At 27.6% G+C, this 60,948-nt stretch overlaps 1 protein-coding gene across 14 annotated transcripts; it reads right to left on the bottom strand.

The window, feature by feature from the left end:
* Positions 1–2,788: 2,788 nt before the first annotated feature.
* Positions 2,789–21,166, bottom strand: LOC111277500 (putative disease resistance protein At4g27220). 14 transcript variants are annotated; one of them, XM_089763922.1, is made up of 10 exons: positions 20,994–21,166; positions 20,818–20,881; positions 20,601–20,729; positions 17,970–18,041; positions 17,738–17,833; positions 14,768–17,632; positions 12,695–13,198; positions 8,350–8,829; positions 4,418–5,254; positions 2,789–3,906 (listed from the first exon to the last, which is right to left on the bottom strand). In XM_089763922.1, exons 6-10 carry the CDS (start codon positions 17,546–17,548, stop codon positions 3,835–3,837), a joined length of 4,674 nt encoding a protein of 1,557 aa, XP_089620048.1. In that variant the 5' UTR covers positions 17,549–17,632; positions 17,738–17,833; positions 17,970–18,041; positions 20,601–20,729; positions 20,818–20,881; positions 20,994–21,166; the 3' UTR covers positions 2,789–3,834. The 14 variants fall into 14 exon arrangements, with proteins under 14 accessions (XP_089620048.1, XP_089620047.1, XP_089620046.1 ...); XM_089763921.1 differs by having other exon boundaries at positions 20,818–21,166; XM_089763920.1 differs by lacking the exon at positions 17,970–18,041.
* Positions 21,167–60,948: the final 39,782 nt, after the last annotated feature.

Raw genomic sequence — 60,948 nt, 5'->3', positions numbered from 1 at the left:
GGCTAGGTTTCAGTCCTTTTCCTTTTTTGTTTTGTTTCAGATGAATGATTTTTTCTTTACACGTGAAAAATTTATTATTCGGTCTTAATTTGTAAAAAAAAATAATAATAATAATTAAAAAAAAAAAAGAAACCTTTCTTGAGCAAGCTTTTTTTTCTGTCACCAAGTTAGTAACTTTGCTCTGTGTTTTATTTTTCATTAACAATTGAGTGAACAAGCTCTAAACAAATTTAAAAAAAAAAAAGCGAAGTTAAACGTGCAAGAATCTGACTCCCCAATATATCACATTGTCAAAGTTCAAGAAATTATCAACTGATCAACATGGCAATATCTTCTATTTAATTCTCACGAATTATTAATTCAGATGAAATATCCTACTCTATATTGTTTTTTTTTTTTTTAATTTGCTTCAACAATTTACTATTTTGCATTATTAAAGCACTTTAAAAATAATTTTTATTATTTATATTTTTAAATTAATATTTTTTCTTTTAAATATTTTTCAATTACTATTTATAATAATAAGATTTTATTTAATTTATGAATAACTAGAAATATGTAAACCCATTTTGTGGGTGGAGGGAAAAATGTGAAAAAATGTTTTGAGAGAGAAAAAAAAAAGGATACTTTTTTAATGAACAGTATATGTAGGTTTTTTTAAGAAGTAAACAATTTTTTAAAAAATATAATTTAAAAATTAAAAGACTAACATACACTTACTATTTTTTTATTATTACATAATTTTTTTGGGGGGTAATTTTTCTAATTGAATTTGGTGTTAGGTAAATCAAATTCAATAAAAAATTTAAATATCAATATAGATACTTATATTTTCTTGATTTTTATCTTGAGAGATCAAAATTTGTTCGTAAGTACTTTTTTTTTTTTTATTTTATCTTGAGAAGCTAAACTTGCTTTTGGAACATTAATATCTTAATTTGTTTATTTGTTCCTTGAATTATTAAGCCATGCTGCCTTTAAGGATCGCTTAATATTTTTTATCAACTCAATTAAATTATTTCTTAATTTTAATATGGTTCTCAAATTCATTTAAATGGTTTCATAATTTTGAGATAGACTTACATTTTAACGATAAAATTCTCTGACCAAGCTTGATTTGTATTAAAGAAAATCAAATTTGTAGGTTAATTAATAAAATTTTTCATATTTTTGCATTCTATTAAGAATTTTAGCTAAAATCTTAGCTCCACTAATAGGAGAAAATTGAGAACATTTCTTTTGATTTGTAGACGATTAACATTAATTAAAAAAAAAAATCCAAGAATACTGAAGTTGATCCAAAGACCTGTAGAATGGCTTTTTACTTTGATCCAAAGCCCACCTAGTTTCCCTGTGCCATCCACCGCCTTGACCGTTGAAATTCTTTAATCACTATTCACAGTGGGGGACTATTACAATGACGATAAAAAATTATTTCAATCTCGGATCATAGAGGGAAAAAAACCAAATGATTCATATATGAGCCCTTAAATTACCATGATAAAAAATATTTTTCTTCAATGACTTGTTTCCAACATTACTAAACTTGTGCATCATGAAATATCAAATCATGATTTTGAACAGTATCACCAATAACATAAGGTCACCAGAAATTCCCAGAGTCAGCAAGATTAATTTTATTTAAATGTATATCAATCACCTTAAAATATAATGAACATATTTACTACTTTTTAAGTAGTGGAGTATCTTTCCAATCACTTCTAAAGTTAAAAAATAAAGATAATGTTTTATATATGATTCCGTAAATTCAAGATAAACTCATAGAATCCAATCACTTTTGTCTGTGACAAGTCATACATATCTTTTTTCGATTATAGAAATACTTTAATTTGCAAAAGATGTCAATTAAGCAAGTATGACTAAATTTGAATCGAGTTACTTTGAAGTTAATTTTATTTAGAAGAAATTTAGTTTTAAATTTGATTTTTTTGATTTTGAAACTTGAATTATTTAATTTTGAATTATATGATTTATATCGTTTTAAGTACTAATTGTTGAATTTTAAAAACAAGTTAATTGAATTTTGTGTCGATTCAATATCATTCCAATTTGAATATTTTGAATTTAAATTTGGATTGAGCAACTTGGTATTGTTAAAAATGTTAAACTATCCCTCAAATTCTCAACAAAGTATTTTGGGTTTTTCTTTGTTTTCTGTCCAAATTTCACAGAAGATTTCTTAAGAAACAAACAAAATAAAACTAGCCTAAATTGGACAAGATTTAAACAAATTTGTCCTTTATTGAGATTCAAAGTACATTGCAGTTATCTATATCAGCTTGCTTCAAAGTTCATGATCATGACATCACATCAAAAGTTAGATTCTTGATATGCTCTTTTCTTTATCATGTGTTCAAGTGCCTATTATCATTTTCTGATTACAAATTTTGGAATTTTATGACATGAACTGCATACCTATTATACCAATTTGATGTTCAATATCTCAACATAATAGGTATATACAGAAAATGTTGTGCATCACAGAAAACCTTATAATTCAGGTCTTTTATTGCATGTAAGATTTGCATCATAGAATAAGAATTGACTTCACAACTGCAACTGCTCTGTGATTTTAGCACAGTTAAGCTAAAATATTTTCCTTTGGAGTGATCCTATGGCAGTTCTGTATGTAAAGAAAAGGGCGGGACACTAGAGGAGCTTGGTCGCATTGAAGTCATACTCAACTGTCTGAATTGCACTGGGATTGGGAAAATTAATGTTTCTTACCAGCTAGAGATTGATCAACATTTGACGTAAGCTTCTCATATTCTCTTAAGCGTCAATATCTTTTAGATATAATTTATTGAGATATACAGTAGTTTTGTGTTTGTCTGTGTGTGGAATGTGAGAGCACTGATGCTCCTCCCCTTTCTCCCCTGCTCTAGTTTTCATGTATATGATGTGGATACCAAATATCACAACACAAGTTTTTTTGTAGAATGGAACATGTTCTAAACAGGATGGATAAGCCGCCCTCCACGAGTTGTTGTAGGCACAGTGCACACTGTGACAACCATCCACCAAAATTATTAGGTATTGGGTATGTAGCAAAATCACCTGTAATCAAACAACTTCACCAATTCAGGTCTACAAAAAGGCTTCCATTTGTTCAAATGAATAAATCTGAACTGAGTTTTCTTTCATGTTTCAACATAAAATAGGTTGCCCAAATCATTAAAAATAGAGAAGTACCTAGTACATATGCTATCACTCCAAAGTTTAATCAAATTAATTTATGGCAAGCTATAATTAGTTACCATGGAAACATGAAAGCCTAAAGAAAGAAGTCGTGACCATTTACAGGTTGATCAAATGGAACATATAATGTTTAAGGAAATAGGAATTAGAACCCCTTGCATTTCTGAATTTGTGGTGAAGAAAGCACCTTCAAAGGACATAAAAACCAGTTGCATTAGATGGACAAAAACTATACTTTCTCAAGATGCATAAAAAGAATTTTCACTTTGTTTCTTGGCAGTCGAAGGATTAGGTGATCCTCTTTAGAGTTTTTTACTCCGTTGACTGGATAAAAAACAATGTTAAAAAAGGTGAAAACAAGAAGCATAGAAAATTTACTTTTGTTACACTTTGAAGAATCAATATCATAATGAATGAAATCAAAGCCATCTGATTTCAAATGAAGATAAATTTTACAACCATTTCTTCTACAGTATATCATGAACTTGTTAGGAGGCATCAAACACCTACTCAAGTAATGAAGAAAAGGTGGACCATTTGAGTTAATAGAAACAAAAGGTACATATTTATGAATGGTGTCTGAAGATTCATAGAATGAAATTTGGCTTACTTGGGTCATTGGGTGTTAGAAGTTGAAGGATTGTCTTGATCTTCTATGTAATTCTGCATTTTCTCTACAACAGAATTCTGCATCAACATCTAATATTAGAATTCTGACTCCATTATATATATATATATATATATATATATATAGATGATATATCGCAGGATTCTTCATCTTCTTCCGCCATAGAATTTTATTGTCCACAGCAGTAATTTTTGTGAAATGGCGAAAAAATAATTAATTTTTATTTACAGTATTGTGAGGATCACTGGCACCAACAATTCTGTGACAAATTAATGAACAAATCTATAAACTCTAAATAATAACAGCATCCTCCTGGATGTAGAAATACAATTATCTCTGCACTGTACTCTTGCTGTTCCACGTACATTGATTAACCCACTAAATTTTAAATACCCAATTAACAAATGACGTTTTAAGTTTAGCCCTCAAAAATCGTTCTTCTCATTCCAACTGTTTGGTTTTGGTTGAAGAAAGTAATAGTCAGTAGTCAAAATGTAAAATCCAACTCCAAAGATGATAAACCGAAATTTTGAAAAATACTTACTAATAAGGAAATTTGGGAAAACATACCCTTTCTTTGAACAGTTGTTGTACGGTTCTATTAAGGTTGCCTTCCCAACGTTCTTCATTTTCCCATTGCTCTAGCCACACTTTGTCCAACAATGGTGTGTTTGAGTCTCCTTGAGAGAACATCTTCATCTTTGGGCAATTTTCCAGAATTACAGTTACCAAGGATGGGAATCCAAAGGTATAATTCCCTGATGAGCAGAAGCTTTCTAGCTTTGATAGCCCAATAAGTTCCAAAAGGTTGAGTTGGGGGAAACTGATTTCATCCTTTACTTCATCTTCATCATCCCCACTACCTTCTATTATTTCTTCTATATTCTCGCACGACCATATCTTCATTTCTTTGAGCTGCACTAGGCTTTTGGCTGTGGAATGTGCAACTAATTTTATGATTCCATTACAACTTGCAACTTCAAGAGTCACCAGATTTTGGAAAGATACTGAGGATGGAACTAAATTATATTTTAATTTGGGACACCTTTCCGTTTCCTTCCATAGATGCATCAATTCAGGAAGATAATTCAGCCTTAATTCAGTTAACCGAGAGAGTAGCACCCATGCAGATGCAGGCTTTTCCTCACCAACTCCGTCACTTGGGAATATCTCTTTAAAGTAAGCTTCCCTTATTTCAAGCGTTTCAAGATTGGGAAAGGATAATAACTGGAGCAAGTAAGATGGGAATATGGCTAATTGTTCAGGAAAGCCACAAAGTGTGACAACTTTTAGTTTGGAGAAGTAGTGGGATGCAAGTAGTTGTTGTTGTTGGGCAGAGCAATGCCATATCTCCTTCATCCCATCATTCCATCCCAAAGTAAGTTGTTGTAGAGCTGGGAACGTAAACTGCACAATTCACAATGTGTTAAAGAGACAGAAGATGGTTTGCATTGTTCAAAATCAACTACAATTGCAAGCCGGTAGAATATCAACAGAAAAATTAATTTATACATAAAATATAATAGGAGAGATTCATTTATATTAATGTAAGTTTTATTTTATATTTTTAAATTAAAATAATTAAAATAAAAATATTATTTAAATTAAATTAATTATAAATTTAATTTTTGTATAAAAATAAAAAAATATATAAGTTAATCTGAACTCAAAATATATTTTCATCCTCCTTATTTGAGAAAATTTTTTTTGATACTTTTATTTAAGTGTACTTGAATAAGGAGATTGTACTTCGATTAGTTTATTTTTTACTTTTATTTAAAGCAATTTTTTTTCTTAATTATTATGCGGTACAATAAATTATTATTATCACTTTTATATATTATTATATGCTAACTTTTGATATACCTGAATTTTTATGAAATTAGAGTTTTTACTGTTCAAGTGAAAATTTACATTTCGAAAAATTGTATTATATTACACTTAAGTCCCTATCTTTTGCAAATAATATGTATTGTACCGAATTAAAAAAAAATGCTTTATTTTAACTTTTTTTATAATATTATATATATAGATAATATACATATATATCTTTTTTTCTTTATCATAATTTTAATAGGTTAATTAGCTTTTTGTTATAATTCAAAGTTCTGTTACATAATTTATGTTAAGAAAGTTAATTCATCGACCCTAAATGCTATCTAGGTGTAAATAAATATTTAAGAGATTAAAAAGATGTTCCTTTTTAGTAAAACAAAATTAATCTATCATCTTTGAAAAGAAAGAAAAAGAATTCATGAACAAAACTTTATCATAATTTGATAATTAAAAACATACCATATTCACCTAAAATAGAGACTGTTGAATTGAGACTAATTCATGTCCACTCTTTGCTCCATCTGTTTCTTGAAAACCAAACAATATCTCCACTTTGTGACATTCATGCACCCATATCCATTTCAATGATGGCCACTTTTTAGCATACATTTTATGAGAGAAACTCTTCAGTCTTGGCAATCTTATGAGTTCCAAGGACGTCAGCCGTGGAAAATTCAAATGTAGCAGTTGCAGTACTACCATCTGCTTGTTGGGGTTCAAATATTTCTTCCACTAATTCACAATCCCTTATGATTAGTTCCTCAAGCCTTTCAAGTCTTGTCAACATACTCGAAGGAAAAACATTCACTAGCTTAACACAATCTTTCAATTCAAAGTAACTTAGTTCGGAAAAGGATCGTTCAGCAAGTTGGTTAAGCCATAGCCTTTCCAAGTTTTTCATGGAAGAAATAGACAACCTCTGTAGCATAGGAAGTGTCACCTATATATAAATACATAATTCATTTGAATGTTACATTAGTAAATATAGCATTGGAAAACATAATCCAATCAAGGGAAAGGAAATGTTAAGAAATTGTGAAATTTTTACAATTTCTTCCCACATGTAAATGTCTTATCCTTAATTAATCATTATTATTAAATTAAAAATACTAACTAATTTTTATTTCCTTATTAATATTAAAGTCATTAATTATTAAAATAATTCAACACAAGTCTATTTATTTAAAAAATGGACAACACATCTCATATTTAATAACTCTTTTAATAGAATTTATGTAATTACAAAATTATCTCTCAAATCTAAATGTTTTGATTTAGATTTATATATTTGTATATTAACATACTTATAAATGTAAGTTTTGTTTTAATATGTTGCATCTAAAAAATCTTTTTTGATTAATAATAGTTTTGATATATTTTGAGAAAAATATAAAAATAATTTATTATTATAAAATATTGCTCCATGTGAGTGTTTAAGGATATTAAAATTTCAAGAGTAAAATAGTCTTTAAATAAAGTTTTTGACGAAATAATTAAGGGATGACTCAAAGAAAAACTTATTTGTCCTAAAAAATTGAAAAGTTTTAGATAAGTTATATATTTTAAGCTAATAAACTTACGTTAAATTATGCTCAAAACGGAAAGGTCCTAATAAAATTAACCCTAATATATTCTTAAATGTTACTTGAGGTAACATATATAACTAAAAGGGATGTTCAATGCTGCTAAAATTAGATGACACTTACATGTATACATAGGTTACTGTTTTTTAGATCAATGTGCATGATAAAAATAAGCTCTAAGGATTGGGTAAAATAATAATGTATGTTACTTGATATTAATTGATTGTGCAAACAAAGATTATAAAAAATATACATAAAAATTATCAAAAACACTATAAAAGTTAAAAGGCTTTAAAGCTATCTTATATAAAAAGACCTATAAAAATCAAGAGGAATTGACAAGAATTTTGAGTAAAATTGTTAGTAAAAAATTAGAGATAGTTAATAAATGATTTATTGGCATAGTCCTTAATTCCATAATTATAATTGTAAATATTACATAATTTATTTATAAAAGAAATTTTTTTTTTAATTTTCAAGTTTTTAAATTAGGTCAACCTAGCAAGTTAACTCACAATTAAATCTTCAAATTGCACGCTTCTAGATTAAAACCTTTATTAAAACAAAATTGTTAGTACATTAAAATTACACATTTAAAAATTAAAATTATATTAACTTCGCTTGTTACCTTATAAATCATAATTAAATTATCAGTTACATTCTTTTAGATTGAAACTTGATTAAGATTATTACTTTTATTTCAATGACATGATTAACTAATTGTTCATAAACTTACAATTTAAGTCCTTATCTTTTGAAAATAATATTACAATTTTTATGTTTTGAAAAATTGTATTATATTATGTTTAAGTCCTTATCTTTTGAAAATAATATTTATTGTACAGAATTAAAAAAAATAATGTTTTATTTTAACTTTTTTATAATATTATATATATAGATGATATATATAACTTTTTTCTTTTATTATAATTTTAATAGGTTAATTAGCTTTTTGTTATAATTCAAAGTTTTGTTCCTTTTTAGTAAAACAAAATTAATCTATCATCTTTGAAAAGAAAGAAAAAGAATTCATGAAGTAATTAGAAACAAAATTTTATCATAATTTAATAATTAAAAACATACCTTATTCACCGAAATTAGGGACTGTTGAATTGGGACTAATTCATGTTCACTCTTTGCTCTATCTGTTTCTTGAAAACCAAACAATATCTCCACTTTGTCACATTCACACACCTCCATCTTTTTCAATGATGGACAATTTGGAGCATACATTTTATGATAGAAACTCTTTAGTCTTGGCAATCTTAAGAGTGCCAAGGACGTCAACCGTGGAAATTCAAATGGAGCAGTTGCAGTACTACCATCTGCTTGTTGGGGTTCAAATATTTCTTCCACTAATTCACAATACATTATGACTAGTTCCTGAAGCCTTTCAAATCTTGTCAACATACTCGAAGGAAAAACATTCACTAGCTTATCACAATTTCGCAAATAAAAGTAACTTAGTTTGGGAAAGGATTGTTCAGCAAGTTGGTTAGGCCATAGCCTTTCCAAGTTTTTCATGAAAGAAATAGACAACCTCTGTAGCATAGGAAGTGCCACCTACATATAAATACATAATTCATTTGAATGTTACATTAGTAACTAAATATAACATTGGAAAACATAATCCAATCAAGGGAAAGGAAATGTTAAGAAATTGTGAAATTTTTACAATTTCTTCCCACATGTAAATGTCTTGTCCTTAATTAATCATTATTATTAAATTAAAAATACTAACTAATTTTTATTTCCTTATTAATATTAAAGTCATTAATTATTAAAATAATTCAACACAAGTCTATTTATTTAAAAAATGGACAACACATCTCATATTTAATAACTCTTTTAATAGAATTTATGTAATTACAAAATTATCTCTCAAATCTAAATGTTTTGATTTAGATTTATATATTTTTATATTAACATACTTATAAATGTAAGTTTTGTTTTAATATGTTGCATCTAAAAAAAATTTTTTTAATTAATAATAGTTTTGATATATTGAGAAAAAATAAAAATAATTTATTATTCTAAAATATTACCTCATGTGAGTGTTTGAAGATATAAACTTTTCAGGAGTAAAATAATCTTTAAATAAAGATTTTGATGAAATAACTAAGGGACGACTAAAAGAAAAATTTATTTGTCCTAGAAACTGAAAGTTTTGAGATAAGTTAGTTTATTTTTCAAACTAATAAATTTACATTGAATTATACTCAAAATGTAAAAACCCTAATAAAATTTACTCTAAAATTTCTTAAACGTTACTTGAGCTAACGTATATAATTAAAAAGAATGTACAATGCTACTAAAATTATATGACAGTTACGTGTATACATAGGTTACTATTTTTTAGATCAATGTGCATGATAAAAATAAGTTCCAAAGATTGAGTAAACTAATTCTGTATGTTACTTGAAATTAATTGATTGTACAAACAAAGATTATAAAAAAAAACATATAAAAATTATCAAAAAAGCTATAAAAGTTAAAAGGCTTTAAAGCTATCTTATATAAAAATAGCTATAAAAGGAATTGACAAGAATTTTGAGTATAATTATTAGTAAAAAATTACAGATAGTTAATAAAAGATTTTTTGGCATAGTCCTCAATTCCATAATTATAATTGTAAAAAATACATAATTTACTTATAAAGGAGAAAAAATTTCAAATTTTTAAATTTTCAAATTTGGTCAACCTAGCAAGTTAACTCACAATCGTCAAATTGCATACTTTTAGATTAAAAATTTTATTAAAACAAAATTTTTAGTACATTAAAATTATACATTTAAAAACTAAAATTATATTAACTTCACTTGTTACCTTATAAATCATAATTAAATTATCAATTATATTTTTTTAAATTGAAAACCTGATTAACGTTATTACTTTTATTTCAATGACATGATTAAGTAATTGTCCATAAAATTACCATTTACTTTGATAATTTGTTATTATACCAAGCCATCACCGAGAAAATCACGTATGGGGCCATATATAACATCTTTTACTTAAAATATTGTTATCAACTAATTATCACCGAAAGTATGTACCTTTTTATTTTAACAATAGTTTGACTTCTTCATTCGCTTAATTCCCATTCTCTCTCTAGTTTTTGCCGCCTCTCTCCTATCGTCAGAAAATAGATAGCCACAAAACCTAGGTTTCGATGCCCATTCCTCTGTTACGCCATTGCATACCATTTCTAACGTCAATTTCCCAAAAAAAAAAAAAATCTATCCACTCCTGTTAGTTCTCTGTTTCCAATTATGTAGTTATTTTTTCCAAAATACCCAAAAAAACATAGATCTACAATCCTAAAGCTCGGTTTTTTTCTACAGAAATCCCTCATTCTGTCTTTTTTAAACTCTGAAACCATCTTAGATCACTTTTTCCATCCTTCTTCTACCATCCTCCTTCAAAATCCCCTCAAAAAACTTCATAACGAAACCCTAAAAATGGAACTCTAAGTTATCATTGTCACCCTTTTAGCCTGTCGAACTGTCTTCATTCTCTTCCTCTTCTTTCTATCCTTTTGAACGCCCAAACCCTTTCAAAATGGCTTAAACTGAAACCTTAATTAAATCCTTTTTTTTTTTTGTTTTCTGCATTTTTTGCTTTTATTTTTTGTAATTTTTTGTTGGGTTGGTTTTTTATTCTGGCATTTCTTACAGTGTTAATGGTGGCTTAGGTTTGGTGATGGTTTTTTTTTTTTTTATTTCTGATTTGATTTTTTTGGTAATAAATTTGAGTTAGGCTTAGCTTTTTTTTTTATTAGGTAAAGAAATTTTTAATAATTTTTTTAATGTCGAGATAAAGGGATTTTGAAAATTTTTTGTTCCAAATTTGAAAACAATCTATATTTTTTTGCTTTTTTCCCACTCCTCCGTGGTCAGCGTTACCGCCGCTAGTTCTAGCTCCATCAGCAATAGCCAAAAATGTCTTAATGGATAGTTTAATAGTTAAATTGCCCAAAAATATTGTAATGTTATATAATTCAATTATGCTTTTTTAATAATGAATATTTTAGTTCTCAATATAATTTTCTTTATTTTTATGTTAAGATTGATATTTCTTTCTAGTAAAGCAACCTATTATTGGTTGTTAGAACTTAGAACTATAAAAAAAAAATAAAGAAAAACGAGAGAATGATCATAAAGATTGCAAAGGGTAATCACTTATCTTTTTTTTAAAAGGAAAATTTACTATTCATGCCTATTTCATAAAGTATCGTATAACTTTCTTTTGGGTTTTTATAGCATTATTTAAATTTAATTGTATTAAACTTCAAATTTTATTTTAAATGATATATGTAATTATTTTTTAAAAATAACATTTTTTATATTTAAAATTTAAATTTTAACACAATTTTTTTATATCTCATAACTGCAATCTTTGTACCAAAAATTAATTGTATTGAATAATTTATAAATTAATATTACAAAAATTAAATTATTTGTACTTCAAATTTTATATTTAAACACCTGTCAACAAATATTAGTAAAAGAGAAGTTGAGAAACTAAAAATTTTTAAATATTTTTCATACATGTAAATGTCCACTACATTTAAGATTCTTTTTTTTTTTTTCAAAGAAAGACTTTTCCTTTATCTCATAAATTTCATATTTCTTCAATATTCAAATAATTAAGACTTTTAATTGTAAAGTTCTAATTTTAAAATGTTGGAATGTCCCCATTAATTGGAAGACAATAAAATTTATAATGTTTTGAGCTAAAAACTAGAGAGAGAATTAATTAATTAATGAAGAATTATAAAATACATTAAGAAAATAACAAAAAATAGTGAAAAAAAAAAGTAGAGATATTCTAGCCATTGTTACTTCACTAGTCTTGCAACGAGTTTACATTTCGTATCAAAATTTTTTTTATAAGTTTATTTGTTAACCTCATTTATATACATACAATAAATATTTATATGTCAAAACATTGTTTAAATTTGTAATATTTTCTTATATTATTATTATATATATTTATACACACATTTAATTAAATAATTACATTTTAAAACTATCAACTTCCTTATGAAAATTTCACAATTTATCAACTACAGATAAAATTTGGCAAAAAAAAAAAAAACTAAAACTTTTTTTAAATTCCAATAAAAAGGATCCTTTAGAAATTAGGATCGGTAAAATAATAGCATGGCCCATGCTTTTGTCAGTGTCTGATAAAAGAATTGCTATTACTGATTCAAAAGTCTAAGTGTCTAACAACTAAAATTAGGATAAGTACTTAAATTAATTTACTTTTGAATATATATATATGAGTAAAAGATATATGGGTAATCAACTGAATCTTAGAAATTAAGCGAAAAATTAATTTCAATATTAGAATTATAAATAGAGGAATTAATCGAGAACTATATGCAGAAGGATGTTCAAAAAATAAAAAAATAAAAAATTACCTTATCATTGAATAGACAATGTGATACATCAACTTGGAGGTTGTGATCCATTGAGATGCTGCTGCTGTCCTTTCCAACACTTGTACTAGAATCACAATAGAATGTGCTAGGAAGAGGACATCTCCATATCTTTAGTTCCCTTAGAATGGTGAATTCAATTGGATTAATTCCACCGCAAAATCTTTTGAGATTGGGAAGATTGGCGAGCTGTAAGGAGTCAAGTTTAGGAAACTCCATAATGTTATTCCTTTCTTTTTCTGCACCGACTGCTATTACCTCTTCCATATCCTCACACTTTCTTACAACAAGTGTTTTCAGTTGCACAAAGCTTTTAACCTTTGAGGAAGGAAATGCATACTTCAATTTATGACAGCTCTCCACTTCCAAACTTGATAAATTTTGAAAACCAAAAGACATTACAGCAGCTGGAAACTGATCATCCCATAGTTTTCCAATACTACTCAATGATCGTAATACCAACTCCTTTATGGCAGGGAACACAACCTGCAAAAAATAATCATATATATATATATATATATATATACATGTTTGATATATTATTAATAATTCCCCTAATTATTATTATTCAAAAATTAAAATGAATTCATAAAAAATGTAATAGTGGTGACTGATTTTGAAAAATTATATGAAATCCACACAAATTAAGAAATGCAATTACTATCCACTATTTCAATACAACTCTACTTTCTCTAAAAGTATATATAAAAATACAAGAAATAATTAAAATTATATTTATATTTTGCTTCAATTTAGCTGTTAATCTAATATATAATTTTCCAAATCATTTTAAAAAATTGATCTATTAATTTATTCATAATTATTTTCTTATAAAAAATATTTCGAATCTAATTATTAAAATTTTATATTAATTATAAACAATTAAAAATTGGACAATCAAAACGACCTTACTACCTCTAATCTAGCAAAGAGAAGCAATTATTGAATATAATATTTTTTATTTTATATAAATGTAAAATTTTAATAAAAATATATTTAATAGATGTTTTTATAAAAAATAAATTTTTGAATAGATTAATAATTTTCTTTTAAAAATGATATGAAATTTTTACTTAATATAACAAAATGATATAAAAAATTTTAATTAATTTTTTGAATCGATGTAAAAATTTCTATCTGAGTTTTTAAAATGACATAGAAGGTTTTTTCAAATGGATTTTCAAATTTTAAACTAAATTTTAATTTTTTAAAAAAATTATTTTCTATTAAAATTAGTTTTTTATTGATAATAATATCATAATAAAGAATTATTTTAAATTATAATATATTATAACACATATATGAAATGTAAAAAATCAATTTTTTCTGTAATTATTCTTATTTTTCTATTTTTCCCTTTTTTTTCTTTTTTATTAAATATATTAGAAAAGAGAAAATAAAAAAGATATTTGACGTTTTTAATAGAAAATAATATTTTCTATTATGATTTATTATTAAAATAATATTTTTAATATAAAATAGTTTTTTTGTTTTTAAAATGATATGCGATATTTTCAAAAAGATTTTAAAATTTTTAGTTTAGCTTTAATTTTAGAATACCTATTTTTATGAAAAATGAAAAATTTTAAACTAATAAATTATATTATAACAAAAAATATAAAAATATTATTTTAATATTTAATATTTAATAAAAATATATTTGAATGGGGAGCATTCTTGATTCGCACGAACACGAGAGTGAAACTTTAAACACTCATCATAAGATATTGTTATTAAAATAATTAAGATTTGATTGACAAATATAACAAATTTATGATGCATCATATGAAAGGAAATCCAAAAACGTTTTGTATCAAGAACACACGATTTTATTTAAAGAAACAAATCTTGAATAAATGATAAAAAAAGTGTGGGGAATCAAGTATTCACAACACAAATTTTGAAAGGGGAATTTAGGTGAAGACTGTATTGTGCTACTCATTCTTTCCAACCTTTAGAATTTATGAAAGCCAATATTCAAGAAAACAGCTATAAACAATACCACAGTTTTACCAAATAACAAACTAATTACTCAGAAATCAGTAAATGAATTACCTTTCCGTTGAAAAGTGGAACCATATTTGTGCTTGATACACTTCCTCCTTGTCCTATTAAGGAAGGCGTTTCCTCCATGGAATAAAAGCTTTTCAATTCTGGCAAATCTTCCAGTTTCAAAGAGCGCAACTGACGAAACTCTACAACATTGTCTTCCCTTCCCTCCTCCTCTACAACTATCTCTTTCATGTTCTCGCACTCCCTTACGCGAATTTCTTGAAGTTGGTAGAGATTGTTTGCCATGGAGACTGAGAAAAGATACTTCAATCTATCACACCCTGCAACTACTACGGTTTTTAGTCTGCTAAATGATTCTGTTTTGAGTTGACCATCACATATCTTCTCCAAAACAGTTAGCTCTCCAAGCTCCAATGACTCTAAAACAGGAAATGCTTTATGTGGAGCCGACCCCATGGACTTAATAATACATTTCATGTCTGAGGAATTATCAACTCTGAGATGCTTCAAATGTGGAAAACCTTCCCTATCTAACTCATAGAGCACATTCTGGGCCCCTTTGAATTCCTTTATACGTAACTCCTCAGTTTTCTCTACCAACATTTTAATCCCTTCTTCTAAATGAATACCAGTATCTAATTTAAGTTGCAATGCTTTTGAAGCTTCACACTCAAAAAAATCCCAATCAAAATTTCCTATGGCAATCTTGTATCTTCCCAACTTCACAGAGAACAAGTCTTTTGGCATAATTTGGGCATCAGGAATATATACATGCAAGGCAGACAAACAAGACAAGTTCAACTCTGGAAGTTGTGCATTTCCTTCAACATTCCATTGACCGAAGCTCTTGCTAACATAAAGCTCTTCTAATCTAGACAACTTTGATATGACGTTTGCTGGGATCACTTTAAGCCTGGAACATTCACTCAAATCTAATACCTTCAGTTGGGTCAATTCTGCTATCTCTACTGGCAATTGCTCAATTCTAGAATCCTGAAAGCTAAGGATATCTAACTTCTTTAGATTCCTTATGATGGCTATCTCAGACAAGTTGCATTGATACAAACGCAAAGTTTGAAGGTTTGTTAATGAAAGAAAAGATGAAGGTAGAGATGGAAAACTCATACCAGTCACATTTAGCACCTTCAGCTCATTCATGCCTTCAAAAAAAGTGTCTGAGATTTGGAAAGAAGAATCTTGATTCAGCAACATGAGTAGCTCCAGTTTCGAGCATTCCACACCACAAAGCTCATGAATATTACTGTATGGCAATGAAATAGCAGTGCAGTCATTGAGTTTTCCCTTCTTCAATAGTTCTTTCATACGACTTTCGTCCTCTATGACCAACATCCGCTTATCTTTAGAGGCGATTGAAAGGGAAACATCACGAATGAGATCATGCATCTTCACCCATTTGTCACCTTTTCCCTCCAGTAGCAAGCTAGAAGCTTTGAGCTCATGAACCAGTACATCAATTCTTTTCCTTGCTTCTTCCACAGTGTTGATGCCTTCCAACAAATTCAAACCAATACTATACTGTAGCAAATCAGAGACAAGAATATCAAAACCTTGAGGATGCAGGCCGCAAAGCAGGAACACAGATTGCTCTTCCTCATTGCTCAACCATCTGTAACTCAACTCTATAGTGGAATATACATCGTCTTGCATCCCTTTTATGTTTGATGGAATTGATCTTTGCAGCTGCCGCAAGGCATCCTCCCAAAAATAGAGTTCCTTTGCTTTCAATGTATTTGCAATTGCTAAAATAGCAACTGGCAGCCCTGCGCATTTTTTCACCAATTCATCCGCTATACGTTGATGATCATCAGATTTTCCAACGGCTTCACCAACTATATTTGCAAACAGAATCATTGATTCTTCTTGAGATAAGATTTTGACTTTGAAACTCCTCTCAGCATCCATAAGGCGGAGCACATCGAGGCCTCTGGAAGTCAGCAATATTTTGCATCCAGCAGTAGAAGATTTTTGAGCGGCCTCATTATCAAATGAGATCCCGACAGCTTCAAGATCGAGTTTCTGCCAGAGGTCATCTAAAATTATGAGGATCCTCTTGCCATTCTTCAATCGCTGCCGTAACTGCATTGCTCTTCCACTATCAGTCTCAACATCAAATTTGAGGCCCAACATCTCAGCAATTTCTCCTTGAATTTGTCTTATGACTGGATTGTGTGAAACCATTGCCATCGCCACTTCGTCAAATAAGCGTTCTTCCCTGACTTTACTTGCAACTTTTTTTGCAAAGGTGGTCTTGCCTACACCAGCCATCCCGTGTACTCCAACTATTCGGACACTTGATTCCCTTAAGGCCTCCATAATCCCCTCCATGGCACTTGTTCTTGATTCGAAGGCCTTGTAACCTTTGATTACTATCCCCTCTGGAGCAACAGAATACGAAACTTTTTCGAATTTGCCTTCTCCCAGGAGTTGAATAATAGCCTGCGCCTCTTCCTCTGCTTTCTTGCTAAGCTGGTAACGAGACTTGAAATTAGGACACAACCCAATGAAACACTTCTTCTTGGCTTTCTCTTCATCCTCCTTCAACTTGTCCCCACCCGCTTCAGCTAATTTCTCATCGACGTTGGCCATCCATTTCAGGACATCCTTTTCAATCTCTTCCGCATTCCTTAGGGCCCTATCAACATCATGCTGCACTCTCTCTCGGGCATGCATCAGGTCTTGAACTTTCTCCTTGAGATTCTGGACTTTGCTGTCAACATATATTACGTACACAAACCCACGTTTGATGACACCAAACGTGTATTCCACAACTTTATTAGCAGCGTCACAAACAATGGATTCCATATTTTAATGGAATACGCAAATTAATGGTGGAAAATCGAAGTGAATGTCTGGTGATGAAGCAACTCCTTAGAAACAGAACACTCACTGGCAAAAGAGACAACAATGACAACAAGAGATAAAAATTCATAATGGAGTATAATTAATTATAATAAAAGATGAAACCAATGGAAGTGAGTTTAAAAACCGTACCTCCTCCTTAAGTCAAAAGAAAGACATCGATCAGCTGGGAGTTTCTTCCAAGCCGAACTTCAAAAAGAAAAAAAAAAAAAACTGATGCCGAAGAAGCTGAGAATCAAGAGAAAAGTTATAAATTCTGATCAGGAAGTAACGTGGAAACAGAAGAGCAAGAAAGTTGGAAACAAATGAATACTACTTGGTACCATTCATAAAGATTTAAAAGATATATTATTTCTACACTTACTAGTCTTACAAATAACAGTGGTTATGACCGAAAATACTAACAGCAAGCAAATCTCTTAAGAACAGAGCCTCACTGGCAAAAAAAACAACAAAAACAACAGCAATATTTGAGAAAACTGATGCCAAACGAAACGAGTGATCGAGCATAGAACCAAAAGGAAGTTAAAGTTGTAAATTCTGGTCTCCAACAAGTGTGAAAATTAAACAAACTAACTAATATGAAGATTTAAAGATGACAAGGTAAACGAGCATGGAAAGTGCAGAACGCATTAATAATAGAAAACAGGTTATGCAGACAGCGTTTCATGGCTTCCAAATGACAGCTACATCACAGCCGCACATCTCGTTAATTTTTCAACTTTTTAAATTTTCTTTATTGGGATTTAAGATACGTAGAATAGAAAAGACTTATATAAAATCTGTGGAATTCGTAAAATTTTTTTATTAAACATGATTTAATAAAAATTAAAATATAAAATCAAAATCAATATATTAATAAGTTCAAGGAAAAGATCAATTATACGTAAAACATTATTAAAAACATTATTTATAATTCAATTGATAAGTATTTATTTCATGGCAAAAAATTTGTCAAAATTTTTATTAAAAATATCTATTTAAAAATACATCAAATTTTATTAATTTTTTAAAAAATTTATATATTAAATCTATATAACAAGTCTTTTCAACTACTAATTTTGATTTTTAATTTAGTCATTATTAAATCATTTTTAATAAAAAAATTTCACAAAAATCATTTTAAGAAATTCCATCTAAATCTTTAATAAGTAAATTAATTGTATAAAATTTAAATTAATTATCTTTCATGTAAATATATATAACACTACAATAAGTATGATAATTTTTAAGTCATGAAAAGAAGACTTTTTATCAATGAAAATGAAAAAGATTTTCGAATATGTGCTAATTATGATTGAATTTATTGAATTATCGTCGCATATTCTATTATCCTTGAAAATTTTTTGTTGTTTAATTTTTCATGAGAACTATTTTTTAGTGACGAAATTTTTTAGATGTAAAAATCCTGTCGTAAAAATCTTAAAATATCTAAAATCCCCCCTTTGTATTAGGATTTTTTTATTTTAATCTCTATCGATAAAAGTCCTTATATCCATTTTTAGAGATGGATTCATCACATTAACTGATCGTCTATCCAAAATACAAAAACTTTAAATATAAAAATAAAATTATACGAAACAGGTCATTTCTTTTTTTTTTTTTTTTATAAATAGAAAATTAAATTATTTTAATTTATAAATTATCAAAGTTTTTAATTTAATATTTTAATATTTAAATATTTTGTTTTGTGATATTATTTAATTTGTTTTAAATAAGAGAAATTAAAGTTTAAAATATAATTTGATTTAAATTATTTTATTATTTGGTTGATTTAAAAATAATTGAATTAAATTTCCCCTGTCAAAATTTTTAAATTAATAAATTTGATTCAATTATTAAAATAAAATAATATAATTAGATTAATTTAATCTTGAATTATTATATTAGAAATCACTTATCCCTATTTACTTTTTAGTAAACTAACTATATGTTTTTTAATTATAATAATATTCTTTTAATAATGATTAAAGCATCTCATTGTTGACTACAAAACTATAACTAAGTTCTTTCCAAAAAAGTTCCAGGTATGAATGCTTTTTCTTTCTTATCTTATCTTTGTTTGTTGTCCTCTTTTTTTTTTTTTTTTTGACTAATTTTAACGTACAATCAATGTCCTTGTCGGTCACCGAAGGCTTGGATCTCTATGTTTTTTTTTTTGCTCCCAGGAAAGACGGGTATGAGACACGGGAGCAAACTTATGTAGTCCTTTACCTTCGTGTATTAATGATTAAAATTTCGCAACAATAGCATTATTCAGATCCAATATGTACGTTAGAGCTAGTGCACAGTAACGTTTTTTTATAAGTAATTACCTGTAGTTTCTATAATGATTAGATATTTCACGTTAACTATTTGCATATTCTAATTTTCACTGAGAACTTGGTTTATTTAACCTCCCATTTTCATTCAACTTTTGAGTTAGAGGCTTTCATATATAAAAGTATACAAACTATAACGTTGACAAATTTAATTAATTTTTGTATTTAGACCACTTTCTTTTTCTTGCTTGATAAATTACTTTTTGTTGAAAATTGTATCTGTTTTCATTCATAAATATGGGAACATTAATAAAACTTTGTTAAATATAGGAAGAAAATTTTGTTGTTTGTAGAGAATCTTTTAGTATATATACCCTTTTATTCTTTGAGAAAAAGTTTGTCTTTGGTATTTAAAAAAAAATGTTATGTAATAAAATATTTGAGAAGAAGCTCTTGATAAGAAGATATTTAATAAGCTTTTAATTAGAAAAACCATATGGCCGCTTTGACAGCAAGAGAGCAAAGAATGGATCCAACAATAGAACTAAGAGCCTTCATTTTTTCTCTTTTTAAAAAAATAGTGAAGCAGAATAAACTATAAAAAAACTGAGGATGGAAGCAACACCTTAAAAACAGAACACTCACTGGAAAAAGAGACAACAATAAAATCACAACAGAATATAATTAATTATAGTAAAAGATGAAAACGACGGAACTGAGTTTAAAAACCGTACCTCCTCCTCAAGAGTATCAAAGGAAAAACATGGATCAGCTGGGATTTTCTTCCAAGCCCAACTTGTGAAAAAAAAAAAACTGATGCCGAACAAGCTGAGAATCAAAAGGGAAAAGTTCTAAATTCTGATCTGAAAGAAGAATGGAAACAAATTAATACTGCTTAGTAGTTAGTGCTATATATAAAGATTTAAAAGATATATTTATTTCTACACTTACTACAAATAACAGTGGTTATGACCAAAAATACTAACGGAAGCAAATCCTTAAGAACAGAGCCTTACTGACAAAAGAGACAACAAAAACAACGGCAATATTTAGAACCAATAATAATAATAATTTGAACGGAATAATCAATTACTAGAACAGTTCAAGTGAGTTTATACAAGGCTTACCTGAAAAAAAAAAAAAGAAAAAAAACATGACCAACACTTTGAGAAAACTGATGCCAAACGAAACGACTGAACGAGCATAGAACCAAAAGGAAGTTATAGTTGTAAATTCTGGTCTCGAGTAAGTGTGAAAATTAAACAAACTAACCAATATGAAGATTTAAAGATGACAATGTAAAAGAGCATGGCAAGAGCAGAACCTATTTATACTAGAAAGCAGGTTATGCAGACAGCGGTTTCATGGTTTCCAAATGACAGCTACATCACAGCTAGTGACAAATTTTTTCGATGTAAAATTTCTGTTGTAAAAGTCTTTAGGTCCTTAAAGTCTCCCTTTTGTATTAGAATTTTATTTTATCTCTATTGCTAAAAGTCTTTAAATCCCTTTTTAACGATGGATTCATCAAATTACCGAAAATTTATTTAAAATATAAAAAATTTAAATATAAAACTAAATTACGTGAATTAGGTTTGTTTTTGGATAAATGGCAAAAAAAGATTATTTTAATTTATAAGTTATCAAAGTTTTTAATTTAATATTTTAGTATATAAATATTTTATCTTATGATGTTATTTAATTTGTTTTCAATAAGAGAAATTAAAGTGTAAAAGATAATTTGATTTAAATTATTTTATTATTTGGTTGATTTTAAAATAATATAATTAAATTTCACCTGTTAGATTTTTTTAAATTAATAAATTTGATTTTATTAATAAAAATAAAATAACATAATTGACATAATTTAATTAATTTAATCTTAAATTATTAAATTAAAAATCACTTGTCCCTATTAGCTTTTTTCAAAACTAATTATATTTAATTTAATTATAATAATATTATTTTAATTTTGATTAATACATCTCATTGTTGACTACATAACTATAATTAAGTTAATTTTTTCACCAAAAAAATTCCAGATTTGAATGCTTTTTCTTTCTTTTCTTTCTGTCTTATTTCTTTTTACTAAGTCCAACGTAAATTATATTTCAACTAAATAAACCTGAGTTTTTTTTTTTTTCCGAAAACCTGTGTTTTTCAGACGATCGATGTCCTTGTCGGGCAACAGAAGACTTTGATATCTACGTTCTTTTCCTCTTCGAGTAAGTTAGGAGTGGGACAGATGAGCAAACTTTTGTGGTCCTCTACCTCCGTGTATTAATGATTAAAATAGCATTATTCAGATATAATATGTACGTTAGAGTTAATGTACAACAATATTTTTCAATACGTAATTACATGTAATTTATATAATGATTAGATATTTCATTTTAACTATTTATATATTCTAATTTTCATTGAGAACTTGATTTATTTAACCCCTCATATTCATTCAACTTTCGAATTGAGGCTTTCATATTTAAAAGTATACAAACTATAGCGTTGATAAGTTTAATTAATTTCATAAATATAAAAGTATAAAAATATACAAGAGACACTTTAACAAGTCGCAATACAGAGACAAGAGATGTAGCATGACTTATCCTCTATTACACGTATGATTCCACGAATGCAAGATAAGATCAAAGTTATTAGATTCAAAGACTTTCGTATGTGCCTAGTCATAGGTATCACTTTTCCTTTATTGCACAGGACGGCATTAATATTACGGAGACGTTAGAGCAAAGCGTATTAATAATACAAAGGAGGTCATGCAGACGCACATGGTGACGTACGTTACTTATAATTTCGAAATGACGGCTACTTCACAGCTGCCCACCTCTTTAATGTTTTACCTTTCTAATTTTTTATCGGGGTATAAGATACATAAAATATTTTATACTTTTGTTAGTAAATTTTACTATTTATTTTTGTTTTATGAATTAATGCCAATTAGTAAAAGTTTTACGTGAAATTTGGACAAAAAAATCTGAAGAAATCAGATCTTAAATGAAAATTTATTTATCAACTAGTCTTGCTATTTTTTTAAGAAATTATTGAGAAATTAATGTATTTATAAGATGTAATAGCTATGAATATAATGAAAGATAAGAATAAATATAAAGTTTATATTTAACACATTATTATTTTTAATTAACATATAATGATATTTTATAATAAATTAATTTTAAAATTAAAAATAAATACACTTTATCTTAAAATACATATTTAAAATTAATTTTTAATAATATTATTATATAATTTATTGATAATGTAAAATATTATACAGTAATAATATATTAAATATAAATTCAAACATATAATATATTATTTTAACTTAAATTTTCATGTAAATATAAATTCAATGGCTAAAAATAGTTTAAAAATAATATATTTGAACAGAATAATCAAATACTAGAACAGCTCAAGTGAGTTTATACAAGGCTTACCTGAAAAAAAAATAAAATTGATCAACACTTCGAGAAAACTGATGCCAAACGAAACGACTGAACGAGCATAGAACCAAAAGGAAGTTAAAGTTGTAAATTCTGGTATCGAATAAGTGTGAAAATTAAACAAACTAACCAATATGAAGATTTAAAGATGACAATGTAAAACAGCAGAACGTATAAATAATAGAAAGCAGGTTATGCAGACAGCGGTTTCATGGTTTCCAAACGAAAGCTACCTCGCAGCTAGTGACAAATTTTTTCGGTGTAAAATTTCTGTTGTAAAATTCTTTAAATCCTTAAAATTTCCATTTTGTATGAGAATTTATTTTATCTCTATTGCTAAAAGTCTTTAAATCCCTTTTTAACGATGGATTCATCAAATTAACCTAAAATTTATTTAAAATATAAAAAATTTAAATATAAAACTAAAATTACATGAAACAGGTTTGTTTTTGGATAAATGGCAAAAAAAGATTATTAATTTATAACTTATCAAAGTTTTTAATTTAATATTTTAGTATTTAAATATTTTATCTTATGATGTCATTTAATTTGTTTTAAATAAGAGAAATTAAAGTTTAAAATATAATTTGATTTAAATTATTTTATTTTTTGGTTGATTTAAAAATAATCTAATTAAATTTCACCTCTTAGATTTTTTTAAATTAATAAATTTGATTTTATTAATAAAAATAAAATAACATAATTAACATAATTTAATTAATTTAATCTTAAATTTTTAAATTAAAAATCACTTGTCCCTATCTACTTTTTATTAAACTAATTATATTTTCTTTAATTATAATAACATTTATTTAATTTTGATTTGTTGAGAATATTGATTCAAATCCTATAAGAGATTTGTTTGGAATTTGTTAGAGATTTATTTGAGATTTGTTAGATATTACTTAATGAGCAAGAAGACTTGCAAAAGAAGAATTTTAAGAGAAAGGAGATTCTTAATAGGTAAGTTTGACTTGCAATAGAAGAATTTTAATAGAAAAGAGATTCTTAATAGGTAAGTTTGACTTACATGAGAAAAATTCAAGGAGGAAAGGGATTCTTAATGGGCAAGTTTGTATGATTATAAATAGGTGAATTCTCTACAATGTTAGGTATGATAAAAAGATGTAAGAGAGTTATAAGGTTTTATGGGATAGACACCCCATAAGAGTATTGGGGCTTTATATCTTATGGGTGTATATGTTTGTTTGTGAGTGGACTAAAGGAGACTGCGAGGGTCCACAGAGGTAAGATGTATGGGAGCATATGGGTATGTGTTTGGCTATGTTGAAAGGGTGCACAAGGGTTTGGGTTTGTGTTTGTTTGGATTGAGAATACTTCATAGGACTAGAGGAGATTGAAAGTGTCTTATGAGTATTGATTGTTGAGTGAGGTTGATGATTTGATATATGTTTGTAATTTTTTATAACTAGTGGATCTTGTTTTTCATCCATGAACATATGTCAGTTAGACCGAATCATGTTAAATTGTTGTCTCTTGTGTGTTTGATTTATTGTTTGATTTTGCTTTCGCTTGTGTAATTGGATTGAAAGGTTTTAGCCCAACAAATGGTATCAGAGCTGTGGTGATCTCCAACAAGTGGTATCAGAGCTGAAGGTTCAAAACATGAGAAGAGCTGAAGATTCAAGATGTGAAAAGAGCCAAAGGTTCAAGATGTGAAAGAGCTGAAAGTTTGAGATGTGGGAAGAGCTAAAGGTTTAGAATGTGAAAAGTGCATGGTTTGAGACATAGGAAGAAGCAAGTCCAGAATAGCTCGATTCAAGAGAAGAGTTTGAGTTTAAGTTTTGAAGGTTGAGGATTGATTTGTATGAAGAGTGAAGACACAAGAGAAGAGAAGATGATTGTGAGACTTCCATTACAAGTAGAGCCAAACATGTCTAGCATGAAGATAGATGATTGATAAAATTTGAGTCAAAGTGAAGATTGTTGAAAATATTGACTCAAATCCCATAAGAGATTTGTTTGAGATTTGTTAGAGATTTATTTGAGATTTGTTAGATATTACTTGATGGACAAGAAGACTTGCAAAAGGAGAATTCTAAGAGAAAGAAGATTCTTAATAGGTAAGTTTGACTTGTAAGAGAAGAATTCTAAGAGGAAATGGATTCTTAATAGGTAAGTTTGACTTATAGGAGAAGAATTCAAAGAGGAAAGGGATTCTAAATGGGCAAGTTTGTATGGTTATAAATAGGTGAAGTCTCTACAAGGTTAGGTATGAGTATGAGAAAAAAATGTAAGAAAGTTGTAGGATTTTATGGGATAGATACCCCATAAGAGTATTGGGACTTTATATCTTATGAGTGTATATGTTTATTTGTGAGTAGACTAGAGGAGACTGAGAGGGTCCACATAGGTATGATGTATGGGAGCATATGGGTATGTGTTTGGTTATGTTGAAAAGGTACACAAAGGTTTAGGTTTATGTTTGTTTGGATTAAAAATACTTCATAGGACTAGAAAAGATTGAGAGTATCTTATAAGTATTAATTGTTAAGTGAGGTTGATGATTTGATGTATGTTTGTAATTCTCTAAAACTAGTAGATCTTGTTTCTCAACCGTGGACGTAGGTTAGCTGGATCGAATCACGTTAAATTATTGTCTCTTGTGTGTTTGATTTATTGTTTGATTTTACTTCTACTAGTGTGATTGGATTGGAGGCTTTTAGCCCAACAAATAGTATGAGAGCTGTGGTGATCCCTAACATAATTAATGCATCTCATTGTTGACTACAAAACTATAATTAAATTAATTTTTTCACAAAAAAAAAATTCTAGATTTGAATGCTTTTTATTTTTTTTCTTTCTGTCTTATTTCTTTTTACTAATTCCAATGTAAATATATTTCAACCAAATAAACCTAAGTTTTTTTTTTTGTTTTTTGGTTTGAAAACCTGTGTTTTCCAAACGATCGATGTCCTTGTCATGCCACGGAGGACTTTGACATCTACGTTTTTTTATTCTTTAAGGAAAGGTAAGTGTGGTAAAGAGAAGCGAACTTTTGTGGTCCTTTACCTCCATGTATTAATGATTAAAATTATGCAACAATAGCATTATTTAGATCTAATATGTACATTAGAGCTAGTGTACAGTAAAAATTTTCTATACGTAATTACATGTAATTTATATAATGATTAGATATTTCATTTCAACTATTTGCATAATCTAATTTTCATTGAGAACTTGGTTTATTTAACCCCATATTCATTCAACTTTCGGACCGAGGCTTTCATATATAAAAGTATACAAACTATAGCGCTAATAAGTTTAATTAATTTCATAAATATAAAAGTATAAAAATATACAAGAGAAACTTCAACATGTTGCACGAGACGGCATTAATAATACCCACTATAGTAAAATAGCATATTAGCAGCAGTTTTATAATGACCTTTCACTTACAAATGTTATAAGCTTCCGTGTTTTTATAAAATTTTAGGCATTTATTATCCAAACGCCACTAAATATTCAAATAACAGCATTGTTACTTATAAACGTCACCCAAGACTTGATATTAGAGGCGTTTCTCGTCTAAAACGCCTTGAATATTTTTTATTAAAAATTTTACTGAATAGTTAAGGCATATTTTTGGCAAACAATGCCTTCAATAATCACGTCATAAAAAATTATATAAGATTAATGAAGGCGTTGTCTACAAGAAACACCTTTAATATTTGGACCAAAAATTTTCCCAAGCTTATTGAATTTATTTTGTTCAAAAATACATTCAATATTAAGCTTATCAAATTGTTTGGATTGTACAGATGTTTACCATAAGGCTGTTGGTTCGATCCATCCTTTAGCCTTTTTTTTTGGGTTTTTGCACAGATTATTTGTTATTGATTATTCTAGGCATTTTCTTAGCAAAAATGCCTTCACCAATTGCTTTAAAATTTTTTTCATAGAATATTGAAGGCATTTTTCGTGGAGAGACGCCTTTAATAATTCATAAGAAAAATATGGAATCGATTCTTAAATGTGTTTTTGGTTGAACTCACATTCTATAATCCAATCAATAAATTTTTTTTTTGTGATTTTTAAAGGCGGTTTTGTAAGAAACACCTTCAATATTCCATAGAGAAAACTTGGATGGGATGGTTGAATGCGTTTTTAGGTCAAAACATCTTTAATATTCCCAACGATAAATTTTAATGGTTGGATTATTGAAAGCAACTATATCCAAAAATGCCTTTATAAATATTTTGTTAGAGATTATTGAAGGCGTTACCGTAGGAAAACGCCCTTCATAATCCATTTGATTAATTTTTATTTGGTATTATTGAAGACGTTTTTTACCCAAAATACCTTTAATATTCCAGACAATAATTTTCTATGGGGATTATTAAAGGTGATTTTGGTAAAAAAAAAGCCTTCCATATTTTCTATTAGGGGTGATTGAAGGCATTTTCTTGCTAAAAATGCTTTCATTAATCGCATCATAAAAACATAATTGATACTTTATATGTAAAGTTAGTTGTAAGTTTATACCCAGAAAAAAGTTTGCTGTCAGTTGTATATTTATGCCTAGAAAACATTTGGTTTATATATTTGATACTATGAATTACATTTCAGAATTTACATAATGAACATTGTTGTATTTTAAAAAATTGACCACATATCCGAAATTAAAACAAATAACGTTGTCATATTAATATACTTTTCTGAAATAATCGTACTTAGTAATTTATTAAGTACACATAGTGTATTCATATTAAATATAACAATAACATTAAACCAATACCCCTAATGTACAAACTTAAAGTTTCCATTCAACATGGCATGTTAAAAACATTATAACAATTTGTTTCATATATATTTACATTCAACCAACAATGTCTAACCTGAAGGTTTATCAACATTGATAAATGACAATATATAATCATACCATTCTTTACAGACTTTATCCAACTCCTCTTCCATGAAGTTTTCTTTACCCTCCCACTAAAAAAAAAATCAGAAGTAAATGTTAAGAAATGAGAACATAATGTACCATTTTATTTTTTTGATTACATAACAAGTTTATGAAATATATACTAACCTTGAATGGTGTGGTCATAAAATCATGTAACATTATCTTTACATAAAATGAAGGACATAATATCCACATTCAGTATTATCGGGTTGACGAGGTACCTGAAAATTAAATTGAGTTGGTTTAAAAAATATTTATCTATACAAACTCAACATTAAAAGAATAAATTTTACATTTATCGATAATGACACCCATTTCAGTTTCTTTATCTTCTTATTGAATGAAGATATTACCCTAAATTGAAAAGAAAAAAAATTAGTGGGAACATAAATAAAATTTTTTATGAAGAAACAAAATATATATAATATAATAAAGTACTATAATACCTCTTTATAAAAGTTTGAATATCGGGGTTAGGCATCGTCGTTGGATTAACTGAATTAAGAAAGTATGGCGTTAAGGATTTGGTATCAATCACAATAAGCACCCAATAATGACTGCAAAATAATAACAATGATATGCTTAGAATACACATCAGATCATAGAATGGAGCAGGTTAGAGTAATTAAGATTGGAATATAACTTACTGCGCATTATACGGGAGCAAATAATAATCAGTCAGTCTTTTTATGCATAAGATCACATGATTAGCATGATACACGACTGTGCCACTATGCTCACTAATGAAGTTTGGATCAATGAATCTAAATCTGTTCATCAACTGTCTTCTCTTCAGCTCTCTATGTAGGAAGCTATATGATAACAATCAACACTACTGGTTAGTATTACACCCTAATACTAACGTACTACATATTGAATGTGCATATTTGTATTTATAAGCTAACATCATATAAGTAACGATTTCAACAGCTGATAATTCATCCATTTCATAAAATTCGTTCACCCCATCCACACCAATGAAAGAAAATGATTGTTTATCAAATAAGTTTTTCTCAAACTCAATGGATATGAAGCTTTCGTTGGATAAATGCTCTAGTGAATATTTTGTTAACTCATCTATAGAAGCCTGGGCAAGGGTCAGACTTTGAGTCTAAACATCCTTCTACAATATTTAATGAAATATAAGTATTAAAACCAAATCAATCAATATAATAAACAAATTAATATTCAAATTATAAACAATATTATACTTTTTAAGTGGTAGCGAATGATGGAATCACTTCCTCACTTATAACAGAAGCTTCTCATATGAAGACGATGCTATCAGGCCGGGCTACTGGCATAACTTGCTGCATTGTTAGAAACATGGACTCCAAAGCAACGAGTCTTTGTTGTTGGTCATTGAGACATTACTCTTAGTCATTAATTTGTTGCTATTGTTGCTTAATTATTGCTTCATATTGTGCATTTCTCATTCGTGGGGTTTTTGTTTGTTTACCAAAATACGTTGATGGCAAGACAAATTTACCAACCCCATGAACCCAACTAGGCCTTTCTTTAGCACCTAATGCTAAAGACAAAAGATCTTTGTCATACTAGGTTGTCAGTTCACCAGATTTTACTTTAGCAGCATAATCATCCTGAAAGACAATAGTAAGTTGGGCTGTTAGAACAAATTTACACAAGCTAGTATACACTCATGCATACAACCATAATGCCTATCATACATTATATAAAAAAAAGTAGCTATACATATAATCTTTTTTACCATTTTCTTGATTGTTTCATCTGTGAAAGATCCATCCTTATATAGATGTCTTTGTTTTCAGACATCCCATCTGAAAATTTTTGTGTTTGAGCTCACTGATTCCTATTAAATTATCGTAATAAAAGAATCAGAATGTATGAAATGAATGTTTCTAAATATTCATTAATGAGTATAAAACAAGTGTGCGAATACATACAAGCTCATATTTCACATTTGTATATCATTTTCTTGCTGTCCGATGGTGATATTACTATTTGGCTCGAATGTCTCGATGTTATTCTTTGATTTTGTACAAAATCAAGAAATTACGTCAATCACATATGAAGATTAAAGGCTATATTACATAAAGGCTTATAAACTTGGACTAATTTGGTAATGGGTTTGCTTACCAAAAAATCTTTTGAAAGTCAATATTGAATAAAATTTATCCAATCTTCAATACTTATGACATCTGCATATGTCGCAGGTGGAACAACCAAAACATCACCTTCACTAGTCAGCGGTAAAATTTATTGGGTTATCAATATGCTTTTAAAGTCTCTGAAAGCTTTTCCAAAAGATTGCAACACAATCTTTTTACACTCAATTAAGACGTCGAACTGTTTCTAAATAAGTTAACATAAATAGTATCAACACATTGAATTTCAATTAAATAATCATATAAATAAACATACCACAATGGACTGCCATATCTCATCATTTAGATCATCAAAAACTCATCACCAATCGATGTACATAATTGAAATCCTCCGATGGACGATGGCTCCAATATGAGTAGCCATCTTGGCAGTTTATTTCGATACAAGCTGCCCATTTTGATTGAAGTCAACATGAATTTTTGTGTTAGTCACTTTGATTTGTTTATTTGGGCTTATTCCCTTTCTTTTTTGGCCTACACTTTTTTCTTTTACATGTTCATTAGAAAGAGAATGATGTTATTCGGAGTTCATAATACTTACAATATTGATCATAATTATACGAATTACATAATATGACCTTTTAAATTGATCATTGTACTTAATTTAATATAACCAATACCATACTATATACAGAAACAACATTTAGCACACTATTCAGCAATGTGCTCATAAACACCCTTCAGCAAACCACTTAGAAACATCATTCAGCCCCTCAATTTCATTCAAACACATTCAGTAAAACAATATCAGACAATAAGATTCAACAAACCATTCAGCATGAAATATTATTCAGACCCTCAATATCATACAATACCATTCGACAATATAATATCAGTCAACAAGGTTCAGCAAACCATAATATTTAATGCATACTACATAAAAATAACATGCTTGCAATATGAATAGAATCTTTGACAACTATGCTGACGGTGATGTTAATGAAAATATATAAATGCATATGTCAATATTAAGGAATCGAAAAAACAAAAATTCTCTATTGAATATTGTAAATAATACAATAAACTAAAAAAAAAAGACTTACCAGTTAAAACAGAGGTTCACAGTGGTGATTTGTTGAAGGTCGGTGGCAACGAATGAGAGAAAGAAAGTAATGGTCTGCTAGAAATGTGTTTAAGGTTTGGTTGTTTGGTTGAATAACACAGTTTTTAATCATTCTGTGTACTAGCCCTCTATAAACTTCTATGTTCAAGGCAGGGAAATGAATATAAAATTAATTATTAAAGGCATTTTTATGGAACAATGCCTTCAATAATCACATGAAATTTTATTAGAGATTACTAAAGGCGTTTTTCATAAAAAAAAGACACATTTAATTATAAGCCTTTAAAATTATCCAACCAACTTATTAATGGCATATTTTATAAAAAAAAAATACCTTTTATAATTCTTAAAAATTATAAAAGGCTTCAGTAAAAAATCACCTTCAATAATTATGGATTTTCAAAGTTTATAACAAATTATTGAAGGCATTTTATAATAAAAGACACCTTTAATAATTCAAAAAAAATTTTGGAAAATTATTGAATGTGTTGTTATCTGTAACCGCCTTCAGTAATTATCTACAAACTATGATAGAAATTATTAAAGACATTTTTCTTACGCCTTCAATAACAATGTTAATATTTGTGTGACGGTATACAAAAGATATTTTATAGTAAAAGATACTTTTAATAATTTCTAAATTTTTTAGTGAGAAAATTTTGAAGGCGTCTGTTATTAACAAAAACCTTCAATAATGGATTACTAAGTTTAAAGGTATATTGAAGGCTCATTTTCGAATAAACGCCTTCCATAACTATTGTGGTATACTGAAGGCATGTCATAATAAAAGACACATTTAATAATCTAAAAAAAATTTTTTAGAAAAATTATTAAAGGTGTTGTTATCTGCAACTGCCTTCACTAATTATATACAAATTATGATAGGAATTATTAAAGGTGTATTTCTTGGATATACACCTTCAATAACCATGTTAAAATTTATGTGGCAGTATATAGAAGGTATTTTATAGTAGAAGATGCTTTTAATGATTCTCAAAATATTTAGTAGAAAAATTTTGAAGGTGTCTATTATTAACAAACGCCTTTAATAATGAATTACTAAGTTTAAAGGTATATTGAAGGTGCCTTTTCGAATAAATGCCTTTCATAACCATCATGGTATACTGAAGGCGTTTCATAATAAAAGATGCCTTTAATAATTAGAAAAGCTTTTGTTAAGCAAATTATTGAAGACGTTAACGTAGAAAATGCTTTCACTAATTATGTACAAATGCCTTCACTAATTATCTACAAATTGTGATAGAAATTATTAAAGGTATCTTTCTTGGATACACTTTCAATAATCGTGTTAAAATTTATGTGGCGATATGTTCAAGGCACCTATAATATATTCAAAATATATTTATGAGGGAATTATTGTTGGCGGTTTTTATTAGTAAATGCATTCTATAATCCTGTCCAATAAAAATATTCTCAAACTTAACGTATCCAATCACCAACTTCAAGTTTCATCTTCATTATTATACTATTTCTCTTTCTAGACCAAATACAATTTACTTTCCTTTTCTTTTCGCTTTTGGTATTCGAGGATTGTCTTTTAGAACCCTATTTCAACTATTCATAACTTATTGACTTTAGCTTTTACTTCATTTGACTATTCCTTTAGTTTTTGCAATTCGTGATTTTTTTTTGGTGAAAAAAATTTTCTTCAAAACCCACCTTATTTCACCTTATGTCAACCCCAACTACAAATACTTTTAGGTACTGTCTACGTTAGCAATAGAGTTTTAACAATCATAATATCTGGTAGCTAATAAATTACTTCACAACAAGGAGTTCTTGTTTTGTATAAGTATTGGTCTTATTATTATCTTTTGTTTAAAATATAGTAAACTATGCAATTATACATGTTTGTTTTCATATTAATTATTTATATACATTTGGTCTGATAATGTAGCAACTAATAAATAGATAAGAGTTGAATGCAAAAGTCAAGATTAAGTCAAGAGTACAGAGATGGTGTGAAAAATTTCTTAATTTTGTATTTGAGAATACAAGTAAAGATAATATGATATTATGCCCATGTGTGAAATGTGCTAATATTGAGTGACAAATGTGTCAAGTTATTTATGAGCATTTAATTTGTATTAGATTTCTATCGGGATATGTTAATTGATATTTTCATGGAGAGTCTATACAGTCAAGGTCTTTCACTATAGTTTCTTCAACATCAAAGGCTCCTCTTCATCACTAACATGATCCCTTTATAGCAGATGATATTGAAGACATGTTGCAAGATGCTTTTAACATTTACAACTAAAATTTTTGTAATCTTTCTCCCCAAAATGAAGGATTTAATTAGTCTAATGTTGAAATACATAAATTTAGTGTACCTGAGATAGGTGTATATGACCAACAACCTAAAAGAGAAGCATCAAAATTTTATAGATTGCTTAAGAAGATGAATGAAGAACTTTTTGAGGGATCGAAGCATTCAAGGTTATCTTTCTGTGTTCTTTTTTTTCACTTGAAATGCTTATATGGATGGACGAAAATTTTTCTAACTTTATTATTATAGTTTATGAAAGAAATGTTTCATTTTGTAAATATCCTTGAATCTTGTAAGGAATCAAAGAATATGATAAAGGATTTAGGTTTCGAATATGAAAAAATTCATAGTTATCCTAATGATTGCATGTTGTATTGGGGGGATAAAAAAATCAAGAATCTTGTCATTTGTGTGGTATTTCTCATTGGGTCGACAAAAACCTTAATGAAAGGTTGAAGATGATGGTAATAAGATATGTTTCAAAAAGAAGTCTGTTAAGGTTTTACATTATTTTCCATTAATATCAAGATTTTAATGACTCTACATGTCTTCCAAAACTGCAAATTCAATGTGGTGGCATCATGAGAAACGAATGATGATAGATCATTGAGGCATCTTGCAGATTTTTTGGCATAGAAGTCATTTCATTCTAGGATTTCAAACTTTGCATCTGGTCCTCAAAATATTATGCTTGAACTGAAATCTGATGGATTTAACCCATTTCAAATGATGAGTACTTCTTATAGTACTTGACAGTTGTATTGATTCCTTACAATTTGCTACCATAGATTGCTATGAAGCAACAATCATTTATATTATCTATGATAATTTTTGAGAAAAAAGGTTTGGGTAATGATATAGGCATATATTTACAACCTCTTATTAAAGAGTTAAAGTAATTATGGGAAGGAGTTAAGACCTATGATGCATCAAAAGCAGAGAACTTTAATATACATACTGCTTTATTATGGACTATCAATAATTTTCCTGCTTATATGAATTTATCTAGTTGGAGTACAAAAAGTTGTTATGCTTATCCATGTTATGCTGCACAGACATGTTCGACATGGTTACGTGATGGTAAAAAGTTTTGTTATATGGGACATCATCAATGGTTAGATGATAATCATTGATTTAGATTTCAAAAATATCTTTTTGATGGAACTGAAGAGTTGAAGAGATCACTTTTACCCATTAGTGGGTCTAATATCTTGTCAAAGTTAAAAGATATTAATTTCACATATGAAAAAATGACTCCATCAAGAAAAAGAGTGAGGGACATCTTTGAAGGTGTCTAGTCTCGTATTACATAAGTTGGTGATAGTCATATAGAAATTGGTGATCTTGATGTTCAAAGTGATGAAGAGGATGATGAAACAGATGAACCCAATGAGTATGAGTTATGAAAAAAAATAAGTATATTTTTTGAGTTGCCTTATTAGGAATGTAATTTATTACGTCATAACCTTGATTTGATGTACATAGAGAATAATGTATGCAAAAATTTTATCAAGATAATTCTCAATGTGAATAGAAGATCCAAAGATGACTTAAAGAGTCGGCTTGACCTAGTTGATATAGAGATTCACCCAGACCTTCATTCAATATTGCTTCTTAATAGCAAATATCAATTGCCTGCTGCTTGTTTTGCGATTTCTAAAGCTAAAAAAGATGTGTTTTGTAAGGTTTTAAAAAATGTCAAAGATCCAAATGGCTATACGTCAAATATATCAAGATGTGTGAATATGAAGGAGTAAAAACTTTCTTCATTAAAGTCACATGATTATCAGATTTTGATGCAAGAGTTACTTTCAACTGCTTTACTTTCATCTATGTCAAAGCAAGTGACTTTTATAGTAATTGAATTGAGTAATATATTTAAAATCTCTATGTCAGAAATGTATGAATGTGGAAAAGCTTGACAAAGTTCAAGATCGAGCCACGATTACTTTACCATTTAGAAAAAATCTTTCCTTCAAACTTTTTCATTATTATAATGTATTTGGTTATCCACCTTTCATATAAAGTAAAGGTCGATGAACCGGTTTATTATCGATAGATGTATCATATTGAAAGGTATTATTTGTTAATAGATTGATTACATTTTTATTGATTATCAAGCCAGTCTACTTAAAATAACATATGACTAATATTTTATGCTATAAGTTTTTGGGGAGGTTAAATTCTTATTGTCGCAACAAACGCTATCTAAAAAGTTTTATTGCTAAAGGATATTTAGCAGAAGAGTGTATGATATTTTATTCTCGTTATTAGAAAGATATTGAAATGAGATTTAATAAACCTTCGAGAAATGTTGGAATGCAGCATACAAACTCGACCTACAATTATCTTTTTCAAAGTTTTAGACAACCCATACGTAAAGCTGAATTGGTGGAGTTAGATGATAAATCTTGGGCACAAGCACATCGATATATTTCTTTTCATTATGACTCAATTGAATCATTTCACACATAAGTTGTTTAGCTAGGAAATTATTCATTACATTAGGCATAATTTATTATGTTTTTTTTTTATTATTAATACTTTATCATGATGCTTTTATAGTGAGTATAAAAATAATTTGAGAGATCATGTACATTATCGACGATCAAACCCTTGAGAGGTTGATAAGTTGTTTGCTAAAAACTTTCATGAATAGTTAAGAGCAACTGTAAGTAATGCCATACTTTCTATTATTTTTTATCTACATAGAATGCTTATGGTAAAAATAACATTAATAACATATATATATTTATTTCACTTTTATAGGTTTGGAGTGGAAGGCTTATTAGTGAAGAGGTGAAGTGTCTTTCACATGGTTCGAATCAGATTGTGAAACGATACAAAGGTTTCATCATCAATGGATTTAGATTTCATATAAAATTCTGTGAGAGATTTAGAAGTACACAAAATTCTGGAGTTATTGTGACTTCATCAACTATTAGCTATGCTAATGCTAGGGACACAAGCCTTTTAGAAGGAAATGTTGACTATTATGGCATGATTAATGACATTATTGAGTTAGATTATTATGAAAAGTGAAAAGTTATCTTATTTTGATGTGATTGGGCTGATGTGAATAGTGCGAAAGGTTTTAAAAAAGATTAGTACTCATTTACACTTGTGAATTTTTCTCGATTAATTCACACTAGACAACAACTCATCGATGAACTTTATGTATTTTCATCTCAAGTCAAACAAGTATTTTACTCTGAAGATTTGAAAAAATTGGGTTGGTTTGTTGTTCTTCGAAACACATCTGAAGACTTATTTGATATTGGGTTAGATACCAAAGATGATGTTAAACATGGAACTGAATGTTATCCTTTTGTTGAACAAAACTTGGATGAGAATATCTCCAGTACCTACGCTCAGTGGGTCCGTGAAAATGTTACTAAAGATATTTACGAACTATGATTCCGTGCATCCATAATTTGTAATTCGAGTATTTAAGATATAATATAGTAAATAATGTCACATTCGCTATTGTATAATTATTGTCTTCTAAATCATACATTATATTTTGATTTAAGTAAATCGATATTTTCTTTATATGTCGTAGGTTTTAATTTCTTAAATTGAAAATGTCTTTATATATCTTCTGAACTAACATTTTTTCTATATTCACTTTTATGATGTAGGTAAGCTACAAGTAGGTTGAAAGGAAAACATATAAGAGATATTAGTTCAAAACCGTTTGCGGCACCTGTAGATATTGGCTATGGACTGAATCCTTTGGAGGTAAATAAATGAACTATTGGATCTAACTCTATCACTTCTAATCCTTCAACTGATATTGGATTTGGTAATATGGGAGGTCCAAGTTTAGATAATACCCCACCAATTGATTATGCTTTAAATTTGAATGCAGGTATGATATACTCCAATTTTAGAATTCAAGTATAATGATAAAAATATTACAGTTTTACAAATATATTTTATATTTGTTGCAGTTGATAACAATGGTCAACAGAGGACTAGAGGCAAATAACTTTGAAGGAATTGTTTGCACTACCTCCTAACGAATGTATTGTAGTGTCTACAAACTCTAATAGGCAACCAATTAGTGAAGAGGCTCAACTATTGGCTGAATTTCTAGGCATGTTAGTCAGTAATAGAATGAAATTACCTATTCATTATGAAACATGGCATAATGTTTCAGAAGAAGTTAAAGCTGATGCGTTAAACTTAATTGAGTTATTAGTATATTTAATTAGATATATTCAAATTTTTTATTTTACATTTTGTTTACTTATTCAAACTTTTCTTATTATATTATTACAGTCAAGATTTCTACTTGAAATATCAATTTCATTTGTGCTTAAGTAATTGGGAAAGAAATGGAAAGATTATAAGCATAGTTTGAAGAATAAGTATTTCAATCAAAATACTACTATAAAGGCGATGATGCAAAATCTACCCTGTAATGTGATTAGGTGGCAATATGAACAACTGGTTAGATTTTAATTCTCAAGAAAAAGAGAGATACTAGTTTATAACTTTGTATAATAGAATGAAATGATGAAAGTGTTTAATGGTTTCAGTTGGTAATATTTGTATTTCTATCATATACGTAATTATTTTTTATGACAGGAAAGAGAACATATTGGAATTGGTAGCAGAAAGCAATAGAAATATAGCCACACAAGTGGATCAAAAAGTTTTACAAGAAAGTAAAAAGAAATCATAAGTTTATGATAATTAACTTATTCCAATGAATGAACTTTTTCTGCCGTTGAAAGGTAAATATGGAATTAACATTTATTGTTTTGTTTTAATAGATTTGATTGTTTCAATACATGATATTAAACTTATCGAAAGTTTTAAACTTAGTTACACAAATGATATGTATGAAAAGTTATTGTTTACGCATATTTACGCCTCTAATATCTGGTTGTTGTTATTGTTATATTTTAACAGTTTTGATTGCTTCAATACTTGATATTAAGCTTGTCCGATTGATTGAACTTGGTTTCTATGGTTGATAAGGGAGAAAAAGTTGTTAGTTATGTCTGTTTGGGAATATTTTTGTATATAAAAGGCAAATATAAAAATAAATTTTGGATGCCTTTCAACATATTGAATGACTTCAATCCTTCATATTAAATCGGGAGAAAATAATTGAAATTGGTTTCCATGATCGATATGTGTGAAAGCCCAAAATGCTTTTATTTTTTGCATATGTTTAAGACTATTGTGTTATTACATGGTTAAAATATAAATAAAAAAGATTAAAATTATTCAAATTTTTAATACTTGATTGACAGGATTTATATACATAAATAAGTTGCAATTGATATGTATCCTATCAAATAACATATGTTTTTGTATAGAAGAATAAGATGGGTGGTACAATTGGACGTGTGAAATTTTTTCGCTTAACACACAAAAAAAGACATATCTTATATGAATGTTGAAACACAAGAAATTATGATAATTTGTATCATATATTTTAACATAAAATAAATATTTACTCTTTTTAATATATAATAATTAATCATTAAACTTGATAGTTGTATATAACAAATTCATAGAAGAAAGTGAAAGAGAAAATAGTTACTGAGATTGAAGTAGCATCTGAAGGTTCTCTCAACATGCAAGAAATAGAAAATTGAATATTCATAGAAGTTGCTGAAAAAAAAAGGCATGGACTGGTCCGAGGCCTTGGATTGGGTCCAACACCATCTGCCTACTATGGACATAACTCTCCGTAATTTACACTCTTAGCAAGTCAGTCTTCGTGAGACATTTCAATATTGAGAGGGGAGTTACAAACTATGCAACAACGTTTTCAACAAATGGAAACAGAAAGAGAATAGGAGCGTGCCTAAGTTGAAGAAGAACGTGCTAGAATAGAGTTAGAGCGTACAAAAATTCAGCAATTGCATGATTGATTCGATCATCTTATGAATTTTGTGTAACAACAATTTTCAAGAAATGATCTTGGTGCTCCATCAACTCAGGTATTATATTTAGTAAATATTAAAATTTTAAATAAAAAATAAGTATACAATGAAGTTTTAAAAATTGTATAATATTATTCAGTAGGTTGTTGAGCATGCTAGTGACTAAGATAGAAAATTTTCTTCTTCAATTGGCAGTCAGCAAAATGTATGTAGTCATCCATTTCATATATTTTAATTTTTTATTTGGTTAATGTATTTACAATATTTGAATATTATTATACTAATTATTAAACTTTGTATTAATTAGATGTATATTTAAACGTGAATAAAGTTAATATTAATTTCAGTTTTTGAATTTAAGCTCTTTATTGAAAATAAAATTTATTATAAGAAATTAAAAAATATATATTTTTACATAATGGCAGCGTTTACGTTGGGCAATACTGCTAAGTGAATAATTTAGTAACGTTTGTAACATAAAATGCCACTATAAGTAGCGACGCTCTTTTCTAGCAAACGTTGCTAGTTAGGTGATGTTTTTTTATAGAAACGCCACTAAAGCAACATCGTTTTTCTCATAACAACACTATTGAATTAGTGACGCCTAAAAAATACAAACATCACAAATATTGAAGCGTTTTCAGATTTAAACACCTCTAAAGTAACGACATTTTTTATTACAAACACCGTAAATGCAACGATATTTTTTTCATAAAAATGTCACTGAAATAACGACGACTAAAAAATATAAACACTACTAATATTGAGCCATTTTCAAATTTAAACGTCTCTAAAGTAACGGTATTTTAAAGATATAAATACTTTTAATATAATGATATTTTAGATATAAACACCGTTAATATTAAAATATTTTTTCAAAAATATAACTATTTATCTCAACACGTGTACGAACTACACTTTACGTAGATATTTTTTCACAAATGTAATAAATTTTATAACAACATTAATAAACGTGATTAAATAATAAAAAAAAATTACTAAAAACTAAAACTCTTGTAGTGACGAGACAAGAGATGCAGTATGATTTTTCCTTTATTACACGTATGGTTCCATAAATGCAAAATAAGATCAAAATTATGAGATCCAAAACTTTCGTCTGTGCCATGTCATAGATATCATTTCCTTTATTGCGCAGGACGGCATTAATATTACAGTGACGATAGAGCAAAGCGTATTAATAAGACAGTGTAGTATGATTTGTCCTTTATTACACGTATGGTCCCACATATGCAAGATAAGATCAAAATTATGAGATCCAAAAACTTTCCTCTGCGCCACGTCAATTGTATCATTTTTCCGTTATTGCACAGGACGGCATTAATATTACAGTGACGTTAGAGACAACAAAAACAGCAGCAATATTTAGAACCAATAATAATAATAATTTGAACGGAATAATCAATTACTAGAACAGTTCAAGTGAGTTTATACAAGGCTTACCTGAAAAAAAAAAAAGAAAAAAAACATTGATCAACACTTTGAGAAAACTGATGCCAAACGAAACGACTGAAGGAGCATAGAACCAAAAGGAAGTTAAAGTTGTAAATTCTGGTATCGAATAAGTGTGAAAATTAAACAAACTAACCAATATGAAGATTTAAAGATGACAATGTAAAACAGCAGAACGTATAAATAATAGAAAGCAGGTTATGCAGACAGCGGTTTCATGGTTTCCACATGACAGCTACCTCGCAGCTAGTGACAAATTTTTTCGATGTAAAATTTCTGTTGTAAAAGTCTTTAAATCCTTAAATTTTCCATTTTGTATGAGAATTTATTTTATCTCTATTGCTAAAAGTCTCTAAATCCCTTTTTAACGATGGATTCATCAAATTAACCTAAAATTTATTTAAAATATAAAAAATTTAAATATAAAACTAAAATTACATGAAACAGGTTTGTTTTTGGATAAATGGCAAAAAAAGATTATTAATTTATAACTTATCAAAGTTTTTAATTTAATATTTTAGTATTTAAATATTTTATCTTATGATGTCATTTAATTTGTTTTAAATAAGAGAAATTAAAGTTTAAAATATAATTTGATTTAAATTATTTTATTTTTTGATTGATTTAAAAATAATCGAATTAAATTTCACCTCTTAGATTTTTTTAAATTAATAAATTTGATTTTATTAATAAAAATAAAATAACATAATTAACATAATTTAATTAATTTAATCTTAAATTTTTAAATTAAAAATCACTTGTCCCTATCTACTTTTTATTAAACTAATTATATTTTCTTTAATTATAATAACATTTATTTAATTTTGATTAATGCGTCTCATTGTAGACTACAAAACTATAATTAAGTTAATTTTTTCACAAAAAAAATTCCAGATTTGAATGCTTTTTCTTTCTTTTCTTTCTGTCTTTTTCCTTTTACTAATTCCAACGTAAATTATATTTCAACTAAATTAACCTGAGTTTTTTTGTTCGAAAACCTGTGTTTTTCAGACGATTCGATGTCCTTGTCGCGCCACGGAAGACTTTGAATCTTTGAGGAAAGGTCGCTGTGGGACAGATGAGCAAACTTTTGTGGTCCTTTAACACCGTATTACACGTATGGTCACACAAATGCAAGATAAGATCAGAGTCATCAGATCCAAAAACTTTCGTCTGTGCCATGTCATAGATATCAATTTTCGATTAAAGACACACTTGACCGCATTAATGTTACAGAGACGTTAGCGCATCATGCAGACGCACATGGTGACGTTAATTATGATTTCGAAATGACGGCTACTTCACTGCTGTCCATCTCGTTATTGTTTGACCTCTTTAATTTTTTATCGAGATATAAGATACATAAAATATTTTATACTTTTATTAGTAAATTTTACTACTTATTTTTGTTTTATGAATTAATGCCAATTAGTAAAAGTTTTATGTGAAATTTGGACAAAAAAATCCGCAGAAATCATATCTAAAATGAAAATTTATTTATCTTACTATTTTTTTAAGAAATTATTGAGAAATTAATGTATCTATAAGATGTAATTGTTATGAATATAATGAAAGATAAGAATAAATATAAAGTTTATGTTTAATACATCTTTATTTTTAATTAACATATAATGATATTTTATAATAAATTAATTTTAAAATTAAAAATAAATAACTTTATCTTAAAATACATATTTAAAATTAATTTTTAATATTATCATTATATAATTTATTGATAATGCAAAATATTATACATTAATATATATTAAATATAAATTCAAACATATAATATATTATTTTAACTTAAATTTTCATGTAAATATAAATTCAATGGCTAACAATAGTTCAAAGATTAAGAAAAAGGACAACACAAAATATTAATATTTAAAATAAAAAATTATTCACACAATATTAAAATAATAAATATACTACCAACATGTGTAAATTGAGTTAATAATGTTTTATTTTTATGATAATATGAAATTAAAAAAGATAATTAAGAAAGAATATTGTGTTGGGAAAACAACACCCACACGCAGCAACCACACACAAAATAATAAGTTCAAACCAAGAAAAAGAACACACAAATATATTTGGTTCGGTCCAACTCAAAATGGCATACTCCAAACCTAATCCACTATCAAATAAATCTTTACAATTGTGAGACTTTTAGAATGAGAAAAGTCTCCTAAAACTCCTTACTCAAAACTTAACCAAAAACCTAATTACACCATTTTAATATCCTACTCACTTAGCTATTCTCTTGGTGTCTAACTCTCTGGGATTACCAAACTAAAACTAAAACTAAAACATCTTATTTATAAAGGTAAAACCCTTTTATACCTTTACTAAAGTCTCGATGTGGGATACAAGACAAACTCAAACTTACTTAACTTTCGATGTGAGATTCTGAGATTCAAGGCAAATCCCAACAAATCCTCCCTTGACTTGAATCTCCAAATACTTCAATAGTATCTGCAAAGTTAACACGCTTAGCTTTCTTCTTTTCTTTCATCACAGGCATTCCAGCAACTGAGCCTCCATCAAACATGTACAAGTGATTGACCCTATTCCCTTGTAGAATCACACTATCATTCTTATACACTTTCAACCAATCATTACTACCATAAAATGTGTACCCCCGAGAAGCTAACTCACCCAAAACAATCAAATTGTAGTGACAATTTGGTACATACCTTACATGACAAAGTTTTCTAATGACACCATTGTGAGATCTAAGGCGAACACTTCCAATGCCTTGAATCTACACCTTTTCTTTGTTAGCAACCACAATATCTCCATACTTTTTATTCTCATCCAATTCCACAAAGTAACTCTTATCATTGCAAACATGAACTGTAGCAGTTGAATCTAAAACCCAACCTTTATCACTTTTCAAAGTCTGAGTCTCATCCACACAAGTTGTCAAAACAACATCATCATCATCAGACATGACAGCAGCAGTATCACCCTTTTCTTCATTTGATTTCTTCTCATCATTCGCCCTTTTAAAAGCAACCATATCCCTTCTCAACTTCCTGCATCCCACTTGGATATGTCCCTTCTCACCATAATAATAACATTCTACGTCACTGTAATCTCTGTCTCTTGACTTAGATCTCCATCTTGATCCATCAATCCTCTTTTGAGTCTTCCATCGATCAAAATCCTCTACAGCTAGTATACTCCCCCCAGGTGATGAGTTCTGAGCTCCGATAAACCTTTCATTCTCATGCAATAGAGCAGTCACATCATCCAACTTCAAAGTAAACCTGCCTACCAACACAGTCTGAACTAAAGGCCTATAAGACTTGGGTAAAGATGACAACAAAATTAAAGCCTTCTCTTCATCTTTTAACTCATCAACAGAAATCGCTAGCAATTGAGAGACCAATCTATTAAATTCATTCAGGTGATTATGAAGACTCATACCTTCTTCCATCTTCAGAGAATACAGATCCATCTTCAAACATAATCTATTAGTCAATGACTTCAAAGCATAAATACCTTCAAGCTTATCCCACAAACTCTTCAGAGTACTTTCAGTCAACACACTGTACTTTACTTCTGGAGCTAACGTCAATCTAATAGTACTAACAGCGTTCTTCTGAATCCTATTTCAATTAGCATTAGACATTCCCTCAGGCTTACTACTCTCTAATGCCTGATCCAACCCTTGTTGTATTAACAGATCTTGAATCGTACTTTACCATAACATAAAATTACTCTTTCCATTAAATAACGGAATCTCAAACTTAGGCATAGACATACCAGACATACCTTCTTCAGACATCTTCAAACACTGCTTCACGATCTCTTGGACTCGCGAACCTTAAACCTCGAACCTCGCTCTGATACCACTTGTTGGGAAAAACAACACCCACGCGCAGCAACCACACACAAAATAATAAGCTCGAACCAAGAATAAGAACACACAAATATATTTGGTTCGGCCCAACTCAAAATGGCCTACTCCAAACCTAATCCACTATCAAATAAATCTTTACAATTGTGAGACTTTTAGAATGAGAAAAGCCTCCTAAAACTCCTTACTCAAAACTTAACCAAAAACCCAATTACACCATTTTAATATCCTATTCACTTAGCTATTCTCTTGGTGTCTAACTCTCTGGGATTACCAAACTAAAACTAAAACATCTTATTTATAAAGGTGAAACCCTTTATACCTTTACTAAAATCTCGATGTAGGATACAAGACAAACTCAAACTTATTTAACTTTCGATGTGGGATTCTGAGATTCAAGACAAATCCCAACATATTGAAGTTGGCTCAAAGCTTAGTTGAGAGAATATATTATTTATAATAATTATATAATATAATTAATTAATTTAATTTAAAATTATGTAAAATTTATTAAAATTTTATATAAAATTCATATTTATAATTGATAAATTTTTAAATAATTTTTATTATAATTAAGTAATTATAAAATTATATAAAATATTATAAATAAAATACTCTTTTTAATAAAAATAGCTATATTTCCATAATAAGCTCCCTTATATTTTCATATTTAGTTTTGTGTATATAAACCAAGATGAAGGAATCTTGGGTACTCCATTGAAAGGTGGGTATTAGATTTAATTCATTTTCAATTATTATATTTTTTAAATTTAAATTCATTAACATTTCAGTCAATAATTAATTTTCATATACGTTACTAGTTAATAACTTTAAAATTAAGTACTAATCACTTAAGTTTCATTGAAAATTGATATCCATCCTCTTTGATTTAAGAATTAATAGGAAGTTTTCTAAAAAAAAAAATAAAAGTTAATACAAAGTTGAGTCACAAGACTGCTTATAAATAAAAGTAAGTTCACTTATTTTTTATTAAATTAAATATTTCTGGTATGAATGCTTTTTCTTTCTTTTGTTTTTTTTAATTAAATCTTTTTAACTAATACCAACATTATTTTTCACCAATCAAAAGCTGCCAAATGCAGATTAATTATGGTGGCTTCTCAAAAAGCTGCGAAAATATGCTTGCATAAGGTTATTAAATGAAATCAAACTTAACTTGACGGACAATAACTTCTAAGAATCATGTCAAATACATTAATGTTGCGGTTTTTGACAGCATTGGTCCTTACATATGTGGTTTATTTATTTATTATTTTTTATAATGAATTTTTTTATTCGTTGAGGCCATTTTTTTCTTATGGAACCGGCCTTTTAAAAAATTTTAATTTTTATATACTTTATATTTATTTTCCATATTAATTATAAAATATTTTATAAAGTGAGACCCACTTTTTTAGACCAATTTTTTCACCGTTGGGTTGTCCAATTTTTTTTTTATATTTTGTTTTTCAGTAGGCTTACTATTTTGTGGGACCCATTGTTAGTTTTTTTTTTCAAATTTATTTTTTTTTATATTTTTTGTTTCCCTTCATATTTTATATTAGAAAATTTTTAAAATAAAACCTACAATTCTTTGTTGTGGAGCCTTTTTTCTGTTTGTCTTTTCAAAATTTTTAAAATTTGTATGTATTTTTTTTTTCTTTAAATGGGATATTCTATTATTTGGGAGATTCACTATTTTATTTTTTTTAACTTTTTAATGTTTTCCCTAAATTAAAAAATAAAATTCAAGTTCACCCATTAAATTTAATTTATATAATAATAAATTTTAAAAATAAAATAAAAATTGTTTTTTAAATAAAATATTAAAGTAAAATTTCACATATATATTTATATAATTATAGTAACTTAATTATATGTATTATTCAAATAGTACAGATTTTAATTTTTTAATCTAAAACCTTCTCAAAATTTAAATTAGCCTAAAAATTTTCTTCAAAATCCATTTAACAGGCATTAATTTTTTGTCCAAAGTCTCAAAACTTGATCGGATGGCTAGTTAGGACCATTTGATATTATTATTAAATATATATATTTTTAGTTTTTTTATTTTTTTATTTGATAATTTTTAAAGAATGATAATATCGAAAATATCAGTGTCACATCTTTATTTTTTTGTCTTTTTTTTTTAATCTATGATACAAAATTTTTTAATATAAAATAATTATTACTCTGATTATGTGCCAACTCAAATTTTTTTTTATTTTCTTAAGTTTTTCTCTGTCTTATATTAATACATATTTTTATATTTACATTTTTAGTTGTGGGTAAGGCCAATTTTATATCGGTAACTAAAAATATCCTTTTTCATAATTAAATTATTTTGTAAAAAAAATATTATTAGAAGTGTCAACATGGCATTTAAATTTGATATTTTTCTATCTTTTAAAAAAAAATTTGGTATAATAAAAATGATGTTTTTATTTAATAATATCAAATTGGTTCTTGGGTAAAAAATTCACAATATAAACCAAAAGAATTATTTAACATAAAAAAGGAAAAAAAATAAATTGAAATAAAGACATACAAATCTATAATATAAATTTTCTCACAAAAATATATTATTATAACGTATAAAGCTATAAATATATCATTAGATATAACTTTAGAAGTTGTAATCTCTTTTTTTTTTTTAAATATGATTAGTTACTTAAGAGAATTTATTCTTTTGAAGAAATCCTAAATCTAACTAAAGGTTTGTAAAATAATAAGTTTTAATCTACATTTTTAAATTAAGTTCAGGTTTGATTATGTATGTAGAAAGTTATTGCACTTCCACACGTCTGTCTAAATACAGTACCACTTAATTAAAAATATTTTAAAGATTTTGATTCTAATGATCTTTTATTAAAATTTGATGTTTAAATATTTAAAATAATTTTTAATATTTCTTTATCAATCTAACAAAATATTTAAAAATATTTTTTTATTTTAAGAGTATTAAAGAATCTCATTTATTTTCTTGAAAAAACTCCATTGTTAGAAAAAACTTAATCATTTATTTTTTATTACATCTTGCTTTATCGAAAATATATATAAAATTTTCACCATTTGGGCTAATTTCAAAATATTTTTTCACCTAAAAATTTTTTAGATAATCATTCATTTACGATTATTAAAAATTTCATTCTTGAATTTTATAATTTATTTACATTTTTAATTTTTATTTTTAGTATATTTAAAATTTTCACCATTTAAGTTGAATTTAAAAATATTTTTCTTAGAATTTAGACTCTTATTATAAAATTTTATTCATTATTTATTTCATAATTTTTAGAATGAAATAAAATGTCAATTATTTTTTAAAATATCATTTAAATTATTCTACTATTTTGGTTGAATTTAGAAAAGATTTTTACCTAGAAATCTTTTAGAAATCTAGAAATATCCTAGAAAGTTAACCATTTGTGATTTTTTTGGATTTTATCTTTGTAAAATTACTATATATTTTCAAACAAATTTATAAGTCATTTTTTAAAATTTTATTTTGAAAAATAAATACAATTACTTTTATTGAAATTTTATTTAAATTGTTCCATCATTCAAGTTAAATTTAAGAAAAATTCCTCACTAGAGATTTTTTAAAAAATTGATCGTTTGAAATCTCTAAAAATCTTATTATTATATAATTGTTAACCCATTTTGAAAATTTTATAAAGTTTATTTAGATATATGTTTTTTATTTATTGAAAATAAATATTGGTTATTATTATTAAAATTTTATTCAAAATATTTCTCTATTTGGGTTAAATTTAAAAAACCATCTCACCTAAAAAATTTTAAGAAAATTATCCATTTGTAATTTCTAAGAATTTTATCTTTAGATAATTATGAATTATTTTTAAAATTTTATTTTAACCTTTATTATATATCTTTTTTATAATTTAGAGTAACTTCCCCTAATAATTTCCTAAAAATTTAATTATGCAAAATGTTTTAAAAATATATAATTAAATGAATAAAATAATATAAATAAAAGATAAATAAAATCCATAAAAAATAAAATAAAAGAAAAAAAAAGGAAACATGCGATACAGATTGAATTGCAAATGGGTTGGTGTGCGAATCTTGAAAATTCTTAAAGCCAAAACAACATTGTATGGTAGTGGTATAAAAGGCCCCAAAAATCTAATTTTTCTCAATTACTCTCTTCTCTTTTCTCTCTCTTCCTGCTTTTTTACACGTGCTTTGTAAAATACCAGCATCAGTGATGATAAGTCCCGTCATGATCCGAAAATTGACGTTGAAAAGTTTAATAAGCTGTAGGAAAATTCAAATATCGCTAGAAACTACAAATTTCATGGTTGTAATAGTTTTGGGACTATCAGACGTAAAAAAATTTTAAAATCGAGAAAAATAAAAGGAAGGAGTCGCCACCAATTTTTGTTAGGGTGTGATTGGTCACCAAAAGGTTTATCTTTTTAATAAAACTATAAAAATGAGTTTAAAGTTTATTAAAAAGATAAATTTTGGTCTACGAAAAATCAGGTTGGGTTCGAGAGTCGGTTACGTGTGGGGAAGGATTAGCACCCCCACAACTCTCATAAATTGGTACCATTTAATTATGCGCTATTTTCGGTGTTGGATAAAAATGGTTTTGACTTGAAATTTAATACTAATTCTCTTCATTTTAAAAAATATTTTTGCTAAAATTTTTATTTAGAAATATTGAGAAAATCTTTAAGTTAAAGAATTATCTTAAAATTCTTTAGCATCAAGATAGAATTTAAAATAATTTTTTTACTTAAAATTTAACACAACAATCCTTAAAATTAAATAACACTCTTTATAGAAAATTGTTGGTGACTCTCCAACATCTAGGTAGAGTACCAAGAATTATTTGTTTCGAACTGTTATATATATTTTTATTTTGTAATACCACAATTTTTTTTAAAAAAGTATTATTTTTTTTATTATAAAATATTTTATCACCAAGTAGTAAATAAAAATTAAAGAAAGAATAGTGCAAATAATTACTGATAATAATATGCAAACATATGTATGCCAATGAATGTTACGTATGATGAAATGCAATTTAAAAGTTGGATTCTTAAGTACAATAAGACCACCCCGACTCTCCAACATCTAGGCAGAATTTAGGTGCGACGGTTTATATTTAAAATCCTAATTTACTATTATACTTTTTATTTATTAATCTTATTATTAATGCAAATTAAAAAATTATGTGAAAAGACTTAACGAAGTAAAATTTTTTAAATATCCCATCATCTAGGCGGCATTTGGGGATAAATTACTTCAAATAAAATTTTCACACGTGTCCTTAGGATTTTTAGGATTTTGGATTTTAAGAGATTTTGGATTTTAGGGGTTTTAGAAACCTAGGATTTTGAAAATTAAGAATTAGTGTTTAAGGTTTTGTTTTTAAGAAAATATGAACATCTCTAAAAATCTCCAACATCTAGACGGATTTTCGAAGCAAGTTCGATTTTAATGAATTTTGAAAACTAATTTAAAAATTTCTTTTTATGAAAATTTATTAATAATAATTTTTCAACATCTAGGCGAAATTATTTCTTTAAAAAAATATTTTTTTATTTCCTCCAACATCTAGGCAGGGAAAATAATAAAAATTATTATTTTTTTGAGCATTTTTAATATATATTTTTAATTATTACTCGTTTTCAAATTTATTATTATTAAAATAATTAAATATTTATTCTAACAAATTTAAGAATTTATCATGTATCAATATAAAAAAATACTTAAAATAACAAAAGTAATAATATATAAAAAAATTAAAAAAATTTTTTTTTTACCTAAACCGGACCGGTCAACAATTCGATCAACGTTGGTATGGACACGTCTGACTGATTTGATGGTTTAATCAGCGGTTTGGACAGTCCGGTGGTTCAGACTGGTTCGATTGATTCACTGACAGTTCGTCTGAATCGGTTCAAGATTGACTGAAACGGGTTGGCGGGTTGGTTTATACGGATCTCGGGTCAGATCCGGGTCCACACGTGGAATCCTCTTTGGCTAAAACGATGTCGTTTTGGGTCTTTTCCTAAACGATGTCGTTTTGAGTTTTGCTTTCCTATATATAACTAAAGATTTTTTTTTGGTTCATTCTTTTCTATTTCAAAAAAAAAAAGGGAGAAAAAGAGCTCTAGGGGCTCTCACCGTTCGGTCGTCAGGCCACACCGCTAGCAGTCGTCTGGGTCACCATTGTCGTTGTCGGTGGTTTTTTATCGTCAAAAAATACAAAAATTATTCTGGTAGCTCTCTTCAATGCCCTTTTTCCAGATCTAGCTTTCTTTTCGCCAGGATCAGCCCCGATCGTCGTAGATTGGGGCTTAAAGTTTTTGACCTTTTTTTTTGTTTAGACTAAAACTGATCTATTTTTTTTTATTTTTGCAGGGAGCTCGGCACTTAGGTTCCTCTCTACGGGAGGACTGTTTGTCTTTGTTTTTTGTTTATATTTTTGCGTTTTTGTTTGGGTATGGGTTTGGTGTGGTATTTAGGGTTGTTGAAGGAAAAGGTTTGAAAGTTTCGAGGATCTATTCGAAGGCTTTTTTAGAGGGGTCTATTCTTTATCTAAGAGTTTTCGAAAAGGGAGGGGTCCGAAGGTTTTTGAGAGGGGGTCCGAGAGAGCTAATCAAGGGGAAGAAGTTGGGGGTTTTTAAGGAGTTCAAAATGAAACAGGTGGTGGCAGGGTGGCTATAGGGTGGCTGTCTGGTCTGGTGGCTGGACAGGGGACTGGTCAGGTAGGAGAGTGGACGGCTAGTGGGTAGTGGAGATGGGTTATATGGTGGTTGGTCGGGGGCGGCAGCAACGTCGTACACCCTATTTTTTATTTTTTTTTCTTTTTTTAATAATTAATAATTATTTTTTTAAAATATATTTATTATTATTATTATTATTAATTTTAATAGTAGACCCGGATAAAATCGGCATCTACAACTGTTCTCCTTTACATATTGTTAAGAATCAAGAATATGATAAAGACAAAGCCAATGATTTTGTCTGGAAGCAAATCATGATTTTTTTCTTTTTAAAAAAACACAAAACAATTACGATGACACTATGAGTTAAAAAATAATGAATCGATCGAGATAACATCGTGAATCAAATTTATGTCCGAAGGTCTTAGAAATCATGCTCGGAGGTCTAAAGAATTATGCTCGAAGGTCTTACAGAATCGACTGGGATCACATCGTAAGTTAAAAAATAAGGAATCAATCGGGATAACACCATGAATCTACTTTTATGTTGTAAGTGCAAGCCTAATAATCCTCTCTTTCTGGTCATTCAGCCAAAATCTTGTCTAAGTGACTCTAATTGCTTGTCAATTGAAGCTCCAAGCTCATTAATTTCTACTTTAAAGCTTTTTTCTCACTTTGCAAATCAAATTCCTATTATATTCCTTCCTTAGTTCGGCCCTTAGCTTGTCACTTTCTTTTTGGCACTTCGTTACTTTTTCAAAAGCTCTTGAAAGTTTTTCTTTCCATTCATGCTATTCTTTGGTAAGTGTAGAGATCATTTTTTTGTTCTCTTGAGCTCTATTCTTTCAATACTCTACCATATCTCTTAATTCTTCCATATCTTTCTTGAATCCCTTCAGAGGTCTACTATCCAACCTCAATTTCTTATTTTTTTATGCAGACTTTACAGATCTTCTTTCAATACTTTTCATTTTTTGATCAACTTCTGTACTGAATCATCTCTCATCATCAAATCATATCTTAGTTGGTTAACCTGATCCATCATAACCATCTTCTCTTTCTCTAACCTTTTTCTTTCAATCTTAAACTCTCGTTGGGCAATCTCAAAAGTCGACAATACTAGTACTGAAATAGGAGCTGGTAATTTTTTTGAAACATCAGCTAGTAGAGGCCTAATTTCGTTAACTCTTTTCATCATCCACATAAGGTAGTCTTCTGTAACATTATCTGCAAATCTAGCTGGGCTCATTTGGTTGACTTGTTTCCATGCTTTGATGATTTCACGAGCCTTTTTTCACATAATCAGGTGTCTCATAATCAAACTCAAGTGAACTGAGTCTATGAGTTATAAGGATGAACTGCCGTGAGTCATATTATCTTTGAATCATAAGGGACACATAACTCACTGCCCCCCAAATTTCTAACAAAGGTACTCATGACTCATCTTCACAACTATACAAGATGGCCATAGGAAGCATCCATGGTGCCCTCCATGTTACATCATTACTGGTGAGCTTAAGAAAGAATGCCATCCACTAACCTTTTGTCCAATCTTTTCTCCATTCTTTAGCAACAAACTCCTTGATAGGAACAAAACAAATAAAGAATGGCCGAAATGATGTCTTTTCGTTTCCCCAAAAGTGACTTCTGAGCTAAACAAAAAGTAACTAAGCACACCCTATAAATCATCCCTTACCCTTCATTCGACAAAAACTAAATGATCTAATAGTTTTTGCCAAAATAGTTAGTGAAAGGTTTATGCTTTTATCTAATTGCTTAAAAAAGTCAACCACTAACATTTCTATATGTCCTAACACTTTAGGGAATATCACCAATCTGTATACAGCCAAAGCAAATATGTCCAACCCCTAATCAGTATCAATATACTTTTTTATGTACTCAAGCAAAAAAGCTAATGAAATAGTTTCAACCCCGTTCTTTTTCTTCTTGTGCTTGTTTATCTCTTCAACCCCTACTTGCATGATCTTGGCTAACTTCTTTCTATATCTGGTAGTCTTATACTCTTTCCAATAGATCTTATCTTGATTAGTTGATTCTATCCAGAGTAAAGAAGAATATTTTTCAATTGTGGGGGCCAAGTCTTCTTTGTTGAACATAAAAGATCAATAAGATGGATCCTAGAATTGTATTGCGACTCTTATCAGCTATTCATCAATCTTTACCGACATAAGCAGTGCCACATCCCTGTATTTCTTAGAAAAAGATTCTTTTCTCTTTGTTCCCTACTGTTTCCAAATAGCTTCCAATTTTGATATATCATTTTGACTGAGATCCATATGCACTAATTGTGGTAGCACCGATATGTAACCATCTACTAAACAATCTCTTTCTTTCCCCTAAGTACTTTCTGATTGGCTCTTGACCTCTAAGTAGCTTTTACATACGGATGACATCTCTTAGGTTTTTTGAAAGTTTTTTTGCTGAAGATTGATCCAAAACAATACTCTCTAAGAAATATGGTACCTATATGATGCATGCAATAAAATTGAAGGCAACAAAAGAATTAGACAAATCAATAATGTAAATAAAACAAATAAACAAAAAATAAGTAAATGAATGAACAAGTATAATACACGACATAACAGAATATATATAGTGTCCTAGTTTAGGTAATTTATCGTAAAAGGGACAGCATGGCTCTATCCTAAGGTTGGACTTTACGGCTCACTATATGCTGGGTTAAGATTTACGTGTCCAAAAATTCTTAAACTATTCCTTACATCATCGTTCGTTATAGACTAGTAAGGCTCTCCGATCCTCACCCATTACAGGTTACTAACGGAATGGGTTCAAACTGAGTGAAAGTGTTTCACTAGCAAATACGGAGGTTATCACAGCATGAGAGCGTAGCTACTTCACTTTCTCCTAAAAGAAATAGAGCCCAAGTCTAGAGCTCATGCATGAATATGCAAAAAAATGTGTGCAAAGTGATATATTAATCAACATAACATAAATAAATCATAACATAAAACTAAAACAAAGTCATAACTAACATTCGCTTCATTTTGTTCATTAATCTCTATATTTTTGAAAAATAAAATAAAGGAATTAAATTAAATACCAAATAAAAATGATTAAATCCAACCATGGTCAATAGCATGTAATTAAAATTTTGGCCTGACTCTCAACTAATTTGGTCCTCAGTGGAGTCGCCAAGTTGTTCGAGCCAAGCAGTCGTAATGGTTTTGGGACCGCCATATGTAAAGTGTTTTAAAATTGAGAAAAATAAAAGAGAGTCATCACCAATCTCTGTTAGCGCGTGATTGGTCACCCAAAAGTTTATCTTTTTAATAAAATTATAAAAGCGGGTTTAAAGTTTATCAAAAAGATAAATTTTAGTATACCAAAAATCAAGTTAGGCTCGGGAGTCGGTTACGTGTGGAAAAAGATTAGTACTCCCACAATGCCCTTAAATTGGTACCATTTAATTATACGCTATTTTCGAGGTTTAATAAAAATGGTTTCAATTTAAAATTTAACATTAATTCCCTTTATTTAGAAAAATAAAATTTTGCTAAAACTCTTTATTTAGGAATATTGAGAAAATCTTAAAGTTAAAAAATTATTTTAAAATTTTGCAACATCTAAACATAATTTAAAATAATTCTTTTCACTTAAGATTTAATACGATAATCCTTAAAATGAAATAACAATCTTTATAAAAGATAATTGTTAGTGACTCTCTAACATCTAGGCAGAGTACTAAGAATTATTTCCTTCGGAATGTTATTTTTATTTTATTTTATAATATCATAAATTTTTAAAAAATGTATTATTCTTTTTTATTATAAAATATTTTATCATCAAATAGTAAATAAAAATTAAAGAGAGAATAATGCAGATAATTATCAATGATAACACGCTAACGTATGTATGCTAAAGGATGTCATGTAAAATGAAATGCAATTTAAAAATTTGGTTCTTAAGTATAATAAAATCACCCTGACTCTCCAACATCTAGGCAGAGCTTAGGTGCAACCGTTTATATTTAAGACCCCAATTTATGTTATTATTCTTATTTATTAACCCTATTATTCATTAAGGATTTGTATGAAAAACTTAATGAAATAAAGTTTCCTAAATACCCCATCATCTAAGCGGCATTTGGGAATAAATCATTTCATGTGAGATTTTTACATGTATCATTAAAGTTTTGGAATAAATTTAGAGTTTTAGGGGTTGTGGAATTTGAACGATTTTTTATGAAGGTTTGGAGTTGTGTACTAAATTTGGGATTTTTGGATTTGAATTTTAAGGTTTTTGGATTTTAGGGTTAGGTTTTCGAGTTTCAGGTTTTTGGGCTTAGGTTTTCGATTTTAGGGTTTAGAAGGTTTAGGGTTTAATTTTAGAGTTTGGAGATTTTAGGGTTTTTGGATTTTGGGGTTTCAGATTTTAAGGGGCTCAAATTTTAAGGGTTTGGATTTAAGGGTTTAAAGGTTTTAGTTTTTAAGAAAATGTGAATATCTTTAAAAATCTCCAACATCTAGGCGAATTTTTGGAGCAGGTTTGATTTTAGTGATTTTTGAAAATTAATAAAAAATTTCTCATATATTTCTTTTTTTATGAAAATTTATTAATAACAATTCATCAATATCTAGGCGAAATTATTTTTAGAAATATGTTTTTATTCCCTCCAACATCTAGGTAGGAAAAATAATAAAAATTATTTTATTCTTATTATTATTTTATATATTATTATTATTATTATTTTAAGCATTTTTAATATATACATATTTTTTAGTTATTATCTTACTTGTTTTCATTTTTATTATTATTAAAATAATTAAATATTTATTCTAAAAATTTTAAAATTTATCATGCATAAATATATAAAAAAAAGCTCAAAATAACAAAAATAATAATATATAAAAAATTAGAAAATTTTTTAAAAATTTTTTTACCTGAACTAGATCGGTTAACACTAGTTTGGACCGATTTGACTGGTTTGACAGTTTAATCAATGGTTCGGGAGATCCAACTATTCAAACTAGTTCAACTAGTTCGCTGGTAGTTCGTCTGAACCAATTCAAGGCTGGTTGAAATGGGTCATGGGTCGGGTTGTGCGGATCCCGAGTTGAATCCGGGTTCACGCGCGAATCCTCCTTGGTTAAAACAACATTGTTTTAGGCTTTAGGCTTCTATATATAACTAAAAAAAAAAATTTTGGTTCATTTTTCTTCTATTCCAGAAAAAAATGTCAGAGCTCTCTCGTCGTCTGATCACCGGACTGTCGCACCGACCGTCGCCTGGGTCATCATCGACGGTGGTTATTGGTGATCAAAAATTTTAAAACTGACCAGGAGTTTCGTTTTGACCTCTTGAGTTCAGATCTAAAGTCCTTTTCACAAAAAATAACCCCAATCGTTGTAGATCTAGGCTTGAAGTTTTCCGTGTTTTTTTTTTCTTTTTTTTTTGTTGAAAACCCCACTGACCACTCTTCTTGTTTTTTTTTTTTTTTTTGTTGCAAGAAAGCTCTAGGCGCTGGTGGTTCCTCCCTACAGGGAAGACTATGTTGTTGTTATTTTTTTTGTGGATCTGTTTTTATTTTATTTTTTTGTTTTTTTATAGGTGAGGGTGGAGGTTGATTGGGGTTTCTGGGCTTCCGATAATAGTATGACTGAGGGGAGAGTTCCTTTTTTTCTATTGTCTATTCTAAAGGGTTTTTAAAAGGGAAAAAACTGGGGTTGTTTATAGAGTTTGATCTGTGTTTGTATAGGTGTCCTAAGGGTTGTAAGGGGTGGCTATAGGAACGGCCGTAGAGGTGACTATCTAGTCTGGTGGCTGGATAGTGGGCTGGTCGAGGGTGGTAATGGCGTCGTACACCAGGCCCCTTGTTTTTTTATCTTTTTTTCTTTCTTTTTTTAATAATATTTTTAAATATATTTTATTATTATTATTATTATTATAATTATTATTAAAATCATTATTGTTATAAAAAAAGAAAACCAAACAAAACAGGTGTCTACAATAGGTGTATTATTTATTTGGAATTGAATTGAAGGTTTTTTCATGAAAAATTAATGTTGAGTCAAAGGTGGGTTTATAACATTCCTCTTGCTTTAACTATATATGTTAAATTATATTTTAAATTATTTATTTAATTTTATGTTTATATATGTATTATATTAATAAAATTATTATTTAATATCTTAATTTAATAAAAAACCTATATTTATGCATAATTAAAATGTTTGTTACTATTTTTCTTTTAACTATTTATAGATTTTTTATTTTTGTTTAGATAAATTTTATGAAAAAAAGAACAATATCGGTGCCCATGTGACATCCTAATTTGTTTTTTTTTATATCTATTTTAAAAAGATAATTTTGCAACAAAAAAGCTGATTCATAGCAAAGACAATAATTTGTATTAGATAGATTTCCACTCAATTGAAATGTCCATATTATACTCCAATGAGCTTTCTTTCCTTTTTTTTTTTTTTGTAATTTTTTAACTTTCACTTTTTTCTTGATTTTTCCTTCTTCATTTTTTTTGACTATTTAATAAAAGTAATATTGTAAAAAAACTATGGATGTGTCTACATGACACCTAATTTGAATTTTTTAATCTTTCGTTTCTTTTTTATAGTTTTTAAGAAGATAAATTTTGTAAAACAAGGTGCCAATTTATAAAGATAATAAAATAATTCGTATTCCATAAGTTTTGATATATCTCAATATGATAAAGAGATGATTTAAAAAAATCAAGATTTATTTGAAACGAGTGAACTTTCTTTTTAAAAAAAAGGTGAGATCAAGTTGAAAACGTATTTATAGTGATTTATTCTTACTTATTTCAAGGTGTATATAAGAATATACATTTTATTATTTATTTAGTTTTATACATATATAAGTATTATATTAATAAAATTATTCTTTTTACCTTAATTTAAATTTTTTTATTTTAAGTTTAATATTCAATGCCGATATAGCACCCTTTATTTACTTTATTTTTCTTTTTTAACTCTTTTTTAGTTTTTTCAACTTTTTCTTTTGTTTATGTTTTCTTATTTTTATTTTTTGTATTTTTAGATTAATTTTAAGAAAAAAAGGGGTTAATTAAGATATACATGTTTCATCTCCATTTGTTTTTCTTTTCTTTCATTTTCTAATATGATAAATTTTGCAAAATGATGAATATATATGGAAAAAGAAAAATTTTTTATTTGTGACTGAATCAAATAATTTAAAATATGACACAATAGTGTGATACAAAAATAATATAAAAAATATGAGCAACATGATGATATTAAATAAAAACATAAAAAGATATAAAAATGATTGATTAAAATTTTAACAAAAAATATATATGGATTTAGCATAAACAAAAAAATATATCTTATATTTTTTATATTAATGTAAATTATAACACATAATTTTTATATAAAATATAATATAAACTTATAAATTTTTATTATTTTATATAACACAATATAAACATTATCTTACCTTTCTACTATCATAAAAAGAAAAGGTAAAAAATGCTCTCAATTATTTCACATGTCTTAGTCTGACCCTTATTTTCAAGGACAAAAAAACTAATTTTGTATCGTAACCTAAGGAAGCGACAAAGGGTCTTGCATCATACTACTTGCATGTGAATTAATAGTGATGGCTACCTTTGTCTCCAAATGAGTATTGGAAATTACAAAAGTGTAATGGACACAAATTTTATTATTTGCTCCCGTGGTGAGATGTTTTACTAAAACGGAAATAAAAATTCTAAAATTGTTAAAGAAAAAACGAAGTCCATTATTAACTTTACGAAAGCATTTGGAAGCTTTATGAAAAGCAATCCATTATTAACCTGCTCACATAATTGTATTGTTTGGGGTAGATTTATTGATTTTTATATTATATGATATACAAAACCATTAAAATTTATGTATTTATACTATATTTTTTATAAAAATTATTTATTATAATTCATATCAATATGAAAATATATAATTTTTTAAAATTTTATTAAATTCATATATAATTATTATTAAAATTTAAAATTATATTTTTATTTTTATATCATATTCATATTATATAATCGTATTATATTTTGAATTATCAAATTTACCTTAGGACTATGTCACAATCAATTTTCTTTTATTTAACTCTAACAAATCATTAATTTAGATGAAATATCCTACTATATATTCTCTCTTGTTTTAAAAAAAAAATTTTCTTTTAACAATTTACTATTTTACATTAGTAAAGCACTTTAAAAATAATTTTTATGCTTTATATTTTTAAATTAATAATTTTTATTTTAAATATTTTTAATTATTATTTATAATAAGATTTAATTTAATTTATGAATAACTAGAAATATGTGCACTCACACTCATTTTGTGGGTGGAGGAAAAATGTTAAAAAAAATATTTTGAGAAGAAAATGGATAGTTTTTTAATAAAGAGTATATGTAACTTTTTTTTTTTTAAAGTAGACAGTTTTTTTTTAAAATATTATTTAAAAATTGAAAGACTAACATACTCTTACTAATTTTTTATTATTACATAATTAAATATTTTTGATTGAATTGGCGTCACTTTACCCATAAATCAAATTCAATAAAAAATTTAAATATCAATATAGATATTTATATTTTTTTGATTTTATCTCGAGAGATTGAACTTTGTTGGCAAGTACTTTGTTTTTTTTTAATTTTATCTTGAAAAGATAAACTTGCTTTTTAAATAATAATCTCTTATTTTGTTCATTTGTTTATTGGATTACTATGTCATGCTGCCTTCAAGGATCGCATAATTTTTTTTATCAACTCAATTAAATTATTTCTTAATTCCAATATAGTTCTCAAATTCATTTAAATGGTTTCATAATTTTGGATCAAACTTACATTTTAACAATAAAATTCTTTGTCCAGGCTTGACTTGTATTAAAAAAAATCTAAGTATGTAGGTCAATTGATAAAGTTTTTCATATTTTTTCATTATATTAAGAATTTTAGCTGAAATCTTACCTCCACTAATAACATAAAATTGAGAACATTTCTTTTGAATTGTAGAGAGTTACCACTAAATTAGATTTAAAAAAAAAAAGCAAATTAAGACCGGATACTGAATTTGATCCAAAGACCAGTAAAATGGCAATATGCTTTGATCCAAAGCCCACTTAATTTTCGACAGCCATCCACTTCTTTGAAAGTTGAAATTTTCTAATCACGATTCTTATCAGTTTACTGTTACATTGATGATAAAAAAAAAAAAAAATTCAATC

Source organism: Durio zibethinus, chromosome 7, assembly GCF_047325235.1.
Source record: "Durio zibethinus cultivar Kanyao isolate XHJ-2024 chromosome 7, ASM4732523v1, whole genome shotgun sequence".
NCBI classification, from domain to species: Eukaryota; Viridiplantae; Streptophyta; class Magnoliopsida; order Malvales; family Malvaceae; genus Durio; species Durio zibethinus.
This window is presented reverse-complemented; position numbering and strand designations above follow the sequence as displayed.

Coding starts and splice junctions, on each gene's coding strand:
- LOC111277500 (XM_089763917.1), bottom strand. CDS start 17,548: ATGGAATCCATTGTTTGTGACGCTGCTAATAAAGTTGTGGAATACACG. Junction 13,199..14,767: donor TTCCACTTTTCAACGGAAAG/GTAATTCATTTA, acceptor TATTTTTTGCAG/GTTGTGTTCCCTGCCATAAA. Junction 3,907..4,417: donor AACAACTGTTCAAAGAAAGG/GTATGTTTTCCC, acceptor ATGTTGATGCAG/AATTCTGTTGTAGAGAAAAT.